Source organism: Arachis stenosperma, chromosome 4 (assembly GCF_014773155.1).
Source record: "Arachis stenosperma cultivar V10309 chromosome 4, arast.V10309.gnm1.PFL2, whole genome shotgun sequence".
Lineage (NCBI taxonomy): Eukaryota > Viridiplantae > Streptophyta > Magnoliopsida > Fabales > Fabaceae > Arachis > Arachis stenosperma.
The window spans coordinates 131,020,250-131,092,338 of record NC_080380.1 but is presented as its reverse complement, the minus strand read 5'-3'; the positions used below and the strand labels follow the sequence as shown (position 1 = coordinate 131,092,338).

The 72,089-nt window shown below is 35.2% G+C and overlaps 4 protein-coding genes and 1 non-coding gene across 5 annotated transcripts; 2 read left to right on the top strand and 3 right to left on the bottom strand.

Moving 5' to 3' along the window:
- Window positions 1-1,919: 1,919 nt before the first annotated feature.
- Window positions 1,920-5,825, top strand: LOC130976496 (uncharacterized; the record flags this gene model as incomplete). The annotated part of the gene is made up of 6 exons (XM_057901369.1): window positions 1,920-2,283; window positions 4,358-4,440; window positions 4,521-4,596; window positions 4,739-4,896; window positions 4,990-5,041; window positions 5,435-5,825. Coding segments are annotated over 6 exons (858 nt in total), but the record flags the coding sequence as incomplete, so codon positions are not given.
- Window positions 5,826-11,785: 5,960 nt separating this feature from the next.
- Window positions 11,786-13,232, bottom strand: LOC130975530 (uncharacterized). The gene is made up of 2 exons (XM_057900315.1): window positions 12,620-13,232; window positions 11,786-12,564 (listed from the first exon to the last, which is right to left on the bottom strand). Exons 1-2 carry the CDS (start codon window positions 13,230-13,232, stop codon window positions 11,786-11,788), a joined length of 1,392 nt encoding a protein of 463 aa, XP_057756298.1.
- Window positions 13,233-29,461: 16,229 nt separating this feature from the next.
- Window positions 29,462-29,569, bottom strand: LOC130978361 (small nucleolar RNA R71). The gene has a single exon (XR_009086009.1). It is a non-coding gene; the product is annotated as a small nucleolar RNA R71 (small nucleolar RNA).
- Window positions 29,570-55,996: 26,427 nt separating this feature from the next.
- LOC130977132 (ethanolamine-phosphate cytidylyltransferase) lies at window positions 55,997-62,740 on the top strand. Its single transcript, XM_057902156.1, has 9 exons — window positions 55,997-56,438; window positions 57,198-57,433; window positions 58,217-58,386; window positions 59,179-59,250; window positions 60,087-60,154; window positions 60,368-60,488; window positions 61,328-61,393; window positions 61,499-61,621; window positions 62,207-62,740. The coding sequence occupies exons 1-9, from the start codon at window positions 56,098-56,100 to the stop codon at window positions 62,276-62,278; spliced, it is 1,269 nt and encodes a 422-aa protein (XP_057758139.1). The 5' UTR covers window positions 55,997-56,097; the 3' UTR covers window positions 62,279-62,740.
- Window positions 62,741-63,137: 397 nt separating this feature from the next.
- On the bottom strand, window positions 63,138-67,279 carry LOC130977131 (probable serine/threonine-protein kinase PBL8). The gene is made up of 6 exons (XM_057902155.1): window positions 67,003-67,279; window positions 66,526-66,881; window positions 66,052-66,187; window positions 65,093-65,229; window positions 64,877-65,000; window positions 63,138-64,262 (listed from the first exon to the last, which is right to left on the bottom strand). Exons 1-6 carry the CDS (start codon window positions 67,052-67,054, stop codon window positions 63,769-63,771), a joined length of 1,299 nt encoding a protein of 432 aa, XP_057758138.1. The 5' UTR covers window positions 67,055-67,279; the 3' UTR covers window positions 63,138-63,768.
- Window positions 67,280-72,089: the final 4,810 nt, after the last annotated feature.

Here is a 72,089-nt window from a genome sequence, read left to right as displayed (position 1 = left end):
GAAAGACAAAGATATAGAGACAAATTAAATCTTTGTATTATATTTATTGTAAAGTATATAGGACCGAATTATGTCTCAGTATTCTATTTGATTAAATTAAATATAGAGCTTGAAATAAATAAAATTACTTAAATATCTTTATTAATTAAAAATAAAAACAAAATATCAAATTACTTAAAGAGTAATGCTGAAGTAAATATTATCATTTTTTGTCAGTATTTGGCCAATAATAATTTGTACTCATATTTACAAAGATTTTACATATAAAAAATATATAGTTTGTATCTATATTTATTAGAATTTTGTACACATAAATCAATATAATTTACACCATATTTTTTCAATATTTTTGGTGACTGAACATAACCCAAAGGAAAAGGACCTAAGAGAAAGAGTAATCCTCCTCTCTAATAATAATGTCTAAATTATTAGGGAGCATTAACCACTCTAGGTACCCCTGCTTGTTTAAAGTAGCAGTCTTAGCCATTAAATCAGCCGCTCCGTTGTTTGTTGTAAGCTGGATGAGCACTAAAGTAGCTGTCCAATTGCGCTGAAGCATCTCCTTGATTTTGTCAAGCAGATCAGAGTCATTTCTAATCATGCTGGTTGTGCCTCGCGAAACAAGAAGAAATGCATCAAGATTATCAGTTTCACATATGACCTCTTTGCACTCGCAATCCCAAGCCATAACAAGCCCTCTCCAAATAACATGAAACTCACAACAGAGAACACTAGAAAGAGGTATACTAGCAGAACAACCTTTTTCAGTTTGTATATATGAATTAGTAAAATTTATTTGTTAAGAATAATTTAGTACTTATGCTGATCAAACAGTAACAAAAAATACTAAAAATTGCTGGCAAAGAATATTCTCTTAAATTAAATTTTCATCAATTTTTGACTTTTTTGTATCACCACTCTCATCTTGTGACTCGTCCCACTTATTCCTCCGCCTTTTTTGTTACTGCAGCTACAACGCTGGTGTAGCCTGTGGTGGCGCCGCCTTAGCAGCATCCTCCTCTTCCTTCATCTTCTTTTTCTTCACAATGGCCTCAACGTCTCCTCCTTCTCCCTCTTCAATGCCTGCTCCCTCATAACATCGGCATAGGTCCTGACGAAGGGATACGATGTCTTCTCGCCAGCAAAGAAAAGATCATGGCGCTCAAGTGAGATGATCTGCTTAAGCTTCTTTTGGCGATACTCATTCTTCTTGTCAGTAATCTTCTGTGGTTTCTTGAATAATCCAATTCGACGTCACTGTCACTAGACATCTCCTTGATGAGCAGAGATTTGGAGGCAGTATACGAGACAAGCTTTTAAGCAACCTCATTATGCATGACGTTGATATTCTCTTCATCTTCGTTGGCAGGAATTGAGATGACGTAGGAGTCCTTGTCAGAACCACTATAAAAGTCCATGTCGAAGGTGAGAGAAGTGAGGGGTAGAATTGGATTTTTAAATTTTGATTGAGGGTATTTTAAAAGAGAAAAGTTCAATTAGTTTTTAGGTCGATTATGAAAATTTTGCTCACTCCTTCCCTCTTCTGTTTCATGACTACTCAATCATCTCTCCTACAGTAATAATAGTAGTAGTAGTAACTAAAAAGAGTAATAAAAAAAGATTTATAGTCACAATTTTATGAAAAGATGGCTCAAAAATATCTATAATTACGATTTTGGAGATAATTTAAAAGAAATTTATAGTCACATTTTTTTTTAAAAAGAAGTGATCATAAAATACTTATGCCCTATAGTCACGGTTTTATAGGATAGCCTAAAATGATCTGCAATCACGATTTTTCAATTTTTTTTTTAAACCCAACCCCTCCCCTCAAACGGCCGCAAAATTCCCCGATCCCCCATTCCCCATTCTCCATTCTCGATCTCACTCTTAAGAAAGAAAAAAGAAGGTACCCCTAACCCATCCCTCCCCACTCCCCATTCTTTGTCGGCCTTACCTACTCCGCCCCCACCGCCACCCCTTCACCACCACCAGAAACAATCGCCGCCGCACTCTCCACTCTCAAAGGCAACTCCCTCCGCCTCGAAAACCCTGGCCCAACCGTCATCCGCACCTTCCTCTACACCAACGTCTCCCTCCTCCTCGCCAACGAACGGCCATCGCCGCCGCCGAAGGTCTCCGTCCGACTAAGGTCTCTTCGAGCTCGTGGCGTCGCCGTCTCTTCGAGCTCTCCTCGGTCGTCGTCTCCCTCTTCTCGCTCTCTGTTCGAGCACACTTCCCGTCCTCCGTCGCCGTCTCTTCGCATTGGATGTGTTTGTTACGGTAAAGTTTTTTTATTTATTTTATTTTATTTTGATTCTTATTGAGTTCTCTGTTTTAGATATCAGTTCTCCGTTTTATTTTGATTCTTATTAAAGTACGTGCTCAGTGCTTAGTTTTTAAATAATAGACATACTACATAAAATCGCGACAGATTGTGTGGATTTTGATTGTAAATTATTCATGAGAATTGGAAAGAATAGAATACCAATTACATTTGGTGGAATTTGCTTGTTATTAAATTATGCATCACATGCTTGAAGAAAATTACGTATGCTTACTTGTCTATATAGCTGTAAGTCAAAATAGATAATTTTCATAAGCCAACTAGTGTAAAAAATATTGAATTAGATTTGGTCTACATGCACTTTTCGTTACTTTCATTGTCAATTTTTTGAATGAGTATTTTAACGCGGCACTCGTTAAAAAACAGAAAAGGCATATTTTTAAATGCTTAATATTTTCGATAATGCATGTGGTAGTTTACTTTTTCGTACTTCCTTAATAAGTTTTTACAAGATTCATTACAAATTACTTGTTCTTGTTAAGATGTGAACATTATATTGTTGTTGCATGCATAATTATTGTGCAGATTATTGCATTAAGTGCTTCAGCAAATAAGCTGTTAAAAATACAAGATAGCACAGAGGAATACGCTGCCCTTATAATGGAGGAGTTGGATCCGGAAAACTTTGGATACATTGAGGTTTATATTTTATTTTCTATCTCCAAAATCCAAAACAAAATAAACTGATTGGCCATTTATATACAAAAATGGGGCTAAGTCCTAAGAATTTGTGGCATAATGCATTCAGCTATATAACTTAGAAATGCTTCTTCTAGAAGCACCATATTCATGCTCTTGTTAGCATTTTGAGTTGCATGTACTTTTGTTGTTCAATGTGTGTTGACTTCTGTAATTTTTTTCCAAAATGGTTAACCTTTAACCATTTAATTTATTTGTTTTCAAATTTGGTTCTTCCTCTGTTTCATATATATCTTGAACGCTTAGACCAACTTCTTCATGATAGTGTATTTTTATTTTGTTTTCTCTCTTACATGATTTCATATTGCAAATCTTTGACTAATAATAATGTTTAATTTCATCCAAGTCATTCGACACATGTTACCTCTCATATTAGAATTTGAATCCAAATTTTGTAAAGGAAGAAAAATTTTAATTTTTACTTGGTGATTAGATCTACCTAGTGAGGTTAATAATAATAGGAAGAAAAATTCAAAGTCAGCTTGTATAATTCAGAGTTTGAGTTTGATGTAATGATGTCTAATTGACTTTTGCATCTTCCGGTCCATGTAGCCTATAATAGGACAAGGCTTAGTTTTTGTTGATCTCTCATAGATTCATCATTATCATTTAGTTTTTGTTGATCTCTCATGGATTCATCATTATCATTTGCCATTGTTTAAATTCGATAAGAAAGTAGCCTAATAGCACTCTTAAGCTTCTTAACATGATAGTTTATCAATTAATATCATTATTTCTCCCCCCCCCCCCCTCTTAAAGAGTAATGTTTGTTGTTGGATATTCATTTTCTTTTTCCTTTCTTTCTTCTCGTTGACTGCGTTTATTTCTGAGAACATGATAAGATAAGACCCCGAGAACAGGACACAAAGGACAGAGACACAATTTTGTGTTCTTGTATTCTGTTTGGTGATAAACTAGAGCAAATTATGAAAATTCAATTTATTCTTATTTTTTTTTCATTCAAAAAATTTGAAAAGAAAAATATAATAATAAAAAATATAATTATAAAAAATTAACAAAAATAATAAAAGAAAAAAAAAATAAGTTGTATCCTTTGTCAGTGTCTTTGTGTTTTTCCTGTTTGGATGGACACAAAATAGACTAATTCAGTGTCTCTGTCCATGTCTCATCTGTTAAACACGATTTTGTGTCTCCGTGTCCATGTCTCAGTGTTCTGTCCCTGAAAACAAACGCAGCCTTTGTTTTGGTTTTAGTGCTATATTTGAAAGACTACACTTGAGTCACACCTTTCCTGTGCCTTGTTCTTTTATTGTTATGCATTTAAGAAAACTGTTATTTTTTACTTTTTAGGTCTTGGAGCTGTATGGAACACTGCAAAAGTTGAACCAGGGTCAATTGCTGCTGTTTTTGGCCTTGGAACTGTTGGTCTTGCTGTAAGTTTCTTTCCTGTTAGTAAATGTATTTTTTGCTTGGTCTCGAACTACCATTGCCATTGATTATTTTATACTTACAGGTTGCAGAGGGTGCAAAAAGTGCCGGTGCATCTCATATTATTGGCATTGATATCAATGGCAAGAAATTTGATACAGGTAAATGTCTGAAACATATCCCTTGATGTTGTGAAGTGATATGCTCCAAGGTTTCATATTTCTAAGCAAGAGTGTTGACTTACTGTGGGCAACGTTAAATACATGTTCTTCTATTTACTTCTCTTGCTATTTTATCTTGCAGCGAAGAACCTTTGGATCACCGAGTTTATTAATGCTAAAGAACACGATAAACCAATTCAGCAGGTCATAGTTGATCTTACGGATGGCGGAGTTGATTATAGTTTTGAGTGCATTGGGAATGTCTCCGTCATAAGAGCTGCTCTGGAATGCTGCCACAAGGTGAACACTGCCGCAGCAGTGTCACATTGACTCAATTGTTCAAATATTACTCTAGATGGACATAACCATGAAAATATATGTTTTGCTGAATAGGAATTTGCTCTGCATTCAACAGTATACACCATACACACCTTTTTCTCCTCGGGTAAATCCAAACACACCTTTTTTAGTTTTTATTCATTATTTAGATATCAAGTCAAAGTTAAGACTAATCGAGGATGACCTTTAAGGATTTGGGACTTCCCATATGTTTAACATTATTCAACATTGAGGCTTATTATACGATCTTTGATTCTTTATGAGAGGCAAACTCAGAAATGTCTGAAGAGATCTTGATCCACGCTGATGCATAAAGATATGAACCACTTATTCGAAAGCCAGACTACACATTATACACAGTTAGAGACAAAGTATTTAGAGCCCTACACTTTTGGAACATGTCATTCAATTTTATAAGCAGCACTTTTTTTTCCCTTCAATTTTATTTGGTGAACTGAAACGTGCTGGACTTTTCTTTTTCTCCCCAACCAATATACAGATATTGAATCAAAGTTAAGAAGAATTGAGGATGACCCTGAAGGATCTGGGACTTCCCATTTGCATAGTATTATTCAAGGAATTGATCAAATTTTTGCTAATTCTTTTACTGTATGTTCAATTTAATTTTTCTGATTTATTTTTTGTTGCTAATAGTTTGAATTCTTTTCTAGGTTTGTTGTTTCCAGTGTTGCTAAGTGATTACTTGATTATTAAAAGTTATTGTTATCAAAGCTGAGGATCAAAAGGAACGAATATGTCAAGGCAAAGGATAAATTGACATCACAACTCCGAAGTTAGTTTAGAGTTAGTTACAACTAATTTTGGCTAATTTTTAGCTCCTAGAAGTACTTGGTGTTAATATATATATTATTGTTTAGAACTGAGATTGAGACAAGTGTATTCACTTAAGTATATTAATATATGTTGTTTGACTAAAAATATATCTAGCTTATAATGTAAATTTTATAATTTAGATGTCTTGAATTTTTTTTTTTAGATTTATTTTGTAATTATCACAATTTTGGGATGTGATTATGCTTTAAAAAAAAATAAAAAAACATAGTAAGTTATGGTCACGCTTTTAAAATTAGGGTGGCTATAGATAAGTTATGCACACACTAAAACCGTGACCATAGATAAGACTATGGTCATAGTTTTTCAAAAGAGTGACCATAGAATAAGTTATGGTCACGGTTTTAAAATAGGGTGGCCATAGATAAACTATGGTCACGTTAAAAACCGTGACTATAGATAAGACTATGGTTGCGATTTTTCAAAAAGGTGACCATAGAGTGAGCTATGGTCTCGGTTTTAAAATAGGATAATCATAGATAAGCTATGGTCACTCTAAAACCGTGATCGTAAAAGGTAACCATAAAGTAAGTTATAGTCACGGTTTAAAACATGAGTGACCATAGAGTAGGCTATGGTCACAGTTTTAAAATATGGTGATCATAGATAAGTTGTGGTCACACTAAAACTGTGACCATAGATTAGGCTATGGTCACGGTTTTTCAAATGGGTGATCATAGAGTAAGCTATGGTCACAGTTTTAAAATAGGGTGGTCATAAATAAGCTATGGTCACGCTAAAACCGTGACCATAGATTAGACTATGGTCACGATTTTACAAAAGGTGACTATAGAGCAAGTTATGGTCATGGTTTTTACGCGTGACCATAAAGTAACCTATGGTCACAATAAAAAAACGTGGTCTAAAGTGTCAAAATTTAAACACTGCAATTGTGACTATAGGAACCATGACTATAAATAAAAAAACAGTGACCATAGATCTATGGCCACGCCAGAATAGACCATGGTGAAAAAACTGTGATCATAGGTCAAAAATCGTGACCATAGATCTTCTTTTGTAGTGAACATAGTTGTGCTACGATTGCAATACTCTAAGTAGAGATATTCAATTTAGACATGTGACAATCAAAATAACTATCCAAACCAATACACATGCTATGAAATTGAAGGGTGAGAAAGAATAAATGAATTTAGGATTTAGGGATTATAGTATTTCTTCTGTGTGAATTTATGTAAATCTCTATTTTGTTGTTTTGTAAGTACTGCATGCTGTCTATCTTTTTTTGTAGAGGTTGAGAATATTTACCAACTATTGAAAAAAAATACAAGAGTCTCCAAACAACATAAAGAATTAGGTATGTCAATGATAATAAATTTGTAAAAAGAAAAAAGAAAAAATAAGATGGATTCAATTTTAAAATTAAATTGTGTCTTTGTGGTCACAAATAATAATTATAAAATTTATTAATTAAATCTTATAAACAAGTTATAGTAATTCTAACCTCTTAAAAAGAGTAATACCTCAAATCAGTCTCTGAGAAATTTTGGATCGTACACCTTAGTTTTCAAAGATTTAAAATACATAAATCAATCTCCCAACATTAGATACCGTTAGCCAACACAGTCCTCATCTTTTGCCCCTATCGTCCGCTGCTAATGTGTAGTGTGAAGTCTCACACATGGCTATTAAGTGCTATGTGGAGAGACAAGGACAGATAAGTTCCTATGCCAGTAGAGTGAACAACGTCGTTTTGTTAGGGACAAAACGCAACATTTTGAATAAGAGGAAATATTGTCTCTTCGATACTCTTCCTTCTTCACACCACTTCACATAAAAAGACCCTAAACCCCAAAGTCTCTTCTTTTTACAAAGAATTGTCGTAACCTTTTCCAGTATCATCTCCCACATCACTTTCAAAAGCCACTTTGACCTAGTTCCCCTTCGTTGCTAGTCGTTACTCTCCTATCCATAAACGTAAGATACGTTGGACAAACTGTTATTGCCGACGTAGACGAGCAAAACAGAAAAAAGGCTTGGTTGGTGACCACATCTTATACAGCCTTGACCAAGGTAATATAGTGAAATAGAGAATCTTTTAAAGGTGTTTATTATATGTTTGTAATAAATTTGTTTGATCAGTGTTTATTATACTGCCATGGATATAAAGCTCAATGCTCTGTTATTATTCTATAACATGTTATCTTCATAGGGATTGATCAGAGGTTTTTTTTTTTTTTACTTCTTTAGAGTAGTTAATGAATAAAATAGTTAATAAAAGTGAAAATTGCTTTTTGTTTCTTTTTTGGATTGGTCTTGGAGTGTATTAAATGTTTTTCTTTTGAAAACTCTCATTCTAGATAAAGGATATGGTAGTTCATGTGTTCCATCATGGAGGCCATATTGTAACGAATAACAAAAGTGTGATGTTGTACATTAATATGAAGATTGAGAGGTTTCTATAGATGGACATTGACCTCATTTATTTCTTTGATCTTCAAATTCTGTTTAAAAGATTAGGATACAGTAATTACAAGACAATGTATTAGTTTAATCCTGCTATTTTTTACTTTGAGTCTGGATTACACCCAATTAATGGAGATAAGGAGATAAATGAGCTGTGAGAGAATAAACAGAAGAACAAAGAGACTGAGAAATTTTACTTGTACTTTGATGATCCAATAATGGATACTCTATTGGATGGCTTGAATTTGAATGAGTTTGATATAAATGAAGGTAATTATGACTCTAATAATGATAAGTATGAAAGCATAGAAGACGAGCCATATAGACCACTTCCACCAGAAATGGAGGATGAAAGTGAAGAGGATTGTATGATTGTGAAGAGAAAGATAGAAAAAAAAAAGAAAAAAAAGTTGTTGTCTAAGAAGGAGGTGAAGACTCACAGGTTAGGGTTTTGTTTTGGTTAGGAATTTCGTACTAGGTTAGAAGAAGAAGCTTCTTCTCTCAAGTTCTCAAAATGATCTATTTTGTCTCCAATAAAATGACGTTGTTTACTCTGCTTGACAGGGATTTATCTGTCTTCGTCTTTTCACGTAGCATTTAATAGTTGCGTGTGAGATTTAACGATACACATCAACACCAGACATTGGAGGCAAATGAACGAAGACTGCATTGGCCAACGACATCCAACGTTAAAATTTATTTGTTTATTTTAAATCTTTGAGAACTAAAATATTGGGTGCAAATTTGTTCATAAATTAATTTGAGATATTGCTCATAATTATAGCAAGAAAGAAGAGGCTCATTTTTTTTATATGTAAATTCTATGTATGTTGTGCATGGTTATGAAAGTGGGTAGTGCTAGACATGAATGCGGGGACAGTTTTTTCTGAACTATGAAGTGAAGAAAACAGACTGTCCGATTTCTTTATTAAAAAATTAAGAACACAAATCGGATGGTCCGATTTGTGTGGGAGAGAAAATCGGAGGGTCTGATTTGTATTTTTTATTTTTTTTGAAAATAAAAATCGGATGGTTCGATTTTGATATTAAAATTTTTTTAATTGTCTAAAACACAAATCGGACGGTCCAATTTGTGTACTGCAAATTTTTTTAATTTTTTAAATACAAATTGAAAGGTTCGATTTGCTCTTGATACTATAACTACATAAAATATTCATACACTTTATAACTACGTCCTACATCATTCCTCTTTTTATATCTAAATTAAAAAGTGAAAAGAAAACAAGAAAACATCTTGCCGGAAATTATTTTTTATATGGAAACATGGGTGGTGTATTGGGCAGATATGGGTGAGAGGGGTATTTTGCGGGAGGATGGTGTCAGGGGCAACACGCCGGGGGCGTGATGGCTGAGCACGGTCAGCCACGTGGCGAAGCCCTAGCAACACGCCGGGGGCGTGATGAAGTGGCGAGAAGACAGCTGCCACGCAACACCGGGGGGGGGGGGGGCGAGATGCTGTGAAGTCCGTGAAGCTTGCTGAGTTCCGAGGTGTGCAGCTTCACGTGGGGGCGTGTAGCAGGCCTGCCTCCATGCAGGGAACACCCCCCTCCCCGGTAAGCAGCGCCCAGCTTCCCTATATATTGATGAGCTTCCTCCATTGAAGAACAGAAATGGTGTGCAATGAAATCTGGAAGCAAGAGAGGGGAAAAAAAAAAGGCAGTGTGCTGTGAGCCGTGTGTTTGAGGGAGTGTGAGTGTTAAAATAGAGTGTGGGTAGTTTGAATAATAGTAGTGGAAGTGAAGGTGTAATCAGTTGGGGTAGTTATAAAAAAAACTGTAGAAATATAAAAAAAATGGTACGTAATTATGCGACGCCTGAAGATCATATTATCAACTATTTGGAGCATCCAATTTATGTAAGTTGATAAAATTTAATTTTTTATATGCTAAAGTTTTTTAAATATTGTTGTTGTTAATATTTTATAAATTTAAAGAAGAAGGTCCAATTTATTTTGTATTTTACGACTATGTTGAAGTTTTTAAGATAAAATAATTTTCGGTATTTTTAAAAGATTAATAAAAATAAATAGATACATACATTGTATGAAGAATCGGATCTGTGCACTTTCATTGAAAAAATATGAATGGATTTTGACAAATAAATAAATAAATGATATTAAAAATATTATTTATTTACTTATTAAAAAAAAGAAATATATATATATGTATTTATTTATTATAAAAAAAATTGCTTGACAGTAAATAAAAAAAATATGTAGCTTAGTGAATAAATAAAACTATTTAGAAATATTTATTTATTTATTTTAATTCAATAATATGTATAACCTATTTAAACTAACATTTTTTTAATGCAGCCTAACAGGAATTTGATGGTGCGTAAATTGGATCCGCCACAGACGTGGAATCCGATGGTGGAAAACTACCTACGCGCCATGGGATTTTACCACGTCTCTAAAATTGGGGTAATACGTGGATTTCACCCGCTATTAGCTGCTCTGGTCGAGAGGTGGAGGCCAGAGTCTATGGCCAGAGACAGTAGTGGTGACTTCGTGCAAAGCCAGAGCCACGCAATATTTGGTCGAGAGCCCGAAGTCAGTAGTTCTTCAAAATCCTATATAAAGCTGGGTTGGGTAAGACGTGTCAGAGACGCGGAGCCGTTAGACACTGAGGATTCTGTGAGGCGATATGTCAGATGTCATATCTTCTGTTTGTTGGGGTCGACATTATTCACGGATAAGTCGACCGCATACGCCCACGCGAAGTATCTACCACTGCTTCGAGATTTCGACCGGATCCATACTTATAGTTGGGGGTCAGCATGTCTTGCACATCTTTATAGGGCATTGTGCCGTGCATCACGGTTTGATACGAAGGAGATGGATGGACCACTTAATTTGTTGTTTGTCTGGGCTTGGGAGCGAATGCCTTGTATTGCGCCCGTACCGAGGAACACCCTACCACCCGCTGAGATACCAGTTGCAAAGAGGTAATAATTATTATTTTAGTCATGTGTTATATTCACGATGTATCTTTGATTAAGGGTTAAATATGTAAATTTTTCCAACGAATTATGTTTCAGATGGAGTCATTCGGCGCGCACCACAGCGTGGTCATCGAACACCGTAGTGACATTTAGGCATCATATAGACTATATGCAGGAGGTAAACATTTATGATTCTTGTGAATTCTATTTCCAAATATTAACGTTACGCTTCTGACAAACGAATTATGATTGGCAGTTTGAGTGGCGGCCGTACGCCGGATTGGTAATACCAGACGATCTACACGGACACCTTGATGTGTGTGACACCGTTGCTCCGTTGTTGTCGTTTGAGGGCATCGAATGGCACCCTGTGGACCGAGTGATGCGTCAGTTTGGGTATGTACAACCTCCCCCGCAAGAAGCAAGGGAGATTCCAGTAGACCTGCATTGCATGGCTCTTCGCGGAGTGCAGCTTCATGACTGGACAGTTATTCATGGGGCATGGATAGGAGAGTGGGACAACATGCAAAACACTCGGCTGCGTGATCTGCACCCCCTTCCGACTTGGGATTTTAGTCCGTCCGCAGAGTATCGGGATTGGTATGTGCGCTCATATGGGCATCTGCTGAGATTGTCGGGGTACGTTCCTCAGGATCCACAGCCACCTGTACCACAGCCACCTGCCCCACAGGAGTTCGTCCCTCAGCAGCCACAGCCACATCAGATTGCAATGCCTAAATGCCCTAACGCATGGATTGAAGCTCCAAAATACGCGATGAAGTATTTTTACACCTTGTGCCTCCTCATTCCCGTTGTACAGTGGGCGTGTTTCTATTTGCACAACTGACCCAGGTATCTTCTGAACCATGACCGAGAGCCACCATGGCAAGGCTTGGTACGAATCCTCCCAACCACCAAAAGCCTTCGCTATGGACTTCTGCTTTGCCAACCAAGCCTTTCGGTAACTGATGGTATAGTTGAACCTTGACTGGACTTCCGCTATTATAGATTTCACCTTGATTGACGGGTCAGTCTCGACTAACGGCATTATACTATCAGCAACGGTATCCGAGTCCAGCTTGGAATGATCCTGTGAAATCGCTCCCATTGTGCACGTGTGCCTTCCATTGTATCTGCGTATCTCCCAACAATCTTTTTTCCGTATCAAGCTGGCTCGGATAAGCCAATCGCACCCACGCCCATACATCTTGCATTTTGCATAGAAGGTCTGTGGCTCAGACTCATACACATCGTAGTCAACTCCTCTAACGATAGTGTATCTTCTAATTGCAGCAACCACCGACTTCCTGGAACTGTATTCCATTCCAATCCGGAACTCTCCGTCCTCAGGATCGGCAACGCCTACAGAAAGCGGAAAATCATCGTTCACTAATCATTCCAAACGTATCAATTACCAAAAACGTATTATTCATGCATGACGTACCTATGTTTGCATATTCCGGAAATTCCGGTGCATGCATGGCGTCGAGATCCAACTCACGCATGAATGGTGGCACCTCCATCGGTTGACTGCTCGAGGGATGAAGCACTATATTCTCCGTTGTTGTCTCAACTCCCACATCACCATCCTCGTCTTCATCGCCGGCTTCGTAAGTGGCTTCGAAGTCCTCTTCGCTGTCACTATTCATTCCCTCGTACACTGCAGCTCTATCATCCTCTATATCTAAAACATTTTGAATCCCTTCCGTCTCTACGCTTTCAAACTCAACATATAGTTCAATATGTGGCTGTCGCATCTGAGTTTGCCGGTAAATTTGAAACATATTCTGCATACTCCCTTCGTCAGTGATGGGCATGGTGTCAAACTGTATTAGACCACCAAAAACTACAACTGGATTCCGGTACAAAATTTTGCTCACTCTCATTAACGTACCGTTCTCCATGCTTTGACAAAGACCGTTCTGAAGCTCCATTAACGTCATGGTGCATGGAACCACAAACGAAAATGGATTCTGACAGACAAACCTCACGCCCTCAGGAGTATTGCGTATTATTTCACCGTTGCGATACACCACCAAGTTTGCAGTACCCTCCATTGCACTCCCAACACTCACAAAACACTCAAAGAACACTCACACACTCTTCCTCAAAATGAAAATGCAGCCCATCACTGCCTATATATAGATGAGAGGATTCACCACGCCTGCCCCGTGCTGCCCGTCGCAGCCAATCAAAGGTCGCCACGTGTCAGCACGCCCCTGCGTGATGAGTCAGCACGCCTCCCACGTGCTATGGCCAACTCAGCACGCCCCCCCGTGCTGAGTCAACACGCCCCCGGCGTGATTACGCCACGTCAGCACGCCCATCTGTGCTGAGTCAACACGCCCCCGACGTGTTTCGAGCTCCGGCCAACGTCGTATCGCCACGTTTCTTCACGCCCCCTGCGTGTAGCAGGCAACACGCCCCCTGCATGTTGACTTTGAATTACAAACGTCCACAACATAGTAATACACATGGTTCTCCCATTACTAGCCAATTCACCATCAACTTTTCCATAAGCAAATTATTGAGCCACATCTTGCATGAAACGATTTTTGAAACTTTCCGTTTGTCTTTATTTTCATTCTCGAACCAATAGAAAACTAAGCATTGTTTTAAAACTTTTAAGCGAGTTAAAAAGGTGAGTGTCTTTGTGTGAACGAAAAAGGTAAACATCTTTTGTGTTGAATAATGAATGGTGGTGCATAGCACCTGGATTCATCATTTTACGAACCATTCATTCTCGCAACGCGTGCCCTCTTAACGTTTTCAAAAGAAATTACATACTTTATAGAGAACATCTAATATTTTAAATGAGAATAGACTACAAAAAATTATACTCAAATTATCTTTGTATTGATAAAAATATTTTTAAATTTTATTATTGTTAAAATTATTTAAATAATTTAAAAACGTATAAAAATATTCTATTGTGATAAAAAAAAATGTTCTGTTGACAAAAAACGTAATATAAATTCATTTATTAATGTTAGAGTCTTATTTTTCACATAGAATATTTATTACAATTTTTTTATTAATATAAAATGTTTTGGTTTATAAATATGTATTTTTATCATATTTTTATTGATACCAAAATAATCCGAATATAATTTTGGCAATTTATTTTTTAGATGAATACTGATATATAATTATCGACATATAAAAATAATTAAAAATTATTAGAAGAATCATTTATTAATTTTATTTAAAAATAAGTGTACGTATTACAAATATTTTATCATATACCTAAAAATAATATGAAACTTAATCTGAAATAGTTGCACAATAGCATGCATGATAATATCGTTAGTGAGTACTGAGCAGTGACCCACAATATTATTACCCAGCGGTTTTCTGTAGATGAATATAATGTGGGCATGACAATGTCAGTGAAAGAAAGAGATAAAGTTGTAACACGTGAGAGACAAACACTCGGAAGTAGCCACATTTTCTTATCAAAGTTTCTTTCTTATCTATAGTCATTGTCACACTTCATATTTGCATAATTGCATTATTTGCTTCCACCCCATTTCATCCCGACCTTTTATATTTTTAGAAAAAAAAAGTTTCATATTTTTCTATTTCTTTATTACACCACTGAAGATGTATTTTTCTTTTCTAACATACTATATTATTTTGTATTTTTTAGTTTTTTTATTGTTTTAAAAATTTAATTTTGATGCCCTCTCAAATCTTAATATAAAATAATTTTACATGTACATTTAATTACGTAATATCACATAAGTAAAAATAAATATTTTTTACATTAACTATCTGAATGATTATTTAAAAAAACGAATGTAATTATATAATTGTGTAAAACGTTTTATACTGTCAATACATCAAATATTAAATACTATTTTTAATGTCAAAAATGCAAAAATGATTTTCTATACAGATAAATATATTGTATTTTTATTAAATATTACTATTTGAAGTGTTTTGCAAAAAAGGTGGAGGTGCAGAGAGACTGACACAATACGCACCCTATGTGTTGCATATTCTGCGCAGAGTTTTGAGATACTTTCACAAGAATTCCAACAAATATTCGTCACGTGTCAAGCAAAGGGGCAACACGTATCCTGCATGTAGGGTAAAGGCGGGCTGGGCTGGAAAATTAGGACCGCCAAATAGAAAAAATCTGCCTAACCCGCACCGCTTAAACCGCGGGTTTTGGCGGGCTTTGGCGGGGCGGGACGGACTTTCCCGCCGGGCTTAGTGTTTTTTTAATGAGGGGGTATTTTTACAATTTTTTGGCCAAAACCTAACTTCCTCCAACCTAACATACAAGAGTATGAAGATAAAAATTGAGTGGTTTGGATTATGTTTATGTTACTTTGAAGAGAATATTTATAATTATGATTTAAATTATGTTTATTTTGTTTTGGAGAGAATATTTATACTTATGTTTTGAATGAAAACTTGGTTTATAATTATGTCTATTAGATATTTATAATTACAAATATTTTAATGTTTATGAATATAAAAAATATAATTTTTTATACTTTTAGAAATTATAAATTTATTAATATGGTTGTGAAATTATATATATTGTTTAGTAGTTAATAGTAAAAAAAAAAAAAAGAGGAGCTTCGGCGGGCTTAGCCCGCCAACCTGCCAGCCCAATGTTAGGCGGGGCGGGGTGGGATTTTAGGACCGCCTCACTAGGCAGGGCGGAGCGGGGCAGCCCGCCAAAAGGCGGGCTTCTGGCGGGGCGGGGCGGGCTTCCCCGCTTGCCACCCCTACCTGCATGTTGAAAGAGCAAAGATTCCTTGCTTGATTCCAAGACACCTTTGTGTGTGATTACTAGCCACATGTCGTGCTGTATGTAACATGCACCCTGCGTGTTAAAGATTCTGAGAATCCATTTCCAGGCGTTCTCGTCACGTGTTGAGCAACGGGTAACACGTACCCTATGTGTTAACCACTATTCCAGCTGATCTCCATGCACTCGACAGGAATGCTCCGAAAACTGCTATGCTGCAACGGAACAATGGTGCCTTTAAAGGGGAGGGAGAAATTCTTGTGGCTTCAACCTCTCATTTCACATTTTTCATTTTTCATTTCAAAATTTACAGAAGGTGATTGAGAGAGGTTGAGAGTGGAAGAAGGTGACTCAAGAAGGTGAGTTTTGATAAGAGTGAGAATAAGTAGTATGTTTAGTAACTATGATTGGTGATTATATTGATGCAGCAGAACACATTATTAATTATTTAAAACACTCTAATGTGATAAGTTTATTATCTTTGTTAATTAATTTAAAACTTAGTATTTAGAATGTATTATTTTTAGCGTAGCAATTTTAGTTGATATTATTATTAGCAATTGTAGTAAATTAAATAATTTAGGGTAAAGTATATTTTTTGTCCCTAAAGTTTGGCAAAAGTTTTAAAAATATTTTTAAGTTTTCGATTTGCATAAAATATACCCTCCATGGCTAAATTTTAAAAAATTTAAGACCAATCTAACAATAATGCATGAAAATTATGCTTGATTTGCTTGTGTTGAGGGTTGTTCTTATGAAATTATTATTGAATTGGTCTTAAATTTTTTGAAAAATTAATCGTCAAGGGTATATTTGATGCAAATCGAAAACTTTTGGGACAAAATTGAAACAAAATAAAACTTAAGAGTATTTTTAAAATTTTTGTCAAACTTTTGAGACAAAAAATATACTTTACCCAATAATTTAAATATTTTTGTTTATTTTTCTGTGATAATATTAATAATTTTATTTATTGTAATTTAATTAGTTAATCTGTAGTTATTAAAATTAATAAAGAATAAAAATATTGATAAATTTCTTTTAGAACATCCGTTATTATATTTTTATCTCCTTTTATGTCAAAAAATATTTTTATTGAAATTAGTAAATAAGATAATTTACAATGTAATTTTAAAATTAATAAATAATATAAATAATATAAATAAAAATGACCTTCTTGAAATTTTTGTAATTATGTTTTATTTTATTTTATGTTATAATATTTATATTTCGTACTAGTTGGTAGTTATTAATATTAATAAATAAAGAAAATATAAAAAAATGTGATTTTTTGAATTTTATATAATTATTTTTATTTTATGTTTTAATGTTTTATTTTATTTTATCGTAAGTTGTATTTTATTAATTTGAATAAATAATATTAACTCTAAGACAAATTATCTGTAATTATTTTTATATTAGTTTTTCGAATTTTATGTAGCTTTTATATTTTATTTTTTGGATTTAATTTTAATTTTAAATTTGGGACGTTTATAAAATTGTTTTCTATTTTATGTTTTTAGTTGTCCTATGTACCATGTTAACAAGAATCTTCTACTGTGTAAATTTGATCCATTGGAGATGTGGCAACCAACAGTTGACCAAGCCTTATGAACAATAAGATTCCACCCTGTCTCGAGAGTAGGACAAATTGGAGGACATTTCGCGTTGCTATATGCTCTTGTGGAAAAGTGGAGGCCGGGACTCATTTTTTCGTATTGCCAGCCGGTGAGATTACACTAACATTGAAGGACGTGTTACACATATTTGGCCTACCGATTGATGGAGAGGTTGTAACCGGTTGGACCGATAACAGTCAAGACTTCTTGGTCAATTAGAGCATGACGATTTTTGGCAGCAAACCCGTTGTGAGTAGTTCACCTAAAAGTTATATAAAACTGGTCTGGGTTGTGCCATATCAAAGACACACAGCCTCTAGACACTTGGAAGTTTGTTCAGCGATACGTTAGGTGTCACATCTTCTGTCTGTTGGAAACCACCCTCTTCGTGGATAAGTCGACAGCATATGCCCACGCAAAGTACCTACCACTGCTCCAAAATTTTGAGCAGATCAGCACCAACAGTTGGGGGTCAGCAACTCTCACATATCTTTACAGATCACTGTGTCGTGCATTGCAGTACCATTGCAAGGAGATAGACGACTCACTTGATTTGTTGTTTGTTTGGACGTGGGAGCGAATGCCATTTCTTGTGCCCATTCCAAGACAGCAGCTTGCACCGGCTAATTTATCAGTTGCACGCAGGTAACAGTACATAATTTATTGGAATTGGACTCATATTTTATTTGTGTTTTACTGGAAATACGTAATTTATTTCAAAATGGAGTCATCATCCACTAACCAGAGTGTGGATGTCGAGAAGTGCGTCGTCTATTAAGCACGATATAGACTACATGGATGAGGTCAGTATCAGTATTAATTTATAAGAATAATTTACTGTATTAATAATCTAACTTAGCCCATGCAATTTTGCAGTTTTTCTAGAGGCCATACATCGACATCATCATCCTGGCCGAACTACATACCCACCTTGATGTGTGTGACACAGTAGGGTCGTTACTTTCATTCGAGTGTGTCGAACGGCATTCTACAGACCGAGTGGTTCGCCAGTATGGGTATGCACAGTCCCCCTCTGCCTGCACAGGCCATCCCTCTTGACCAGCATTGTTACACTCTTCGGGGAGTACAATGCTATGATTGGAGCATCATACTCTACGTATAGATACAACAATGGGGGAACCACCACAATACTTAGTTGCGAGATAGGAACCTGCAACTAATCGTCAATTTTATCCCGTCTGCTGATTATCGTAGTTGGTACCTTGGATTATTCTGGATGTACTTGAGGTTGTCGGAGTTCATTCCTCAACAGCTACCCCAGCAGCCAGCACAACCTTATGTAGTGTTTGAGCTATTTCCTTATCATCGCTCATAGCTATCTCAACCATCACAGCTCGCATTGTAACCCGTGTCATATCTCGCATCACAGGTAGCACCACAGCAAGCACCACAGCTTACCTCACAGGTAGCAGAGCCATCTTGGACTCGAGTTCGTAGAATTTCTCCCATTCTCACCACAGGCAGATACGTTTGCAGATGATGCGCTAATCCATCGTTTCATTGCTAGTGGTGGACCTGTTGAGGAGGCTCTCATCCCAGCAGTGCCATCACAGTCGTCGTCACAGTCACACCGAAGATCGGTGGATGGTTCATCTCGTCAAAGCCACCGTACCCCCACCCTGATAGTTGAGCGAGTGGTTGCATCGATCCGCATCTTGAGATCGATCGAGGTTGTCTGAATGTGACAACAGAGGCTCTGAGCGGTCTTGACTTGAATGCACTGACACCGCAGATTGTTGACGAATATATCCCTAATCTTTCTGCTCCGGCAGAAGCAGGTGAGTCAGGTTCGGTAGAGGGACAGGTAGTTGGTCATCAGTACAACCTACGGACAAATGTCCATCCACCGAATAGATTTATTCCGTCAAGTGTTAATAAGATAGCGAACAAGGTGATAGGATTTTTTTAAGAAGAAGCCATGAGCTGATTAGTCGAACTTAGTTTTTTTAGTCTTTGTATTAGTTGTATGCATCTTCGATTTAGTCAAACTTAGTTTATGTAATCTTTGTATTAATTGTATTAATCTTTAGTGTAGTCAAACTCAGTTTATTTAATCCATAAAATTATGAACATAGAAATTCAGAATTCGAATGCATTAACCGTAAAATACATGAACTGAAAAATTTAGAATCCAGCCACAATGAACAATGAACCTCTACAACTGAAAATAAACCCTATGAGCCACCACTCCCACCAACTTTTCTCGGTCCAACACATTGCAGACATCTACTATGACTATAACCCTGTCTCCCACAAAGTTAGCATACCCAGGGACCACGCATTTTCCGCAAATTCATTTCATTCAGATAGCGAGTCAATTTGGGACGACCTTTTGACATTTGTCTCAAGGCAGGATTTGCAACCATCGTCAGTCCCGGGTAATCAGGCCATGTCTCTGTGTCGCCTAACAGGACAAACTCAATGGTGTAGACCTTGCGAATCTCTGACATCTTGTATACATCGCCGACATACACCTGCCAATTGAGGTGCTGGTTAGGATAGCACGCAATAACATGGCAACATGGAAGCTGCTCCACCTGAAAAGGCCCACAGTCGTACCTCCGCAGTGCAAGATCACCTACTAACACTCTTCCACTTGGCATTTTGCATACCTCAAATAGCTCATTTCTTCTAGCGGTGCACGACTATGTTTTCTGCACGCTGCATATTTGCCTCTATCTGCTGAGTGATAAACTGAGAATAAGTAAATCCAACACGCCGGCGCTGGTGAGCTTCGTTACTCTTCCGCATAAATAGTTCGTTCAACCGATATATATTGCTCGGACGAGTGCTAAGACGGACAGATTTTGGGTGCCCTTCAACACTGAATTAATGCACTCGACAAGGTTTGTCATCATGTGACCCCATTGATGTCCCTCATCAAACGCCAATACCCACTGGGGATGTTCGATGTTGTCATACCAACGGGCATATGCCTCGCCTCGTTCTTGCAACCTCTTGTAGTTGGCGTTGTACTCCTCCACCATCTTTGAATACCTAATGTTGACCACAAGCTTTTGCAAGTACGGAACCTTGAAACACTTAAGAAGTTGCTACCAATGTGCCGAATACAAAACATCCACCATGCTCTCGAAAGTTTTCAATAACCTCCGCTACGATTTATCGCTGCCCAGATTGACTCATGACGATCAGAGATTATACCCACACCATCTTTTCTTACAACATGCCTTCGTAAGTTACTAAGATAAAAGTGTCACGCATCAATGGTCTCAACCCTCTATGATGGCAAAAGTAACAAGCACAATGTTTTGATTCCCATCTTGTGCAACTGCAACTAAAAGGCAACCTTTATAATTTCTGCATAGGTGGGTGCCATCAACCTGAACCAGTGACTTGCAATATTTGAAGGCTCTTATGCTTGGCTTGAAACTCCAGAATATCCGATGAAGTATCCTAACACCCTCCACATTTTCACTCCTATTATACAGGGGTTGTGTTTTTATTTGGACTTGTGAACCATGCATCTTCTGAACTATTGCAGAGAACCACATCAGCAAAGCTTGGTAAGATTCTTCCCATCCACCGAAAACTTTTGTTATCGACTTCTGCTTTGCCAACCATGCCTTTCGGTAACTAATAGTGTAGTGGAATCTTGCCTGGACATCTGCAATTATAGATTTCACCTTTATAGATGGGTCAGATTCAACCAATGGCTTCATAGCCTCAGCAATCGTGTCCGAGTCTAACTTGGTGTGATCTTGTGAGATCGTTCCCATGGAACATGTTTGCCTCCCGTTGTATCTCCGAATCTCCCATCAAGCTTTCTTCTGTATCAAGCTGACTCAGATAAGCCAATCGCACCCACGTCCATAAGTCTTGCATTTTGCATAGAACGTCTGTGACTTGGTTTGATAAACAACGTAATCGACTCCTCTGGAGATAATGCAACTCCGAATTGTCGCAATGACTGATTTTCTAGAACCGTATTTCATTCTGATTCTGAACTCCCCATCCTCAGGATCAGCAACTGGTGCGCGAAATTGTGAACAATACTTTTCACAACTCTCATAATCCCTGGTCATGAACTCCAAGAACTTGGTGGTTCAATTCCATGGCATTACACAACTTCGCACAACTAACCAGCAAGTGCACTGGGTCGTCCAAGTAATACCTTACGTGAGTAAGGGTCGATCCCACGGATATTGTTGCTATGAAGCAAGCTATGGTCATCTTGTAAATCTTAGTCAGGCAAACTCAAATGTATGATGGTGATGAATGAAAATAACATAAAAGATAAAGATAGAGATACTCATGTAATTCACTGGTAGGAACTTCAGATAAGCGCATGAAGATGCCTTCCCTTCCGTCTCTCTGCTTTCCTACTGTCTTCATCCAATCCTTCTTACTCCTTTCCATGGCAAGCTTATGCAAGGGTTTCACCGTTGTCAGTGGCTACCTCCCATCCTCTCATTGGAAATGTTCAATGCACCCTGTCACGGCACGGCTATCCATCTGTCGGTTCTCAATCAGGCCGGAATAGAATCCAGTGATTCTTTTGCGTCTGTCACTAACGCCCCGCCCTCAGGAGTTTGAAGCACGTCACAGTCATTCAATCATTGAATCCTACTCAGAATACCACAGACAAGGTTAGACCTTCCGGATTCTCTTGAATGCCGCCATCAGTTCTCGCCTATACCACGAAGACTCTGATCTCACGGAATGGCTGGCTCGTTTGTCAGGCGAGCACTCGGTTGTCAGGCGATCAACCATGCATCGTGTTATCAGGAATCCAAGAGATATTCACTAGAGCCTTGATTGCTTGTAGAACAAGAGTGGTTGTCAGTCACTTTGTTCATGAGTGAGAGTGGTGATGATTCGTGACAATCATCACCTTCATCAAGTTGAAGAACAAGTGATATCTTGGACAAAGAACATGCGAAATTGAATAGAAGAACAATAGTAATTGCATTAATACTCGAGGTACAGCAGAGCTCCACACCTTAATCTATGGTGTGTAGAAACTCCACCGTTGAAAATACATAAGCATAAGGTCTAGGCATGGCCGAATGGCCAGCCTCCCAATGATCTAAGATAGCATAAAACGAAGATAGCTACCAAAGTCTTAGATGTCTAGATACAATAGCAAAAGGTCCTACTTATAGAAAACTAGTAGCCTAAGGTTTACAGAAATGAGTAAATGACATAAAAATCCACTTCCGGGCCCACTTGGTATGTGCTTGGGCTGAGCAATGAAGCAATTTCGTGTAGAGACTCTTCTTGGAGTTAAACGCCAGCTTTTATGCCAGTTTGGGCGTTTAACTCCCATTTGGGTGCCAGTTCCAGCGTTTAACGCTGGGATTTCTTGAGGTGACTTTGAACGCCGGTTTGGGCCATCAAATCTTGGGCAAAGTATGGACTATCATATATTGCTGGAAAGCCCAGGATGTCTACTTTCCAACGCCGTTGAGAGCGCGCCAATTGGGCTTCTGTAGCTCCAGAAAATCCACTTCGAGTGCAGGGAGGTCAGAATCCAACAGCATCTGCAGTCCTTTTCAGTCTCTGAATCAGATTTTTGCTTAGAACCTTCAATTTCAGCCAGAAAATACCTGAAATCACAGAAAAACACACAAACTCATAGTAAAGTCTAGAAAAGTGAATTTTAACTAAAAACTAATAAAAATATACTAAAAACTCAACTAAAACTACCAAAAACATACTAAAAACAATGCCAAAAAGTGTATAAATTATCCGCTCATCAGCAACACCTATAACAAAATAAATTGTCACCCATCGATCCGTTAAAACAAAATTAAGGAAACATACTACCCACTGCTCATGTACCTATGTTCACATATTCTAAAAACTCTGGTGCACACATGGCATCAAGATCCAAGCTGTAAAACCCGCAAAACTAATAAATAATTGGCCAATAAATTAATTATTATTTTAAAAAATTAGGAAATAGTTTTATGGAATAGAAATAATTAAAATATGAATTTTGATACTAATTTTAAAGAATTTGGCCCAAAATTAGACCAACGAGCTAAACCAGTCAGAGCGGCCCATATTGGCCCAAGGCCCAACCTATATAAGCAAGATTTAGCCTTCTTCCCTTCTTATTTTGAGTTCCACGTAGCTGAGTTGAAGAGAGGAGGTGACAAAGGGTTTGGGGAAAAATACTATTCATCATCAACTTCTATCACCCATAACTTTTGATCTGGAGCTCCGATTGACGAGCCGTTTGTAGCCACGCATTTGTCTCAAAGTCCTCTTCAATTTAATCCAAATAAAGTGGTATGTATTTTCAAATTCATTTCCAGTTCTCTGTGCTCTCTTTTTCCACAAAATTGATTTGAGTTTTGAGTAATTTTGATGATTTTGGTGGTTTAGGTGCAATCTAACATTAGATAATTGTTGGATTTTACTCCAATCATTAATGGATAAGGTAAAAAAACTTAAAACCCTTGTAGTTTGTCTTATTTTGTGTATCCTAGTTCTAATCAAGTGAATTGCATAAATTAGATTGAATTTATGTTAAATTAGAGATTGAATCGGTAAATTGGAGCTTGTGGAATGAAGTTTTGGTGGCTGGAATTTATTGGATTTGATTGAGAGTGTTGAAGTTTGAATTTTTGGTAGTTTTGAGTTTGGGGAGGAATTGGCCAAGGTATGATTTCAGTATCTCGTAATTAATATTTAATGTATCGTGAAAACTTAGACTAGTTGACCGTAGAATAGGATAAATATGTGAATTATTATGTTTAGTAAATAATGAGGATAATTATCGAATTTGATGTAAATTGGTGTTGAATTGGTTGGTTGGATTGATTAGTTATTGTATGAGCATAAAATGTGGATTTTTAATGTTTGATGTTGAAATTGGTGAGAATTGTAGTTGCAAAAGTTGATTAGATTAAAGGTTTTGGATGCAGTATGTTGTGGAATGAATGGATAGTGATATGAATAAGGATGCTGTTGGTAAAATAATGGTTTTTGGGTGATTGGTGGTGCATGTTGATAATTGATTAGTGATATGAACTAGGATGATGTTAGTGAAATAATGATTTTTGAGTGATTAATGATACATGTTGATAATTATGTATATAGTTGTTTGGATATGAATTATTGTATGAAGTGATTATAATTGTGAATTTGGTATGTTATGGAGTAAATGAGAGGTGTTAAGGAATGATTGAACTTGGTTGATGCAAATTTGAAAAGTTTTAACGGGGTTTGAGATTTAAATATTTTGAAAGTTGAGGTTTGGTATTTAAATGAAATCTTTGATTTTTGGCCAAATTTAGCAGGGTATAACTTGGCCTCCGAACCTTCAATTTTTATCAAACTTATCTAGAATGAAAATTTTGTCCGAGAGGTTTACACCGTTTGAAGAATGGATGAAAAATATTTTAAAACAAAAAAGTTATGCGCGTTAGAAATTCGGTGTGTAAAACTGAAATTTTGCAACACTTGCAAAATTTTTCCTATCCTATAAAATCTGCGTACGCGAACCCTCGCACGCGACGCGGCCATTCTCTTCGAATTTGGTGTCTCGCATATGCGAGTAGGTGTATGCATCACGAGAATTGAATTTTTGAGGGGTTACGTACGCGATGCGGGGCTTTGCTTCGGGTTCGCACCCCCACGTACGCGGGTAAAGGCTGCGTACGCGGACCCCTATTTTCCAAAACATAAACTTTAGTTTTTTAAAATATTCCTCTAACTTTCAAAATCCTTGTAACACTTGTTTAAAGCCTTATAATTGGTTTTTGGGTAGTGGAGTGTGGTATAATGATGGAAGGAAGTATCTTGTTGATGAAGAAAGAGGTAAAGTGAACGATGATAATGGCGAAAGTGTTGTTTATGTAATGAGACGGATGGCTATATTGATAATGAATCATGGCTGGTAATGATTATATGAATTTGAATGATTATGTAATTGTTGCACTTTCATATCTGAGATATGAGTTTTCCTGGGTGAAAGCAGTGGCTTGCCACCACGTGCTCCAAGTTGAGACTCGATACTCTGCTGACTCTATGTCGTAAGTGTAGCCGAACACTTATACCTTTCCGGATGAGCTCTCCCCCATGGATATACATCGGTGTGTGTTATATGATTATGAATAAGTATGATTTGAGATTTGGGGATGCACGACAGAGAGACGGTCCAATGGTTAGCTACCAGGACTTGTCGGATTGGCTATTGATGAGCGGATAATTTGTACGCTTTTTGGCATTGTTTTTAGTATGTTTTTGGTATGATCTAGTTAGTTTTTAGTATATTTTTATTAGTTTTTAGTTAAAATTCACTTTTCTGGACTTTACTATGAGTTTGTGTATTTTTCTGTGATTTCAGGTATTTTCTGGCTGAAATTGAGGGACCTGAGCAAAAATCTGATTCAGAGACTGAAAAGGACTGCAGATGCTGTTGGATTCTGACCTCCCTGCACTCGAAGTGGATTTTCTGGAGCTACAGAAGCCCAATTGGCGCGCTCTCAATGGCGTTGGAAAGTAGACATCCTGGGCTTTCCAGCAATATATGATAGTCTATACTTTGCCCAAGATTTGATGGCCCAAACCGGCGTTCAAAGTCACCCTCAGGAATTCCAGCGTTAAACGCCGGAACTGGCACCAAAATGGGAGTTAAACGCCCAAACTGGCATAAAAGCTGGCGTTTAACTCCAAGAAGAGTCTCTACACGAAAATGCTTCATTGCTCAGCCCAAGCACACACCAAGTGGGCCCGGAAGTGGATTTTTATGTCTTTTACTCATCTCTGTACACCCTAGGCTACTAGTTTTCTATAAGTAGGACCTTTTACTATTGTATTGAGATATCTTGGTAGCTATCTTCATTCTTATGCTATCTTAGATCATTGGGAGGCTGGCCATTCAGCCATGCCTAGACCCTATACTTATGTATTTTCAACGGTGGAGTTTCTACACACCATAGATTAAGGTGTGGAGCTCTGCTGTACCTCGAGTATTAATGCAATTACTATTGTTCTTCTATTCAATTCCGCTTGTTCCTTGTCCAAGATATTCATTTGCACCTAAGAACATGATGAATGTGATGATTATGTGACACTCATCATCATTCTCACCTATGAGCAAAGTGACTGACAACCACTCTTGTTCTACAAGCAAACGAGGCTCCAATGTTTATCTCTTGGATTTCTTAACCGGAATCTTCGTGGTATAGGCAAGAACTGATGGCGGCATTCAAGAGAATCCGGAAGGTCTAACCTTGTCTGTGGTATTCTGAGTAGGATTCAATGATTGAATGACTGTGACGTGCTTCAAACTCCTGAGGGCGGGGCGTTAGTGACAGACGCAAAAGAATCACTGGATTCTATTCCGGCCTGATTGAGAACTGACAGATGGATAGCCGTGCCGTGACAGGGTGCGTTGAACATTTCCACTGAGAGGATGGGAGGTAGCCACTGACAACGGTGAAACCCTTGCTTAAGCTTGCCATGGAAAGGAGTAAGAAGGATTGGATGAAGACAGTAGGAAAGCAGAGAGACGGAAGGGAAGGCATCTTCATACGTTTATCTGAAGTTCCTACCAATGAATTACATAAGTATCTCTATCCTTATCTTTATGCTTTATTCGTTTATTACCATACCCATTTGAGTTTGCCTGACTGAGATTTACAAGGTGACCATAGCTTGCTTCATACCAACAATCTCTGTGGGATCGACCCTTACTCGCGTAAGGTTTATTACTTGGACGACCCAGTACACTTGCTGGTTAGTTGTGCGAAGTTGTGTTTATGCCATGGTATTGAACACCAAGTTTTTGGTTTCATTACCGGGGATTATTTGAGTTGTGAAAAGTATTGATCACAATTTCGTGCACCAAGTTTTTGGCGCCGTTGCCGGGGATTGTTGAGTTTGGACAACTGACGGTTCATCTTGTTGCTTAGATTAGGTATTTTTTTTTCAGAGTTCTTAAGAATGAATTCTAGTGTTTCAAGGTGATGTTCTTATCATCACCAAAGCTGATTGATCTTCATCAATTTAGCTCTTGAATGCAATGTTCTGCTGAAGCTTGGCTAGCCATGTCTAATTCCTTTAGACTGAAGCTTTAGACTAAACATTGCATGATTCCTGGAATTCTCATTAAGAATTTTGATACCTTTATTTTCTTTTTCCACTTAATTTTCGAAAAACACAAAAAAATTACAAAATCATAAAAACCAAAAATATTTTATGTTTCTTGCTTGAGTCTAGTGTCTCATCTTAAGTTTGGTGTCAATTGCATGCATTCATTCATGTGTCTTAAGGATCTTCAAGTAATTCTTGATGATTTCTTACTCTGATCTTTGAATTCTCTTGACTTGAGTGTTTATGTGTCTCATATGCATTCTCATTAGTGTCAGTAGTATACAAATTGCTAAGTTTGGTGTCTTGCATGCATTGTTATTTGATTTTAGTTGCATTTTGATTATTAAAAATCCAAAAATATTTTTAATTTGTGTCTTCTCAAGTCAATAATACAGAGAATTGAAGATTCAGAACATTCAGCAGAGGAATTGCACAGAAAAAGCTGGGCGTTCAAAACGCCCAGTGAAGAAGGACAGACTGGCGTTTAAACGCCAGCCAGGGTACTTGGTTGGGCGTTTAACGCCCAAAAGGGTATAGTTTTGGGCGTTAAACGCCAGAATGTGCACCATTCTGGGCGTTTAACGCCAGGATGGCACAAGAGGGAAGATTTTGTTTTCAAATCAATTTTTTTTAAGTTTTCAAAATCTTTTCAAAATCAAATCTTTTTCAAATCATATATTTTCAATCAAATCTTTTTCAAAATCAATTTCTTTCTAATTTTAAAAATACTTGTTATCAATTAATGATTTGATTCAACATTTCAAGTATGTTGCCTTTTCTGTTGAGAAAGGTTTAATGTTTGAATCATATCTTTTCTTGTTAGGCAAGTCATTAATTTTTAAAATCAAATCTTTTTAAAATTGTTTTCAAATCATATCTTTTCAATCACATATTTTTAAAACCAATCATATCTTCTTAACCACATCTTTTTCAAAACAGTTTTCAATCAAATCTTTTTAATTTCTAATTTCAAAATCTTTTTCAAAAATCACTTTACTTCTTTCCCACTTTTATTTTCGAAAATCAAGTAATGTTTTTTAAAATGTTTTCAAAATCTTTTACTTAATTTTCGAAAATTACTTCCCTTCTTCTCACATCCTTCTATTTATGGACTAACACTATTCCTTAATGCAAAATTCGAACTCCATCTTCTTTGATAAGTTCGAATTTTCTACTTCTGTCTTCTATTTTTCTTTTCCTCTGACACCTCAAGGAATCTCTATACTGTGACATAGAGGATTCCACATTTTCTTGTTCTCTTCTCTTTCATATGAGCAGGAACAAAGACAAAGGCATTCTTGTTGAAGCTGACCCTGAACCTAAAAGGACCTTGAAGCGAAAGCTAAGAGAAGCTAAGACACAACTCTCTGTAGAGGACCTAACAGAAATCTTTAAACAAGAAGAACCCATGGCAGCCGAAAACAACAACAATGCCAACAATACAAGGAAGGTGTTGGGTGACTTTACTGCACCTACTCCCGACTTCTATGGGAGAAGCATCTCTATCCCTGCCATTGGAGCAAACAACTTTGAGCTTAAGCCTCAATTAGTTTCTCTAATGCAACAGAATTGCAAGTTCCATGGACTTCCATTGGAAGATCCTCATCAGTTCTTAGCTGAATTCTTGCAAATCTGTGACACTGTCAAGACTAATGGGGTTGACCCTGAAGTCTACAGACTTATGCTATTCCCTTTTGCTGTAAGAGACAGAGCTAGGACATGGTTGGACTCTCAACCTAAAGAAAGCCTGGACTCTTGGGAAAAGCTAGTCAATGCCTTCTTGGCAAAGTTCTTTCCACCTCAAAAATTGAGTAAGCTTAGAGTGGAAGTCCAAACCTTCAGACAGAAGGATGGAGAATCCCTCTATGAAGCTTGGGAAAGATACAAACAATTGATCAGAAAGTATCCCTCTGATATGCTTTCTGAATGGAGCATCATAGGTATTTTCTATGATGGTCTTTCTGAACTATCCAAGATGTCTTTGGATAGCTCTGCTGGAGGATCTCTTCATCTGAAGAAGACGCCTACAGAAGCTCAAGAGCTAATTGAAATGGTTGCAAATAACCAATTCATGTACACTTCTGAAAGGAATCCTGTGAACAATGGGACTAATCAGAAGAAATGAGTTCTTGAAATTGATACTCTGAATGCCATACTGGCTCAAAATAAAATATTGACTCAACAAGTCAATTTGATTTCTCAAAGTCTGTCTGGAATGCAAAATGCACCTGGCAGTACTAAGGATGCTTCATCTGAAGAAGAAGCTTATGATCCTGAGAACCCTTCAATGGAAGAGGTGAATTACCTAGGAGAGCCCTATGGAAACACCTATAATTCTTCATGGAGAAATCATCCAAATTTCTCATGGAAGAATCAAGAGAGACCTCAACAAGGTTTCAACAACAATAATGGTGGAAGAAACAGGTTTAGCAATGGCAAACCTTTTCCATCATCTTCTCAGCAACAGACAGAGAATTCTAAGCAGAACCCCTCTGACTTAGCAACCATGGTCTCTGATCTAATCAAAACCACTCAAAGTTTCATGACTGAAACAAGGTCCTCCATTAGGAATTTGGAGGCACAAGTGGGACAGCTGAGCAAGAAAGTTACTGAACTCCCTCCTAGTACTCTTCCAAGCAATACAGAAGAAAATCCAAAAGGAGAGTGCAAGGCCATCAACATGGCCGACTTTGGAGAGGAAGGAGAAGAAGTGAACGCCACTGAGGAAGACCTCAATGGGCGTGCACTAGCCTCCACTGAGTTCCCCAATGAGGAACCATGGGAATCTGAGGCTCAAAATGAGACCATAGAGATTCCATTGGACTTACATCTGCCTTTCATGAGCTCTGATGAGTATTCTTCCTCTGAAGAGGATGAGTATGTCACTGAAGAGCAAGTTGCTAAATACCTTGGAGCAATCATGAAGTTAAATGGCAAGTTATTTGGAAATGAGACTTGGGAGGATGAACCCCCTTTGCTCACCAAAGAACTGGATGACTTGTCTAGGCAGAAACTGCCTCAAAAAAGACAGGATCCTGGGAAGTTTTCAATACCTTGTACCATAGGCACCATGACCTTCAAGAAGGCCTTGTGTGACTTAGGGTCAAGTGTAAACCTCATGCCTCTCTCTGTAATGGAGAAAATAGGGATCCTTGAGGTGCAAGCTGCAAGAATCTCATTAGAGATGGCAGACAACTCAAGAAAACAAGCCCATGGACTTGTAGAGGATGTTTTGGTGAAGATTGAAAACCATTACATCCCTGCTGATTTCATAGTTCTAGAGACTGGGAAGTGCATGGATGAATCCATCATCCTTGGTAGACCCTTCCTAGCCACAGCAAAGGCTGTGATTGATGTTGATGGAGGTGAACTGATCATTCAAGTGAACGAAGAATCCTTTGTGTTTAAGGCTCAAGGATATCCCTCTATCACCATGGAGAGGAAGCATGAAGAGCTTCTCTCAAAACAGAGCCAAACAGAGCCCCCACAGTCAAACTCTAAGTTTGGTGTTGGGAGGCCACAACCAAACTCTAAGTTTGGTGTTGAACCCCCACATTCAAACTCTAAATTTGGTGTTGGGAGGTTCCAACATAGCTCTGAGCATTTCTGAGGCTCCATGAGAGTCCTCTGTCAAGCTAATGACATTAAAGAAGCGCTTGTTGGGAGGCAACCCAATATTATATTTTGACTATTTTCTTTTGTTATTTTATGTTTTTTGTAGGATGATGATCATGAGAAGTCACAAAATCAATTGAAGAAGCAAAAACAGAATGAAAAACAGGAAGAAAAATAGCACACCCTGGAGGAAGAACCTACTGGCGTTTAAACGCCAGTAAGGTTAGCAGATGGGCGTTTAACGCCCAGTCTGGCACCATTCTGGGCGTTTAACGCCAGAAAGGGGCACCAGACTGGCGTTAAATGCCAGGAAAGGGCAAGAACCTGGCGTTAAACACCAGAAATGGGCACCAGCCCGGCGTTTAACGCCAGAATTGGCTCAAAACGTGATTTTGCATGCCATTTGGTGCAGGGATGACTTTTCCTTGACACCTCAGGATCTGTGGACCCCACAGGATCTCCACCAACCCCACCACCCTCTCTCTTCTTCACCCATTCACCAATCACCTCCATACCTCTTCCCCATAAACCCTTATTCACTTCTTCATTTTCACACACCCTAAACACTACTCCTTTCCCCTCTTTGGCCGAACACAAAGCCATTCCCTTCTCCCTCCATTTCTTCTTCTTCTACTCTCTTCTTTCTTCTTTTGCTCGAGGATGAGCAAACCTTTTAAGTTTGGTGTGGTAAAAGCGTTGCTTTTTTGTTTTTCCATAACCATTTATGGCATCCAAGGCCGGAGAAACCTCTAGAAAGAGGAAAGGAAAGGCAAAAGCTTCCACCTCCGAGTCATGGGAGATGGAGAGATTCATCTCAAAGGTGCATCAAGACCACTTCTATGAAGTTGTGGCCTTGAAGAAGGTGATCCCCGAGGTCCCTTTTTCACTCAAAAAGAGTGAATATCCGGAGATCCGACATGAGATCCGAAGAAGAGGCTGGGAAGTTCTTACCAACCCCATTCAACAAGTCGGAATCTTGATGGTTCAAGAGTTCTATGCCAATGCATGGATCACCAAGAACCATGACCAAAGTGTGAACCCGGATCCAAAGAATTATCTTACTATGGTTCGGGGGAAATACTTGGATTTTAGTCCGGAAAGTGTGAGGTTGGCATTCAACTTGCCCATGATGCAAGGAGATGAACATCCTTACACAAGAAGGGTCAACTTTGATCAAAGGTTGGACCAAGTCCACACTGACATTTGTGAAGAGGGCGCCCAATGGAAGAGAGATTCAAGAGGGAAGCCGGTTCAATTGAGAAGGCATGACCTCAAACCCGTGGCTAGAGGATGGTTGGAGTTTATCCAACGCTCAATCATTCCAACTAGCAACCGGTCCGAAGTTACTCTAGACCGGGCCATCATGATTCATAGCATCATGATTGGAGAAGAAGTGGAAGTTCATGAGGTTATAGCCCAAGAACTCTATAAGGTGGCGGACAAGTCCTCTACCTTGGCAAGGTTAGCCTTTCCTCACCTCATTTGTCACCTCTGTTATTCAGTTGGAGTTGACATAGAGGGAGACACCCCCATTGATGAGGATAAGCCCATCACTAAGAAAAGGATGGAGCAAACAAGAGACCCATCTCATCATGAAATCCCTGAGATGCCTCAAGGGATGCACTTTCCTCCACAAAACTATTGGGAGCAAATCAACACCTCTTTAGGAGAACTGAGTTCCAACATGGGACAACTAAGGGTGGAGCACCAAGAACACTCCATTCTCCTCCATGAAATTAGAGAAGATCAAAGAATCATGAGAGAGGAGCAACAAAGACAAGGAAGAGATATTGAGGAGCTCAAACACTCCATAGGATCTTCAAGAGCAAGAAAGAGCCGCCATCACTAAGGTGGACCCGTTCTTTAATTTCCTTGTTCTTTATTTTCTTGTTTTTCGAATTTTCATGCTTATGTTTATCCATGTTTGTGTCTTATGATCATTAGTGTCTTAGTGTCTCTGCCTTAAAGTTATGAATGTCCTATGAATCCATCACATTTCTTAAATGAAAAATGTTTTAATCACAAAAGAACAAGAAGTACAGGATTTCAAATTCATCTTTAAAACTAGCTTAATTAGTTTGATGTGGTGGCAATACTTTTTGTTTTCTGAATGTATGCTTGAACAGTGCATATGTCTTTTGAATTTGTGGTTCATGAATGTTGGCTCTTGAAAGAATGATGAAAAAGGAGACATGTTACTGAGGATCTGAAAAATCATAAAAATGATTCTTGAAGCAAGAAAAAGCAGTGAATACAAAAAAAAAAGAAAAAAAAGAGAAAGAGAAAGACGAAAAAAAAAAAGAGAGAAAGAAAAAGAAAAGAAAAAGAAAGAAATAAAGTTGTGATCCAAGGCAAAAAGAGTGTGCTTAAGAACCCTGGACACCTCTAATTGGGGACTTTAGCAAAGCTGAGTCACAATCTGAAAAGGTTCACCCAATTATGTGTCTGTGGCATGTATGTATCCGGTGGTAATACTGGAAGACAGAGTGCTTTGGGCCACGGCCAAGACTCAATAAGTAGCTGTGTTCAAGAATCATCGTACTTAACTAGGAGAATCAATAACACTGTCTGGATTCTGAGTTCCTAAAGAAGCCAATCATTCTGAATTTCAAAGGATAGAGTGAGATGCCAAAACTGTTCGGAGGCAAAAAGCTACTAGTCCCGCTCATCTAATTTGGAGCTAAGTTTCATTGATAATTTGGAGTCTATAGTATATTCTCTTCTTTTTTATTTTATTTGGTTTTCAGTTGCTTGAGGACAAGCAACAATTTAAGTTTGGTGTTGTGATGAGCGGATAATTTGTACGCATTTTGGCATTATTTTTAGTATGTTTTTTGTATGATCTAGTTAGTTTTTAGTATATTTTTATTATTTTTTAGTTAAAATTCACTTTTCTGAACTTTACTATGAGTTTGTGTGTTTTTTTGTGATTTCAGGTATTTTCTGGCTGAAATTGAGGGACCTGAGCAAAAATCTGATTCAGAGACTGAAAAGGACTGCAGATGCTGTTGGATTCTGACCTCCCTACACTCGAAGTGGATTTTATGGAGCTACAGAAGCCCAATTGGCGCGCTCTCAACGGCGTTGGAAAGTAGACATCCTGGGCTTTCCATCAATATATGATAGTCCATACTTTGCCCAAGATTTGATGGCCCAAACCGGCGTTCAAAGTCACCCTCAGGAATTCCAGCGTTAAACGCCGGAACTGGCGCCAAAATGGGAGTTAAACGCCCAAACTGGCATAAAAGCTGGCGTTTAACTCCAAGAAGAGTCTCTACACGAAAATGCTTCATTGCTCAGCCCAAGCACACACCAAGTGGGCCCGGAAGTGGATTTTTATGTCTTTTACTCATCTCTGTACACCCTAGGCTACTAGTTTTCTATAAGTAGGACCTTTTACTATTGTATTGAGATATCTTGGTAGCTATCTTCATTCTTATGCTATCTTAGATCATTGGGAGGCTGGCCATTCGGCCATGCCTAGACCCTATACTTATGTATTTTCAACGGTGGAGTTTCTACACACCATAGATTAAGGTGTGGAGCTCTGCTGTACCTCGAGTATTAATGCAATTACTATTGTTCTTCTATTCAATTCCGCTTGTTCCTTGTCCAAGATATTCATTTGCACCCAAGAACATGATGAATGTGATGATTATGTGACACTCATCATCATTCTCACCTATGAGCAAAGTGACTGACAACCACTCTTGTTCTACAAGCAAACGAGGCTCCAATGTTTATCTCTTGGATTTCTTAACCGGAATCTTCGTGGTATAGGCAAGAACTGATGGCGGCATTCAAGAGAATCCGGAAGGTCTAACCTTGTCTGTGGTATTCTGAGTATGATTCAATGATTGAATGACTGTGACGTGCTTCAAACTCCTGAGGGCGGGGCGTTAGTGACAGACGCAAAAGAATCACTGGATTCTATTCCGGCCTGATTGAGAACCGACAGATGGATAGCCATGCCGTGACAGGGTGCGTTGAACATTTCCACTGAGAGGATGGGAGGTAGCCACTGACAACGGTGAAACCCTTGCTTAAGCTTGCCATGGAAAGGAGTAAGAAGGATTGGATGAAGACAGTAGGAAAGCAGAGAGACGGAAGGGAAGGCATCTTCATACGCTTATCTGAAGTTCCTACCAATGAATTACATAAGTATCTCTATCCTTATCTTTATGCTTTATTCGTTTATTACCATACCCATTTGAGTTTGCCTGACTGAGATTTACAAGGTGACCATAGCTTGCTTCATACCAACAATCTCTGTGGGATCGACCCTTACTCGCGTAAGGTTTATTACTTGGACGACCCAGTACACTTGCTGGTTAGTTGTGCGAAGTTGTGTTTATGCCATGGTATTGAACACCAAGTTTTTGGTTTCATTACCGGGGATTATTTGAGTTGTGAAAAGTATTGATCACAATTTCGTGCACCAGCTATATAACAGACAGATGAGAATCATCAGCCATAGGACAGGCAGACATCATATGCATCTATGTGTTTGTTTGGTGTCCATTGTTTGGAATGCCTAACTGATTGATAAATCCACATTTCAAGGTATTTATTTGCTTTAATTGGGTGGATTTTATCAACTTTTCTTGTACTTATCCATTGAAATAGCATAGTTTCATGATTTCTTCCTAAATTGTGCTTGAAAGTAAAAACATGCTTTTTAGGCCTTTTAATTGTTAAATTTTATTCACTTTAATCCCATTTGATGCCATGATATGTTTGCTAAGTGATTTCAAGTTTCCAAGGCAAGTATGGGTTGAAGAAGTGAGAAAAAGAGCATGCAAAAGGGAAGAAACCATGATGAAATGGAGTTTGGAAGTTCCAGCATCCGTGCATGCGCACAAGCGATGCGTACGCACGCACAAGCGCGAGCTCAGCGATGTGTAAGCGTGACCCACTTTAGCTTATCAAGAAGGAATGTAAATAGGAATTTCACAATTCTCAATGTTTTTAATGCTTTGCCTTTGTTTGAGTGACTTAACTTGATTCTTATCAAGCTTATCACTTTTTGCAACAAGTACCTTTCCCATGTTAGTACTTCATTATGTTTAAGGATGAACAAGTAGTTTTCTTTTCATCATGGAATTGGTTATTGTTGATTGTGCCATTTTACATTTATTTTGCGCCTTCACTTACACAACTTCAATTTCCAATATCTTAAATACTCAATTAACTTTCGTGGTTTCCTAGGGTTTCTTATGCCTTAAGTTTTGCTTATTCTTTACTTGAAACCTATGCCACTTAATTGAGGAACATATGCTATTTCTTTTTGATTGTGTGGTTGCCATTTTCATTCAGCCAATGTGTGTGTTCTAAACTGTGCACACTTAGAATACACACATTGTCTTTCATTACACCACACTCATATGAACTTTTCCTTAATTTCTGTTTATTTGTTTTATCCAGCAGCCCAAGCCCCGGTGCCCACCAGCTGAAGGGGAGCCTCACATTTCTTCACCTCCAGATTATGTGTATGCACGGAGGACCGTGCAACGTTTAAGTGTGGGGGAGGATTCGCAATTTCGGAGTGTAAAATTCTCTTTCTCAATACTTTGTACTATTTTCTAGTCTTTAGTAGTTATATCTTTTGTGAATATTTGTTAGTATTTTATTTCATTGCACTTTACTTAGTTTACTTTTATATATATATCTTAGTTTGCTTATAGTCTTATAGTAGTAATTATTTGCATGTTACTTAGTATATGAAATAAGTTTGGTTAAAACAACAAAGAATTTTCAAGAAATTTCTTTTAGGGCATTCCATTGATTAGATTTGAAACTTGTATTTGAACTTGCTTGGTTAAGACATGGCAAGCATAATCTGCAAAGTTTAAAAAGCTTAAAAAGTGTCATTAGGTAAGCTTATGATCCAATTTAACAATTATCAATGTTAATACATCAAATAGGTGACTTAAATAAAAATCAATCATAAACAAGCATTATCCAACAAAAAATGCATCAACTACATACAATTTGCCTAATAATAGATAATGTGATCAAATCACATGGTAGCTACTACATGCAATTTAGAAATTCAAAAAAATCATGAAGAAAATGTCATAAGTACTTGTTATGTGCAAAATTAAACATGAAGAACTCAATACCAAGCAACAATTTATAACCTCAATGAAGATATCCAACCACAAATAGCAATGACAATATCAATAATTCAGCAGCAATATTTCAACACAATCAACAAATCAACTCAATTATCCAACACATAGGACCAAAACAGAAAATTAAACTAACTAACTAAGCAAATAACTAACTAACTAACAACTAACTAACTAAAGGTGGGTGTGGTGGGTGGTGAAGTATGGTGGTGAGTGGTTGTGGGAAGAGAGAAGGGAGAGAGGAGAAGAGAAAAGAAGTAGAGAGAAGAGAAGAAGAGAAGTATAGTGGTGAGAAAACAAGGGCGTGCGTACGCACAAGGAGTCACGTGTACACGTGACAGACGTGTGCGCGTGGTGCGTGAGAAAAAGGGGATCGACGCGTACGCATGAAAGAGAGAAAATGCAAGGTGATGCGTACGCGTCAATGGGAAAATTTTTAGAATTATGCGTTCGCACAGAGGCCTTGTTTTGAAGTGTACCCACGCACAGTCCAGTACCCACGCACAGAAAGGCCATTTTTTTTTAAGAAAATGAAACGTCAAAAATTAACGCCTGATTCGCCATCTGTGCGTATGCACACAGGGCCGTGCATACGCACGAAAGGAAAAAAGAGGGAGACGCGAGCGCACAAGGTGTGCGAGCACTCCAAACAGGAGCTGTGCAAAGGGGTGTGCGTACACACAGGTGTGTGCGTGCGCACAGGTGCTGAAATTAGTGTGGTTGTGTGCACGCACAGGTGTGCGCATGTGCACATGCTCTGTTTTTTTTTCAAAAAAAAAATAGAGCTCTAAGGCACCAAACTTGAGTTCAACAAAAGGATTTTAACCCAAAAACATCTAACATTGCACAACTACATTATTCAAACTAAAAATTAACCTAACTAAGCTTAAAATTAACTAAACAGAAGCTATCTACAAGAATATAAATGCAATGAATTAAGACTATATACAAAGAGAGGGTAAGAAAGATGTTACCATGGTGGGATATCTCCCACCTAATACTTTTATTTATTATCTTTAAGTTAGACAATTGGGAAAGCCTTGGCTATGATGGGTTGTGCTTGACTTCCCCACCAATGCTTGAATTTGCAATGTCCTTCGGGATCCCAATCCTAACCATTAACAAAAACAAAAGACAACCAACAAGCAAGCTATTTACATATTAACATATTTACAATAGTCCAAAATAAGCAAGCAACATATTCACAGTCAACCAAAATTAAGCTATTCACAATATTCACAATAGCCAACAATAAGCACACATTGCAACTCCCCGGCAATGGTGCCAAAAACTTGATGATGGCCAAAAGTGGGTCAGGAATTTTTCTCAAAATAGAATTGGCGTTGCAAGTATGGTATAAACCTAACAATTGACCATCAATCAAAGTTTAAATCAAAGATATCATAATTCAAATCAAATATAAACCAAGAGTTTTAAGTCTCGGGTCGTCTTTCCTAGGAGTTACAATTAAGTGCTCAATTATTGGCTGTGATGGCTTGAAAGGCAAGTAATGTAAATAGTAAGAAAGTAAACAAGCATGCAAGAAATTAAAAGTCAAAGCAATTAAATGCAAGGCAATTAATAAAAAAGGAATGGAAATTCAAATGCAATAAAAATCTCTTGGCATGGATTGAGAGCTTAGGTTACCTATCATAGCCATTGACCACAAACACATTATGATTATGAAGAGTTAATCGTACTTAGTCAACCCTACATCGAGGATAAGTCAAATAGGCATAATTAATTTTAATCCACAAGGTCTAGTCAACTCTATTAATGGGAGACTTAGAGTCAATGGAAACCAAATCAACTAACTACTCTAATATATCAAACAAGAATGAACATCAATGACTCAAGGGTCACCAAGGTCCTCATATCCAAACCAAGAGTGAAAAAAACTAAGCAAAAACTAAGCCAAGTGTGCATGAAAATAAAATAATATTAAATTACATTAAAAATAAAATCTAACTACCAAAAGCAAGAAAATAACAACAATAACTCAAATAAGCATTAAATGAACATGAAAACATAAATTTGCATTAATTGAAATTAAAAGTAACAAGAGTATTCATAAACATAAAAGTGACAAAAATGGAAAATTAAGAAGAAGAACTAAGAGAACTAAGACAATAAAGTAAGAAAATTTAAATGAAATTACATTAAAACAAGAACTAAAAGCTGAAATTAAAGAGAAATTAACTAAACCTAACCTAATTCTAGAGAGAGGGGGGAGCTTCTCTCTCTAGAAAGCTAAGAGAAAAACATAGAAAAGCTAAACCTAATTGCCCTCCTTGCTTCCACTTGAATTAGGGTTGAAATAGTTTCAAAAATGAGTTGGATTGGAATTTGGAAGCCCAAAATTTGCTCCCGGTGATTTGCAATTAATGAGCTCATGTGACACGGGTCACGCATACGCGTCACCTGGCGAAAATCATTCTCACGCGTATGCGTCGTCGAGCTCGCGCTTGTGTGCTCGCACGCATCGCTTGTGTGCGCGCACGCACGAATGCTGGAACTTCCAAACTCAAAATTTTCATGGTTTCTTCCCTTTTGCATGCTCTTTTTCTCATTTCTTCAACCCATACTTACATTAGAAACCTGAAATCACTTAGCAAACACATCAAGGCATCAAATGGGATTAAAGTGAATAAAATTTAGCAATTAAAAGGCCTAAAAAGCATGTTTTTACTTTCAAGCACAATTTAGGAAGAAATCATGAAACTATGCTATTTCAATGGATAAGTGCAAAAAAAGTTGATAAAATCCACCCAATTAGAGCAAATAAATACCATGAAATATGGATTTATCACTGATCACATGAACTACTTGCTACCTGTTTATCTGATGTATCTGTATTCTAATTGTGATTTCTTTGCATGTAATATCTGTGTTTGAAAACAAATAATTCCAATGGAGGTTGGGAGGTTTGGAGAAGTTGGAAAGGGGAGTGTTAAATTAGAAGGAAGATCCTTAGTTAGTCGCCTAAATTATTGGTTTAGTTGTGTTTTATAAGATTGAATCAAATGTCAGAAGTTCTAGGAATGTCTCTGACTTTCCCGGGACCTTATGTATTAATTATGTGGCACCATTACCATATTGAGAACCTTTGGTTTTCATTCCATATGTATTTGTTATTTTTCAAATGCAGGATGCGACACGCCTCGCTGAACGTACTGGGCTTATCTTCTTGGAAGCGAGGATTTGTATTTTTGGGCTTTTTACATTATGTACTTAGTTTTATATGTATTTTCTCCGCTTTTATTTAAAAACTTATATTTGTCCCTCTTAGAAGTTGACTTCTGAGAAATATATATATATCTGGTCGGCCTTTGTTTCGCAGGTCGAGTCTGGGACTTGAATATGTAGCTATCTTTTGGAACTCTAGTTATATGTATGTTTTGATTTGCTTTTCTATATAAGCCTTTTATGTTAATGCTTTTCGAGTGTGACGTTTTGTCTGGTCTTAGTTTTGCTTTTTTTTTTTCTTCAAGCTCCTAGATATATAATACTTGTGATATATGTATTATTTTATTTTTAGAGGTCGTAGCGCCTCACCACCTTTGATTTACGATCTAGGCATAAAAATATGTGTGGTAGGGTGTTACACAAGCTACACATAAAAGGTGGAACGTCCATCTGTTGACTAACTGCGGGTGGAACCACTAAAGTTTCCACGAATGCCTCGCCTCCCCAATCGTCGTTCTCATCCTCATCACCGGCTCCATACGTAGCTTCAAACTCCTCGTCGCTATCATTGTTTATTTTTTTGTACGCTTCAGTTATGTCATTTTGCACATCTGGGTCATGTTGAACCTCATCCGCAGTTATATGTTCAAACTCAACATACAATTCAATCCTAAATGTTGCACCCGAGTTTGCTGGTGAATATGAAACATCCGCTGAATACTTGTTTCATCAATGATCGGCATAACCTCAAACTGTACCAGGCCACCAAATACGACAACCGGACTCCGATAGAGAATGTTGTTCACCCTGTTTAAAATATCACTCTCTATGCTCTGACAGAGCCCGTACTGTAGTTTCGAGAATGTTATAATGTCCGAAACCACAAACGAAAATGTACTCTCACAAGTAAAGCTCACGCTCTCATATGTATTTCGTATAACCTCACCATTGTGTGGTAAACCACTATATTTGCAGTGCCCTTCATCACACCAACATTGCAAGAAAACACGTCTCTCGCAATACAGTAAAATAGTAATGAGCTTTGGTTTTTATAGCAGAGGACTCACCTCGCAGGTTCTGTGTTGCAAAGTCATCCAACCAGCATTTGACACGTCGTGTCCAACATGCAAGATGTGTGTTGCTTGCATGCCTGACATGTGTCCAACACGCAGGGTGCGTGTTGGCTTGATGTTCGCCACGTGGACAGCACGCAAGGTGCGTATTGCTGCTGATTGGGCAACATGTCCATCACGCTGCATGTGTGCTGAGTCAGCACGTGACCTGCATGTTGCACTTGCTGTATCTGCAACATCTACCCACCTGTATATACACCAAAAAACTTAATTTTCAACAAAAACTCGCATCTTTTTTTCATATTAAAATTTTTTTGCCTCAAAAATAAAATATATATTATAATATCGAGTTTCATTTTAATATATTAAACAATATAATTATATAATTAGATTTATATATTTAGATGATCTTTTAAATAATAAATTTAAAAATTAATTATTTTTAACAATATGATAAAACACAATTAGATAACCATGATGCATGAATATTTCTAGTATAGGTAACTCTCATGGTGTCACATATAGTATAGAATTTATATTTATATTTTTTATTTTTATTCTTATGTCGAGGTCTATCTAAAATATTTCTAGTTATTTTAAGAAAAGACGTTATTTTTTTTTGCGGATAAATTATACACCGAATGTCAAAGAATATAAAAAGAAATGAGTACTTGTAAAAGATATTTCAATACTTAAGTCAGTAATAATTTTAAAAAATTAGTGGAAGTGATTTAATTTAAATACGCATTAAATTTTCAGATGTGTTTTATTTTTTATCTTATTTACCTTATATAGACAATCATCTAATGATATAATCATTGCAGGGTATAATTTGATTTTCAGATTATGGGTAACAACTTTAGTGACAATTGTTAAATGTAATGCTAATTTTTTCAACTGATCTTTGACTGATTTTCTAAAATATTGGTGAATACGTATTTTTTCAATTGATCTTTAACTAATTTTCTGAAATATTAATGAATACGTGTGTGAAGATCACAATACATGCAGTTGTGCTGAAAATTTAACTTTTGTTTTGACTATTTCTTTGAATTATAGGTTAAAACCCTCGAGTTATAGTTATAATAGTCGATTTATGTAAAATAATATTAATGATGTTTTTTTTAAAGTAAAAAGCTCAACACAATAAAAATGGAACAAGTAGACACAAGAACCCAGAATTAAAAGAAAACACAACACGAGCAATTTCCTATGTCATCTCCGACATAGCCATCAACAACAAAAGGGATTCACACTTCTTCACTCGTTAGTACTGGACAAAGTCATGTTGATAATATCTTCAACACCTTTGCTTGTGTTCTGGAAAATTTTCTTGTTCTTTTCCAGTCAAATATTCCAAACGATCGCACAGAAGTATCTCAACCAGTGTTTACGATCCTCCTTGCTCCTTGGTTTCTCTGTCCAACTTAGAAAATGCTCTTTCATTGTATTCCGATAAGACCATTGTCGGCCAAAAACTGAAATCCAAACACTTCACACCTGCCAAGCAAATGCACATTCTAGAAATAAGTAATGTACATGTTCCACATCTTTATTACAAAAAACACATATAATATCTCCACATCTTTATTACAAAAAACACATATAATATCTCCCTGACTAATAATTTCAAACCGACTCAACCTTTCTTTTGTATTTATCATGCCTATCAAGACAAACTAGGCAAATAACTCCAGTCTTAGTAGGACTAAACCTTTTCAAACAGTTTAAATAAAGTTATAGCTGGTTATTTCCTCTAAAAATATTTTCTCCTACATCACCTACACAAATGAGTTAATTAAAAAAACATCTTACTTATCATATTTTCGCACCATTATATCATATCTGTTATTTAATAATTTCTTAATGGTGGTTCGTTTACGAATCATAAAATTTTTTTACCTTTTTTAATCTAATCTCTTAATTAAAAATTATAATTGTCGAATTATAGTGAGCATGTTAATTTTAAATTTTTCTTCTTTTCGCCGTAAATAGAATTCGATTCAAGTAAAACGAAAACTATATAGTAGATCACCGAGGTTATCAACATATAAATTTAAAAAACAGAAAATAGGATTCTCCAACAAATTAAAAGGGAGAGGAGGAGGGGTTGAAGCATCTTGTTTAACATATGTCGGCAAGAAAAATTACAAGCATGTTTTTCCAGTCAATATAATGGATCAACATCTTCTTTTTATTTTTTTTTTTTTTAAATTGTTTCTGTTAATGATGGAAACACAACCATAGCAGAAAGCGTGAAGTTTGGTGGATAGCTTCAAATTCAATACAGTTTTCAAAGTCACGAGACCTTAATGTGCGGCAGAGACCACAGATATCTTTAATTGGTCCCCAATTATTAACGTTATTTATGCAGCTCTATCCAATTTAATTTTTATTTTATTTTATTTTATTAGTGGTTGCTTTCTACCGTTGAGTTTAGTAAATAATATTTTGTTGCTTTATAGGTATTTTGATATATAGTTAAGACAATTAATCTAAAATTTTAAAAACTTCACATTAAACTTGAATACTTGATTAACAAATGAACTTCTAATTTACATCCTATTTTTTTTTTTTTGGGAAGGAAGGTTGGTGTGCCTTCAACATTAATTAATTGAGAAAAAAAGGTTAAAACCGTGCTTGCTAATATTTTTCATTAGAAAAAAAAGCCTTAAATTTTTTTTTTTTTTGTTTGCATCAGGTATCTTTTAATGATTAATCTCTCAGATATTGTAAAAATACAAATAGAGTAATTCTCTCAAACAAATAAATTTTATTTTCATCCTTTAATGAATATCAAATTCAAAAAAAGGGTAAAAAACCATATTAAGCCAAATGAGTCAAAAAATAACGTAAATACGCTAAAGCAAAAATCGTTTCAGCAATAAGCCAGAAGCTATTTTTATATAATTCGAACCAGCTTGGTTCGAACTCCATTTCTACATAATTCGAACCAGCTTGGTTCGAATTATATACAAACACATACACACATAATTCGAACCAGCTTGGTTCGAATTACACATAATTCGAACCAGCTTGGTTCGAATTACACACAAACACACGCACACACTAATTCGAACCAGCTTGGTTCGAATTACACACAGTAATTCATGGTATAATTCGAATTATGCTGTTAAAAAATTAATAATTTATTTAAAAAATTTATTAAAAAATTTATTAAAAAAATTAATAATTAAAAAATTAAAAAATATATATTTTTATTTCATACGTTAAAAAAAAGTTAACAAAATATTTAATTACGAGACTTCTTTAAAATATTAATGAACTATCAATTTGAATTCCATACAATACTTTTCTGTCCATTTTTAATAGTTCATGAATATTTTTTAATAAATTTTTTTAAATTATACTACAAAAAATATTTTATCCTATGCAAAACAATTTAAAAAAAATGGCTTAAAAATGTTAGGAGTACTATAAAAATTTGTAATGTTATAATAACTTAGGTAAATACATGCATGTACTCAAATTTTAAATAAAATACTCTACATAGTCAATAATAATTTAAAAATGAAAGAAAATATTTTATTCCATACAAAATAATTAAAAAATATATTTTATTCTATACAAAATAATTTTAAAAAATAGCTTAAAAGATGTTATGAGTACTATAAAAGTTTGTAATATTCTAGTGATTTAGGTAAATACATGATAAAAATATTTTTTCTTTAATTTCTAAATTATTAGTGACTATGTGGAGTATTTCTTTAATGTCCTAAGTCATTAGGACATTACAAATTTTTATATTACTTCTAACATCCTTTAAGCCATTTTTTAAATTATTTTGCATAGAATAAAATATTTTTTTGTGGTATAATTTAAATAAATTTATTAAAAAATATTCATGATAATTTTTTAATAAAATTATTTAAATTATATGGTGAGATATTACATGATTCGAATTACGCATAGGGAAGTTCGAATTACTCTGATTCAAATTATATGGTGAGCAATTCGAATTCTATACAATACTCTTCTGCCCATTCTTGATAGTTCATGAATATTTTTTAATAAATTTATTTAAATTATACCACAAAAAAATATTTTATTCTATGCAAAATAATTTAAAAAATGGCTTAAAGGATGTTAGAAGTAATATAAAAATTTGTAATGTCCTAATGACTTAGGACATTAAAGAAATACTCCACATAGTCACTAATAATTTAGAAATTAAAGAAAAAATATTTTTATCATGTATTTACCTAAATCACTAGAATATTACAAACTTTTATAGTACTCATAACATCTTTTAAGCCATTTTTTAAAATTATTTTGTATAGAATAAAATATATTTTTTAATTATTTTGTATGGAATAAAATATTTTCTTTCATTTTTAAATTATTATTGACTATGTAGAGTATTTTATTTAAAATTTGAGTACATGCATGTATTTACCTAAGTTATTATAACATTACAAATTTTTATAGTACTCCTAACATTTTTAAGCCATTTTTTTTAAATTGTTTTGCATAGGATAAAATATTTTTTGTAGTATAATTTAAAAAAATTTATTAAAAAATATTCATGAACTATTAAAAATGGACAGAAAAGTATTGTATGGAATTCAAATTGATAGCTCATTAATATTGTAAAGAAGTCTCGTAATTAAATATTTTGTTAACTTTTTTTTAACGTATGAAATAAAAATATATATTTTTTAATTTTTTAATTATTAATTTTTTTAATAAATTTTTTAATAAATTTTTTTAATAAATTATTAATTTTTTAACAGTATAATTCGAATTATACCATGAATTACTGTGTGTAATTCGAACCAAGCTGGTTCGAATTAGTGTGTGCGTGTGTTTGTGTGTAATTCGAACCAAGCTGGTTCGAATTATGTGTAATTCGAACCAAGCTGGTTCGAATTATGTGTGTGTATGTGTTTGTATATAATTCGAACCAAGCTGGTTCGAATTATGTAGAAATGGAGTTCGAACCAAGCTGGTTCGAATTATATAAAAATAGCTTCTGACTTATTGCTGAAACGATTTTTGCTTTGGCGTATTTACGTTATTTTTTGACTCATTTGGCTTAATATGGTTTTTTACCCTCAAAAAAATTAATTAAAGAATACAGACCCTTATCTATCTATATCAATATGTATTGGTAAAAGCCCTGAAAATTGATACTACAATATAATGCACCTGTAATTCTTATATTAATATATTTTTATGTGAACAAATTAAGATAGTATAATAGTGTAATGAGTAGTGTTAGGAAGCCAATAGCCTAAACATATAATGTATATAATGGGCTAAATTTTTTGTCTATGAATAAAATGAACATCACTCATATTATCCAGAATAACCATCCGGATACTAATTTTAAGGTTCACCAAGGATCGAACTCTTGACCTTTCGGATCTAGAACTCTAATACCATATCATGAACCCACTCATTCCAAAAGCGTAACCTAATACTAATGATCATATTTCTAATACTTTCTAAACCTTCGTTATACACATTATAAACTTAAGCCATTAGCTCCCTGTACTTTCTCTAGTATTACAATCAAAAGTAGCTTGCTTAGTTAAGATTAAACTAGGGTCAGAATTGCAGCATACAACAAAAATGAAACCACTATATTATGTTGTATGACCAATCAATTTCATCTATCTAGTCTTAGTAATAGCGACTATCGAGGGCTTGAGGCTCCATTTATTGTTCTAGTAAGCATTGCGAATTCGTGGGGTTTTTATTTATTTTTCAAAATTAGCAATTGAATAAGAATTTGTTTGAAAAGTTTTAAAAATTATTTTTAAATTACTGACTTATTAAAAATTATTTTAACAGTGTTTAATATAATTTTTTAGATATATTTTTTATTTTTTAAAGAGTTGTTTAAGAGTTTTTTTTTAATTTTTTTAAAAGATATTTTATTATTCTTATTTATTATACAACTTTAAAATGAGTAATTTTTATAATAATTTTTCAGATACAAAATAAATTATATTTTAAATTATTTTTAATATAAATTCTTATGTTTTAATAAGATATTTTTTCAAAAAAATTTAATTAAATTGTGAGTTTTGCTATCCTATGTCGTAAAGATATAGGTTAAGCATACTATAAAAAAAATAATGTTATTTATTATTTTTATGTATTAAAAATATAAACAAATTATAATAAATAATATTAAAAAAATTTTTTATAATATATTTAAGATATATCTTTAAAACATACTATAACAAAATTTTAAATTGTTTATCTAGACTCATCCTAAATTTTTCACAAACTTTAAGTTTTAAGACATATTAATGAAGAAAATTTTAAGACATATTTTTTTACATTATTTTTTTAATGAAGAAAATTTTACCGCCAACAATGATTTCTATTCTTGTGAAAGAGGGAAAAAAAGAAGCTAGTCTCTTGTGCTTTCAAGTTTCAAGTTGCTATGTTCCAGGCAATTAATGGCAATATGATTGTACTTTGCGTGGAGTAAATAAATGGTGTCAATTTCATTTATTTGTCTTTTGTGTTGTCTTATTTCTTGCATGTTAATTCTATTATTAATATACTCTTGTTCATAACAACATATTTGGTGGAAGTAATTCGAAATTTTGTCTTTGCATAGGAAGAAGAAGACGATGATTACGAAAAATATTATAAATTGGTGAAAACTCATGTCTTCATTACATAGTTAAAAATTATTAAATAATAATTTAGTTACACATATTAAATTATTTAATAATTTTTAATTTACGTACGTGAATTTTTACCTCATAAATTTGTCTAATTTCACAAAAAAAAAAAATCTAATTGAACTTATCGTTCCTGATGACAGATGTTTTACAATAATGGGTGCAATAGAAGCAACATCGTAGACGATTTAAAATAATTACGATAATTCGCATATTATTATTGTCTTATTGGTCTAGGAAGAAATTTCTATCATTTCTAATTCATAAGCATTTATTTTCTTCTTGTTCTTTTATTTAATTTCCATTTTCTTTGGATTAAATTTTGTTGTAATCTTTTTGAACAATCCCTTTTTCTTGTTACGGATGACCTTTTTGTGGTCCTCTTTGTACTTTATTTAGAATATATAAAAGCACTTTCTTTTATATATATGTGTGTGATTACCTTGATGGTCACATGTCTGTAATTTCATGAAAATTATATGGAACGTTTTTAGGTAGTGTTTATAAATATTGTTAATTGATTAATTAGTATTACAAGAGATCACGATTTTGTTAATCTTTTATAATAATCAATAACAAATACTAAGATCTATAAACAAATAATTAAATATATAGATAAAGTGTTACCAAAAAAAATATATGGATAAAGTATTATTTAAATTTTTAATGTTTTAACTAAATTTTAATTTTGTCACTAACGTGTTAAACATCTCATTTTAAATCCAAAAAGTTTTAAACGGTTTTTTTTTTGTGACTAAGTTTTAAACGGGTTTAATCTTCAATGTTGTCTCACTATTAAATTTAACAAAAATAATTAATATATTACATACATACATGCAGTAATGTTTAATTTCAGTACATAAATAAATTGATCCTCTAACAATCACCAATATAAATCATTTTGCTTAGATTTTAGAGTTTGATGATTGATTGTTAGGGTTTGAAATTTTATATCAAAAAAAAAAATAAAAAGATGAAGTATTACAAAAAGATTTTAGTTATGTTTTTCTAACATACAGAAATAAGAATATATGACTTAACTAAAAATATTATTAACGTTCACGTCACTTATTCCATAAATTATTCATATAAAATTTAAAGGTAGGAGAATATTGAATTAAATTATAATTTTGCCTAAACATTAGAAATTAAAATAATATTTTATCCTAAATATATTCACAAATTAATATACTTATTAGAGATATAAAAATTTAATTGCCTTCTTCTATTAATTTAAATGTTTAGAATAATTCATTTTATAACCTAATATTCGAACTTTTATAATCAAAAGTTTAGAATTCAATATTCATCGCCTCTTTAAAAGAAAGAAATTAGGCCTAAACTAAGGCAAACTAAGAAAAGAAAAAGACCCATGCAAAAAGAAAAAGAAAGAGAAACTCTTGCATGCGTTAAAAAATATGTAGAAATATAATTATGAATAAAATATTATTTTAATCTCTAATATTTAGACTAAATTTTAATTTTATTTTTAAAATTAGAAATATTATATTTTAAATATTATATTTTATTATATTTCAATTTTCTGGTTAAAATTAATTTTTTTAAAAAATACTATTTTTTTATTATTATCTTCTTTTTTTTCTTAATATTTAATAATCTTCATCCTCAAATTACTACAATAATTACTATAATCACTATAATTATTATTATTATTGTCACTATCCAAAAGAAAATTATTGTGAAAACAAAAGATTATTTTTGAAAAAAAAAATTTGATAATAGAATTATAATATGACAAAATAAAACGTTTAAGATAAAAATAAAACGTTTCAAATATTATGTATGAAATTAAGACTTGATTCAAATATTAGGAATTAAAATAATAATTTATTCTATAATTATTTATGTATCTTTTTCTATTCACTTAAGTTATATATATATAAAAGTAGTCTAATTTAGAGTTAAGTGCGATTTTGGTCTTTATAATTTAGGTTAAAAAAATTTTTGTTCCTAACCTTTTTTTGCATACAAACTCGTCTTATGGTTTAACATAATTTTAAAATCGTCCTTCAGACCATTATATCCTCAATATCATCATCTTTATCACACCTTCATAAGAGAGAGAAGCAGAGACTGAGAGAAAGAACGAAGCAAAAGCTCAGAAAGTGAAAAGGAGAGAAGGAGAACGAAGCAAAAACCCAGAGACTTGCTCCCTAGCCTCACAACACCTCGCCCTCGCCATCACAGCACCTTGCTCTCGCCATCGCTTGGCCCTTGCCCTCGTCGGAAATCACATTGGCGATAAATTCGTATCATATAATTCACATTGTCACAACAGTTACACAAAGATGAACACATAGAGCAAAATGAAAAGAAAGGGAAGACAATGAAGAGGAATACCTGCCACAAATTACCACCGAAACCACCGTTCACCATCGCTGCTGCTCCTTTCCGTCGTCGCATTAGTATCACCGCAGTTTACTAGCATTTCCGCTGGCTTGGATTTGTGTTGTCATCGTTGTCGCTTGAGGTCATGTTAGCGCTACCGCCGGTAGCGGCCTTCCTCTGTTTGCGTTGCACCGCTGACGTTCTACCCATCACCTCACCATTCTCCTTCGGGTCTTGTTGCGCTTTGTTTCTGATGATAGGTATTCACTTTGCCTCTTTTTCTTTCTTTTATTTATCTTATTAATTAATTAATTAATTGATTAATTTTTTTGGTTTTTTTTGTTAATGTTTATTTTGAAGATGATGATGATTCTTATTTTTTGTTAATGATTATGGTTTTGGTGAGGGATTGTAGTTTTGATTTTGATTTATTTGAGATTGTTGTTGAAGGTTGAATTTTTTTGTTGAATTCATAAACAAATAGTGATGGGATAGTAGTGGGTGGAGTGGTGCAGATACTGATGGAGTGATAATGGATGGATGGTGCAGATAGTGATGGAGCAGTAATAGGTGGGGTGATAGTGGTAGTGGTCAGAAGAGAAATGAGTATTTTTGTTATTTAAAAAATTAATCTGTTTAAAAAGGACGATTTTAAAACTATATTAAATCTTAAGGACGATTTTGTATTTAAAAAAAATTGATGACACAAATTTTTTTTTACTTAAATCTTAAGGATTAAAATCGTGCTTAACCCTCTAATTACTAGTAGTATATTTTTGCATATATAACTTAAATCGGGACTTATATTGTTAATAACGATGCCAGATGAAGCAAGCCAAATGAAATAATAAATTCTTTGTCCTTCTAAATCGAGAAAAAAATATAACAAAATATATACCATAGGTAGAAATGATAATTGATTTCTGTAGCCACTCTCATCCCTATTTAATAAAATATTTTCTGTCTCTACTCCATTTTTATCGCAGGTCACGTTTATTTTCTCCCACAAAAAAAAGCAGATATCGACGAGTATCCATTGATATTAAGTTAAAAAATAAAAAATAAATTAACACAATTATAATAAAAGTCAATACAATTTAACCAAATGTATAAAATAAAATATAATTTAAACACAAATTTAACATACTAATATACTTACATAACTTATATATATATATATATATATATATATATATATATAAAAGAACATTTAAATAAATTTTTTTTCACAGATTTCTACGAGACAGATACTTCAATCCCGCCTCCGTCTCTATTTATTCACGGAAGTGAATTTTCATTTTCGTAAAAATTTTGCAAGTTTTATCAATCTTTTCGTGATGAATAATTTCCGTAAGTATCCGTAAGTGCCAATTCTTTTTGTGATTTCCATCCTAACAGTAGGGATGAAAAAACAAATATTTAAAAGTTTAAATTTACTTATAATTGTCTTTTAAAAGATTAATATAATAAAATAAATGTAGATACCGAACATAATGAAAGCTTTTGCCTAGGGTCCAAGCTAAGGGTCATATCGTTAAGACATATAAGAGGAAGATTCCAATTTGGGGTTCAAGACTCCAAATGGAAGACCATGGTGGAGCCTTGTCTAAGGTCTAGTATTGGTGTAGTACAAATAAAATAAGAGAGAAAGTTCTCCATAGATTGATAAGATACATGTTTTGTCTTTGCTTTAGCGGCACGTTTTTGGCCTTAAGCTATCACCCATTTTCACTTTTCTCTACTAACTCTCTTGTCTTTTTCCTATCAAATCCAACACACTCTCTTCACCACTTCATCCTCCTTATTTTTTCCCTTTGGTTTTTTCTTCTTAAGTTCCCAATTACTTAATAATCATATTCATACCCCAAATTTTATTTTGATAGACAAGCAATATATAAAAATAGCACCATACTAAAATGAATTAGTACAATCACTACTTATGAAGAAAAGAGATCTTACGAAAAGGATTATTGATCATTAAACAAATATTCTAGGGTAATAAATTTAAATCCTTTTCGTAAGCATGATTATAATCCTAAGAAGAGAATATCCAACTCCGCTCTGCATCTAAAATTTGACTTTCTAAAATAAAACCAACTACTCAATCTCCATTAGTAAGATAAAAAAGCGCATTATATATTTCATTTCCAAAACTATTTTCTGAGATTAAAAAAAATAATATTTGAACTTTTTTTTTCTCTCAAATGATTGTATGTGTATTGCGTTTGACCTGAAATGATTGTGATATTGATAACATGGTGATAACATAGCTGATGGAATGAAATTAATTTTCGCTAGGGAATTAATAGAATATTTGTACAATATGTACAATAAACTATTTATTTGGCACAATATGAGTTAAAAAATGAACATCGAATATAAAACACTACTAATTTTTCAAATACAATACACTCATACTATCCAGAAAAACCATCCGGATACTAAGGATAATAAACACCTGATATCTTACTGAATCGAACATTCTTAAACCCCCATTAACACATTATATAAATACTCTATTGACTTCCTATACTTCCTCGTATATATTATTGTTACATTTCACTTAATTTATACATTTAAGGCTAATTAAAGAAAATTAATCAAAGATATAGTTGCGTCAATCACATGTGGGTCTTTCTTTTCTATGTTGGCGCCTCTTTGTCAATTACCTAAAAAGTAAACACAATAGGATATGGCTTGCTGTTATCTTTCTTTTTTTTCTGTTGATAATATTTTTATTGTCTACTTTTTTATTTTTTATTTTTTAATAAATTGTTCAAACATATATTTGGTAAACTACTAGAGTTTGATATTTCAAATTCATTTCTTTCAAAGAAAAAGTGTGTATATTGTATTCTTTCTTAATAGAAAATTTTGATTTTTAATTTTTAACAATTTTTTAAACTGATTTTAACTGACAGTTTTTTATTTAATTTAAGCAGAGAATATTATTTTTTTATTGTAAAAACTGCTTAATCATTGGTAACGTCAGGTAATGAGTACAATTATTACATAATAATGATGGGCTAATTATTGGCATAATCTCACTTTGGTACTTTTTCCCAAAAACGTAAAGGAAAGTATAGAATGTTTCCTAGCTATTTAAAGTTAAAAGAATAATATTGCTCAATTCATCATCAATAATTACTTATGGAGCCATTTATAGATAATCTACCGACATATATAATAAAATCTGAGAATATAAGAAAGTGATGATATGATATTAATAAAAGAAAATTAATTTTACTACTCTTATTTTGATAATATTATTTTTTTATAAATTATATAAAATATAATAAAAAATTAACTGGAGTGATATTTTAAGAAATAGGAGAGATATTATTATTTTTCTATTAAAATACTAACAACTAAGAATTTGCTTTGATTTTTTTTAATTTAATACGTTTTTGTTGAATTTCAGAAAAAAGGAAGGAAAAGAAAAACACAAAATCACAAGAATTATATTTTAAGAAATGGGTTTAGTTAATTTATATTCTAAAAACATAAATTAAGATTGTTGATAATAAAAATTTTATTTTAATAAATATATTGAGAATTTAAATTTTATATTTTTTTATAAAGATTTTTTTAATTTGTAATTTTATTATGTATCTTTAAAAATATATGTTAACTAACTAAGCCCTAAAGAAATTTATTGGTGATATGTGTTTAGAAGCAACGTGGCAGTTTATGAGCCCTTATATTAGATTATTAGAGGGTTGTTTGAGTTAAAATTAAAAGCGAAAAAAAAGCAGAACTTCATCTTCCATAGAAGGGAGTAACATTGAATTGAACCCTCTAAATTATAAGTTGACCTAGGATATATTATTTATAGTATTTAACAATACAATCTCCAACTATGCCAAACATTGTGATGTTCACCAATAAGTGAGCATTGAGGAGGCTTTCCTCTACCAAGATCTGCTTTTTGAGTATTTTAATGATTTATAATAATTTAGGGTGGATTCTACCCTACACACTAAAATAATACAGACTTTGAACCCATGTTTAAGTGGCTCAATGAAATTTAGCTATATCTCTAATTTAATCCGCCTAGGTTACATATGACAATACTCTAATTTTTATTTGTTCGGTAACATATTTTATCCCTAACTTTTTATGGACCCTAACCTAAAAATTCAATCGTACAGGTCATAGTTTTTGAGTTGTAGATCACCATATGAGAACCAACACTAAAATTTGCAATACTTTTTGGGACTTTAAATCTCAATTATAAAATCAATTAAAATTAAAATAGTTATGATAATAACATAAATTTTATTATGATAATGGTTAAATGAAAATATAGTGTCACAAAATCTTATAATAAAACACTAGCAATAATTTGAGTTGGTCGAGTGGTCAACTCACTCAGATCCATGACGGATTAGTTTTTGACCTGTCGAATTGGGGGATACGTGGAAAAAAAATACTAGTAATTAACAATATATGAAGAGAAATTTTGTTGATCATGTAGCATTGCATGCTTATTATAAAAGATATTACGTCTTAAGTTTATACTATTGTAATGTTTGAATTTTTGTTCTTGCACCAAATTGATATATTTTTTATGTCACTAGAAAACTATAATAAATTTTATTAAGATAAATTCACATAATAGTTTGATATTTTTGAAAATAACTTATCATGAAACTTAGACTTATATTAAAATGAAACTTTATAAGGATAAAAAGATACTAAATGTTTTTGAAATGTTTGAACTAATATTTTTTCTTCATAAAGTCTAAAGCCAAAACTAACAATATTTGTAAGGACCAAAAGTATATTTCATCCAAGAATAACAACTTATTATTGTATCTTAAAAAGAGAATAATAAATTATTGAAAACAAAAATTAACCAAATTCATTGCACATATAATATGATTACATGAGGACAGTCTTTTTCTCTTTATCTTTTTTTGCCTTTTAAAACTTTCTAGCATATTCTGTTTAGTAATTTTGCAATAAATGAACGTCTAGAAAGGCCCAATGAAAACTTGTACTCAGTTAAAAAACAAAAAATTAACCCAATACAATTTTTGGACTTAAATGGGCCTTTAAGGCCCAATATTCTGCAACAAACATAAACGTTACTAAATGCTTCCGACCCAAGAAGAAAAACAAATCCATCTTCCTTATACCAATAAAAATACAAACTTTATGAATTCTACAAGTCCAAAAGAATATATGAATTCAAAAACACAAAAGGTTCTAACTTTATTGGTTTGACACAAAAAAGGGGAAAAAGCAGAAGCTAGCTTCTTTCTAAAACCAAAAACGGAATATATTTGGCTGAAAATAAAAAATTGGCATTCCAAATTCTGTGTGGTGGCCACTTTTCTAACCTCATTTTGCACCCACCTTCCCTTCTTCGTTTTAATTTCATTTATGGGAGAAAGTAACTGAGAGAAACCAAAAGGAAAAAGAAAAATGGGTTCTTTTGAGGCGGTGATGATGCAGAAGAACGCAACGGCGAAGTTCATTGCAACGGTTCTGGTGGGTGGCGTGATCGTTGGTGTGTCACTGTACGGATTGCTGCAGTCTTCAGAAGGGCTTCAGAAGAATCTGGAGCCTCTTGGTTTGTGGAAGAGAAGGAGGAAGAAGAAGACAATTAGGGTGTACATGGATGGATGCTTTGATATGATGCATTATGGCCATTGCAATGCTCTTAGACAGGCACGTGCTCTTGGTGATGAGCTTGTTGTTGGTGTTGTTAGCGACGATGAAATCATTGCAAATAAGGGTCCCCCTGTCACCCCTCTTGAAGAAAGGTCACAACTTTTTTCACTTTTTTCTAGGATTTTGATCTTCTTCTTGGAGCTCAATTCATTCCATGCTGATTTATATTGTGTCATTTTTGTGTTGTGTTCTTTGTTTGATTCTAGATTTATCATATGTTTGGATTTGATTGCCTTTTTCTTATGAGAAGAATCAGGGAAGCAATGTAGAATAAGTTAATCAAAATGTGGTTTTTTAGGAAAACATATGCTTAGCTTTTTTTTTTTTTTTTTTATCTATGTATATTTTTAATGTCCATGCAGCATGGTATTCTGTCATCTGATACATATAGTGGAATTATCTAATGGGACAATGCTTAGTTGAAGTTGCAGAGATACTTGTAATAACAAATATATGTTTAGATATTTCTTTTAATATTCATGCAGCAATTCTAGCACTGTGTTGGCATTTGATCTATGTAGTTGAATTATCTAACAGACCGTGCTTAGTTGTAGTTGCAATGATACACTGATACTTGTTTTGGCAAATATATGTTTAGCTACTGTTTTTTTAACTTCCATGCAGAAATTTTGGCATTCAGTTGTTATGTCGGTTTGATCCAAGTAGTTGAGTTGTCTTATGGGACAATGCTTAGTTATAGTTGTTATGGAATCTCTTTGTTTCTTTATTTATTTTGGCGGGGTTGTTTTTGTGTTCTGCGTTTGGATTATGAGGTTTGATCCATGTAGCCAGAGGGATAAGGCTTTGTTGTTGTTATTGTTCGGATTATGAGGTGTTGATGTGTGTTGTAGGATGATTATGGTGAATGCTGTAAAGTGGGTTGATGAGGTTATTACTGATGCTCCATATGCCATAACTGAGGAGTTCATGAAGAAGCTCTTTAATGAGTACAATATAGATTACATTATTCACGGGGACGATCCTTGTATTCTTCCTGACGGCACTGATGCTTATGCTCATGCAAAGAAAGCTGGCCGTTACAAGCAGATAAAGCGCACCGAAGGAGTTTCTAGCACTGATATCGTTGGTTAGGATTTGCTTACTTTTCTTTGTAGTATAAGACTTCCTTATTTAGTTGGCGCAATTGGGCATGCACATCTTGTTTGATATAGTTTATGGAAATTATTAAAGTGAAGTCCTTTGTCATGTTTGGTTGGCATGTGATGTTCTTGTGTTTGTTTATCACGGCTGATGATATTTTTTCCTCCCATAGCTGCTTTTGTTTTTTTTCTAAAAAAAAAGAACTTGAATAAGTTTTATTTTTCACTATATAAACCATATAAATGGATGTGCCCCCTTTCATTTGGTAGTATTTTATACCGGGTTTCTACTTGTTATGTTGTTGCAGTTATGGAAAATTTCTCTGGTTTAATACTTTTATGCAATTCTCCTGAAGCTTAATATGGAATTTTGGCAAACAGTTGAAACCCTGTTTACAAAGAGATGATTTGTTTGGTTATAGCAATAAGCCAACTCATCAATTGATGATATTTATTAACAGACCTTTGAGGCTTTAACGTTTTGTCGTTTTCCTCCATACCGTATTTTTATTCTTTGAACTGCATTTCCGCCCTTAGTAAGTTTGATATCAAAACTTTTGGCCTTTTCTCACAAAACTAGCAGTGCTTTTTGTCGGTTTTCCTTCCTATCTGGTACAGTTGAAAGTTCCCATCCTGTGAGCATATTCAGTCTTTAGCCTGTCTTATATTTTTCCCTTGTGCTTATATTTATTTTTCAGTGTTGTCTCGTAATAATTTCGTGTGATTGTGGAAAATGGAGAACTGATGTTATATAATAATTTTATACCCAGGTCGTATGCTTCTCTGTACGAGAGAAAGGTCTGCCAGTGAGAACCCTAACCACTCTTCTTTACAAAGACAGTTCAGCCATGGTCATAGTCACAAATTTGAAGATCGTGGAACTCGTATTTCTCAATTTATGCCTACATCTCGTAGAATTGTTCAGTTCTCAAATGGAAGGGTATGTACATTTAATTTCAATTCCGATTTTTGACTACTTATATGCTTATTTTCAACTTCATTACCCCTTCTCTCTGTCATTTCCCAATTGTTTAGACTTTCTGAATCTTGAATCACATATTTTTGAACCCATGGTGTTAGTTTATACTTTATAAGCATGAGAGGATGTTTCCTTTTTGTTTGTAAACCCCAATCACGGTTTGAAGCAAGAAACCGTACGCGTAATACGCGTTTGAGAATTTACCTGTCAACTAATTCATTATTCTTTGCTAGTTTCCTGCTCAATTGATCACTTTTGAGGATTTAATTTAGCTTGTGTCGTTACACTTGTTTAATAGACCTAAGTTTTGGAAGAGCAGGAAATTGTTTCTGTTAGGAATCAACCAACTGGATAAACCCTTGGGGGGGAAAATTTTTAACAATGTAATTCAAGCTGGTTATTGTGAATTAAGTTAGTGGCGAATGTATGTCCCAATTGGCTGTTAATTAGGTAGCAAAGGGATTAAGGAATGACACAGGATTGAAATTAGGTATACCTGTGTCAGACAGAATTTGGATTATGGCAGATTGGGCAGGATATAATTTTGAACCTGGTGATAGCAGAAACATATTCAAGGCGCTCAAAATCTAAGATCAATTTCTTAAATGTATCTACTGCTATGATTGAACCTTCACTATTAGGTTTTCTCTCCATTTCTAATATGATGTATTTCCCCGTATTGAAATAATTTTGACAAGCTGTCTTTTATCTACATCATGCTTCAGTAATATTGATTCATGTTTATTATACCAGGGCCCGGGACCTGATGCACGCATTGTATATATTGATGGAGCCTTTGATCTCTTTCATGCTGGTCATGTTGAGGTATTGTTTATAACTTTATACTACCTTCTCAACATAATTGCTTACCAATGCACTGTTAAATGTTATGTCAGAACAATGGAGTGGAAGGTAGCTTAATTTCCTGTTTTAGGTTTTTTTTTTTTTTTTTTCAATCGAATATTTTGTTGCCTTTACTAAACTATTATCTGCTGCAATCAATATTAAAATGTTTTGACACTGATATGATACCCTTTTTGTTGTGTGCTTGCTTTTGTGGCCATATATAATTGTAGCTACCACCGCACTACTACCAACTACTAGAATATACCACTAGTCAGAGTCAGCTATATGGATTAATTGATGCCATTGGCTTCTAAGAAAATCAAAATGTCCTTTTCCGGTTGCCTCCTTAATGCATTTTACAGACTAAATTTGGTATGGCCTGCATCTGCACCATTTACTGGTATAAATAAATAGGTAGAATAAACAATAAAACATTTCCATTTCTATTTCCATTTTTTCTTCACGAAATTCTGAAAATAAAAAACCTGAGAAATGAAAAGAGAAATGTTTTCCCAAACTAAATAGGCCTTTAGCTTTTCATGGGGTTTATGAGTGAGTGTTTAACAATGACATACTTTTCATTTGTGTGCCTTTTTTCTTTTTTACATGATTGTGATGCATTTAAGAGTTGTACTATTTATTCCAGAAAAGTGTCATGAGACCACTTTCCCAAAAGCTTAAGCTATTAGATAAGAGGTACATGAATGGTTATGTATCTATTAGAAAGTTATTCATTCATATTGTTCCAGTTACCTGCCTGTGTCAAAGTTAATGTGTGATTTTTCAGCTTGACATTGCACTTTTATGTTCGATAGATCTTGAAGCTGGCTCGGGAACTAGGAGATTTTCTTCTTGTTGGAATACACACTGATCAGACAGTCAGGTTGTTGTCATTCATAAATTTTATTCCCCAGTTTTATTTTATTTCCTAAAGATAAACTATTCCTATAGTAGCATTATTTTGCATCAAATAAAAAGCTATAAATATGTATTCAACATAAAACAATCCGAGTATCTATTCTCATTGATGTTTATACTACTAATGTTTATTGTTTTACATATTTTTTATTAACTTTTTTCCACACTGGTTTTATAGTGAAACTAGAGGACCGCATCGTCCTATCATGAATCTCCATGAAAGAAGTTTAAGTGTTTTAGCATGCCGCTATGTGGATGAAGTTATAATCGGTGCGCCGTGGGAGGTGTCCAGGGATATGGTTAGTATTATTTAGTTAATTCATTCTTATTATTGACTTTGCATGCTGTGATCTTCCTTTCCTGCTGCAATAACCGTTCTTGAGCCATGAGGTGGTAAAAGTATGTTCTAATTTTGCCATTATGCTAACCAATACTAGTGACTAATGAAGATTTCACTGAACAAGCCATGCCCAATTCATCGGTAAAAATGGATGTGGGAGAGCGAGCTTGGGATGCTATGTACGCTTGTCTATGGTTTTTTACTCTCTAAATCTTTCTACTTTGCACAATTGCCATGTGCAAGTATTGTGTTTGTAGGAGGGTGAGTTATATCATAATGATATTATGGTCTAGATATATACCTGAGCCTAGCCTTTGTGACATTATTTCGGTTACTGTTAGTAATTCTCCAAGAAGATTAGGAGATAAGGTGGAGACCTGGAGCTTTATATATATATTTGTCAAACTCCCTGTCACGATATTCACTTGAGTTATGGATAATACATGCATCCACTTTACCACATGCTGAAAACTCTATTTAGTAATGATTAATGGATATATCAAGGATCAAACTCCTAAGTAATTGCTCAGGGTCTTTGATATGATGTAGGCTTTGATGTGATGTCATCAATCATCATAGATCAAAACTCGTAACATAATAGCGGCTTTGTGACGATGTCGAGACCAGCTTAAGCTTGGTCTTTCTCCTATTTGAAAAGCATGCTAGCAAGATTTAGTGATAATTTCTAGCTTGTTTCTGTTTGTATATATTCCAATAATATATTCTGTTTCTTGTTTTGCTTTTTAAGTATTTATGCATTCTTGGATTGGCGTGACACTCCTCAAATCTTGAGTGCAGATCACAACATTTAACATCTCATTAGTTGTCCATGGAACCATTGCGGAAAACGATGATTTTCAGAAGGTAATTTTTTCTTCTGCAAATGGATTTACAATATTTATTACAGGCACTAATACTCCTTCTGCAGCACGACTTTCCTTAACTCCTGTGAAATTGATTCTTGTACAGGAAGAATCCAACCCATATGCTGTTCCCATTAGCATGGGCATCTTCAGAGTCTTGGTTAGTCCTTTAGGGATAACAACCACTACAATAATTAGAAGGATTGTATCAAATCACGAGGCATTCCAGGTCTGATTGCGCATCATCATTATCACATTTCTTTTCTTTTCAATTCTTGTTCAAATGTTAGCATATTTATAAATAGTCAATGATAAGTATAGTGAATTAGCTTTTTATAAAAAAGAAAGAAAGGAAAATGTGAATTAGTTAATGACTAGATCACCGACATAGGGTTCGTTGAAATGGCTAGATGTTTTGACCAGTAAATCGGGTGTCTTGTGTTCGAACCATAAGAATGCAAAAATTAGCCTTTGAGATACTTAAACCTTTTTGGATTTCTATGAGTTGAGCTGAATTCTTTGGATTCCTAGTAATAAACCCTGATGAACTGGTGGGTTTTACCCAATAAAAGAAGCTAGTGTTAGATCCTTGATTGGTTCAAGAAAACAATTTATTTGAACATAAAAGTGGACAACTCAACCCTTGGATGAGAGGACATAATATACAAAGAATAGGAAGAAAATTATCCAGTGGAATGTCTGTTATGGTTAGCTGGTTTTCTTTGAACTTTTCTTGTTCCTTTGGCCATGATTTCCTATCTAATGCGCTCTCAGTTATTTTGACCCGCTTTATTTTATTTTATCTTTGATTCAGAAACGGAATGAAAAGAAGGGGGAGAGTGAGAAGAGATACTACGAGAGTAAGACTCATGTCCATGGAGACTGAATGATTTCTATTGTTCTCGGAATTAGACATGGCAGCTTAGTAAATTTTTAGGCCTGATTTTATTCTCTCTCTGTTAGTAAAATGAAATGATAGTTCTGTACTATCGTTCAGTTTGGACCATAATTGGACATTGCGATCTCTGCATATGATTAATCATTTGCTAAACTGATTTAGCCAGTGATATGTTTCTAGTTAACCATGAATATTATCTCCGAATAAATTCATGGTTAAGTAAATCATGGCTGAATTAGTTTGGAAAAACGATCCAACTTTATGATTCAAGCTGAGCAAAGCTATCATTTTCACTTTATTTTGGTTTTTGGTCTCTTATCTATATTTATCGCCTAGATTTTTTTAATAACATGTTACATTTGTATTATTGCTGTATGTGAATTTTATGAGGATTGATCGTCTTTGGTCGAATTCCTTTTGTTCTTGTTTGATAAATTAGTAAAGATATATTCATTGAACAAGATATATTGGAACTATAGTTCATTTCCATTTCTATTGAATAATCACCAGCAAAAAATAAAATAAAAATTAAGGTCCGTCTATCATTTTACCTGTTTTATGTTGAGCTTTATGATTTTAATACTCGCATTGTGATAAATTCTATATACCATAATATTTATGTTACATTACATTGGACAACTGTAGTTATAATATAATACATTGAACTCTTATTTTAGTAAGCATGAAAGATCTTCCTTATATATGTTATAATGAAAATTAAGTATGATAAACCAGCGTTGCTATATAGTAGCATTTAACTTCAAGAAAAATCGGTTATTTACACATGTTCTGATAGTATAAATTTGAAAATTTCACAGCCGGGGTATTTGTGAAATATTTGTCAAAATAATAAGAAAAATGCTCAAACATTTTAAAACTACTTCCCAAACACAGCACCAACACTTATACTTTTTACATTGTAAAATATACATTGATGCTGTCAAATGCAGAAGCTAACATTTCTTGCAAGACAGCCATAACTAAACAACCTTGCAAGCTTGAAAATGACCTTGGTCTTTATTTTTTTTTCCTCTTCAACAAAAAAAAGCCACTTGAAAAAAAAAAAAAAAAAGCAGAACAGGAGAGTGCAGTCAAACTAACTGAGGTTGCAGTAGAGGCATGTTAGATGTGATAAGATTATCTTACAGCCAATCTACCTAATAATCTCTCACCAGGTAGCTTGCTTGCTTAAGTTCCAACCTCTCCATGTAGATGAGGCTGTGAGCAACCAGTTATATTAGCAGTTCTGATGCCTCGATGATTATAAATACATACATTTTTCCACACAATAACTTGCATCGAGATGAACAGAAGACCAACCACTGATAAATTTATCTATCATGGCTTCTTATCACCATACACCATGTACAAAGCAGCAATAAATACATGGAAGCCACCCACACTTTTGGCAATCAATAACTCTCGAGATTAAGGGGAGATTTGAGAAGCACACCAAATAAGGGATACATTGCATGCGATTATCTTACCCGGCATGCTGCTGCAGCACCCGGCGAGCAGCTAGGGTTAGGAGACCGGCAAGCAGCACCAGGACCAACATTGTTTGAGAACTTGGGACGCATTCGGTAGTCGGAGATTTTGGTCATCGGAAAGTGCCCTGTGCTTACACTATTTGAGCCGGTTAATGAAACTTCACCGGCACCTATACTTGAACTTTGTAAGGGCTCCAATGTCTCAACCACATCGCTCATTAGTGGTCTGGCTTTCGGATTTTGACTCAAACAATAGTATGCCAAGCTACATGCTTTCTGTGCAGCTCTCACTGAATATTGGTTTTCCAATCTAGGATCAATTATTTGCAGGAGTTTGCGCTTGTCATTAAGCTTTGGCCGTGCCCAATCTACTAAGCTCTGTTCCTTCCCAGGTCTTGTCTTGTCAACAGATTTCCTTCCCGTCAAAAGCTCCAAAAGAACAACCCCAAAGCTATACACATCACTCCTAGCTGTCAAGTGGCCTGACAATTTTCAAATATGCCTTATTAGAACTGTATCCACACAAACATATGCAAGAATGCTCAACGTGTATTAGGGTCAGAAGTATATTATGATTTATGAAACATGCTCAATGTCTACATGCAAGCCATCACAACCAGTTTGAACTGTGGGCGACAGTAGTATATTAGAACCCGCTGTAGTAAACGACAAAAATAAAATAGGAAAAAATAATCTGAGTTAAATTAAAGATGATAATATAAATTGTTTTCTAGCCATGATAACAATGGGGTATTTCAAGATTGTACGTACTGAATCAATAATGACATGCAATGATAAAAACATGAATTCCAGGAGACCAGAATTTTTATATCTAATCCCCGGATAAACGGACATGTTCCTATCGGTTAAGCCGCTAAGCCCAAGAAAGATAGTAAGAGTTGCATATTAATTTGCTATATACCTAAGGCCATGTCCTGAAAAAGGGGACCAGCATTTAACTGTCTTTCACCCAACCCACAGTACACCAGCCTAGCTAACTCTTACATCACATGTGAGCTGATATACTTCTAAATGTTCGAGCTTAAACAAACGAATTACTTGCAAATTGAGCATGTTTGCAAAATTGAGATCATACCAGTCATTACATATTCGGGGGCAGCATAACCATATGTACCCATGACTCGGGTAGATACATGGGTTTCATCCCCTTGTGGTCCTGCTTTTGCTAGACCAAAATCAGAAAGCTTGGCTGTATAGTCCTGTAGTTATTGATAAGACCAAGTGAAGGAAAAATCCATTAATGCACGGCCGTAGTAGAAACATTAATCAAGTTAAAACAATAGAAACTTACAGAGTCCAATAATATATTAGACGTTTTAAAGTCACGGTAGATTACTGGCCTTTCAGCATTGTGCAGAAAGGCAAGCCCTTTGGCAGCTCCTAGAGCAATCATCATTCTTGTAGCCCATGGTAAAGGGATAGTTGCCTCTGGAAGCCTCAGGAAAGGTCATATCAAATTGAGTTGGAAAAACACACAAGGAACTTGGAATAGTTTTAGCATATAAACTATTTTTTATTTAAGTATAAGTAGAATTCTTTTCTTCACAAATCACAACTACTAATGATGCAAGATTTAGAAAAACTCAAGTAGTGTTGTCTTTTGTTGTATAGTGAATCAAAAGATTTTCATAAAAACCAGCCAAAGCAGAGAGAAATGCTATTCTAATATAATCACAAGTTTAAATACAGATTAAAAATGCAAGTTTATAAAGTATGAAACAGGAAGCAAAAATGAAGTTCCTCAGAGTATACATACAACTTCTATACTGTCTCAAAACTACCCTAGCAAGCATCAAGATAATCCAACAAACAATGGGAACAAGATATAACTCACATGACATCTCAAAGCCATACCAAATGGCAGACACAACATGAAGTTCCCAAAAACTATCATTTCTAGACTAGAAAGACATTAGGCAAGTCTTAATACTTAAATTAGAAACAATGTATAGCTCCCCAAAGCCAGCATGTATAACCAGTCTACAGCATGTGTGGGTCCCAATGCATATCTTGGAATCTAAAATGACTTTGACCTGCCCCAAAGTGTAGCAGAATATCCACTTTGTATTTTATGCATTTTGAGAGTAATATGCTCAATGGCTTAAATTCATCATGAAGTATAATAAAATTCGTCTAAAGGCAAAAAGTCCACACTATCTTCTAATTGGATTGGTCTTCCTCTTACTATATTTTCCTTACTCAACTACAAGAACATCAAATCCAAAGGGATTAGAGAAGAAGTTTGCATACTTCGGAATAGGTGATTTTCCAGACTTCCTCGAAACATGAACTCGTACACAAGCAGCCTGTGGTCATCCTCACAGCAGTACCCTATCAACTTCACCAGATTAGGATGCCTAAGCTGCCCTAGAAAATTCACTTCCGTCTGCAACAACACCACCACAACATCAACAACCAAGTCATCAATCAAACAACCAACACAAAAACAATTACTATAAAGAGTAAAGAACAACAAATAACCCCAAACAACAAGTTTCTCAGTTCACAATGATTTAGGTTTATGTAATGGCTCACATTCCTTCACCCCAATCCAAAGTCAATGAGAAGTTATAGAGCAACATACGGAATCAAACATTAAGCCATGATCAGCAAGTGAATCAAACCAACCCTAGTTAACTAACAACTACATTAAACAAATTTAACAAGAAATACACTACAATGCAATTCAATATAACACAATGCAATTGCAATTGGCAAACATACAAGCCATTCTCGGTGTCCCTGAAGCCCTTCCTTGTTCAAAACCTTAACCGCTACGGGCAGCGACTTGAGCCCAACCCTCACATTCTCATCAATGTACCCCTTATACACAGTCCCAAACCCTCCCTCTCCGAGAATATAATCGGAGCGAAAACTCTTGGTGATCGTCTCAAGCTCGTAGAGCGTGAACGCGATCACGTGCGTGTAGAGCAGCGTGTTGTTCCTCACGTCTTCGATGTTGTAGTGGCGCGGCGTGGAGCAAGACTCGCTCAGATCCGACACCGAGCGGCTGTGCTTCCTGTCACCGGCGCCGGCGCCGGCGTTCCTGGAGCTCAAGGACGACGTCTGGAGCTGCTGAACTGAAAAACAAAAGGTACGGTTAATTAGAGAGAGGGTTAATTATGTAAAATTAAGATTAAGTGTGTGCATGTGAGGGATAATGAATTGGGTTAGGAATTAAGAGTAGATCTGAAAAAGGACCTTGAGCATTGGAAACTACTGCGGATTCTTCTCTGGTGCCGCAATTGCCCATTCAAGGAAGACCGTGTTTGGCTGTGTGAGTGTGTGTTTTTTATGAGTATTTGGGGAAGAAGAAACGACGTCGTAGGGGGATTGGTGTGGCGGTGGTGATGGGGGAAGGGGTTTGTTTTGATTTGTTTCGTTTGGTTTGTTTAGTGCTTGTTGGCTGAGAGTGGTGGAGTGGAGCACGCGATGGTGGTAAACCCGAGGAACAGTTTTTCATTCTTCGTTTGATCGTTTCTGCCTTTCCCCCTTTTAGCCCACGCTCCTGATGCATTATATCTTTTTACTGACAAATAAATCCTTCACTATTTACATGTTGGAGGAAGGAAAAAAAAAATATATAGGCTGCGTTTGTTTATAGAGATGGGATACTGAAATAGAAATATAGAGATATAAAATTATGTTTAATGTATTTGAAAAGACAAAATTAATATATTTTGTGTCTATCTTATTAAAAAAGATACGAAGATAGTAATAAAAGATACAGCTTATTTTTTATTTTTTCTTTGGGTTAAGTATAATTTTGGTCTTTAAAGTATAGGTCGAAAATTTTTTTCGTTAGATTTAAAACCAAGTTTTAAAATCGTCTTTTTTACTTAAATATTAAAATTATGGACCAAATTATCCATAACAAAAATTATAAAATAAAAAAAAGATAAAGAAAGTGTTTCTAGAAAGGGAAAAGGAAAGAAGAAGAAGGGAGAAGGGAAGAAGAAGATGAAGTCTACTTCTGCCTCCGCTTTCATCATCACCTCGATACGATTTTGGTCCCTACGATAAGGACGATTTTAAAATTAAGTTAAACCTTAGGGATGGTTTTGTATGTAAAAAAAGATTCAGGACAAAAAAAATTTCGACCTATACCCTAGAGACCAAAATCATACTTAACCCTTTTTCTTTTATGATTCTTGTTAATTTTTCATAATTATATTTTTTATCTCAAATTTTTTGAATGAAAAAAATGAGAATAAATTAGATTTTCATAATTTGTTCTAGTTTATCACCAAACAGAATACAAGAACACAAAATTTTGTGTCTCTATTCTTTATGTTTTATTCTCAATGTCTTGTCTTGTCTAGTTCTATTCTTAGAAACAAATGAAGCCATACGACAAATCATGTCTAAATTAAGGGGAAAAAATCTATTAAATAGTCTCTGACAATTATTTCGAAAGATAATGAACCTTTAATAAAAAAATATTTTTTCTAGTATTTGATCTTTATTTTTTTGAGACTGATTAGTCTTTTTGTATTAACAGAATAAGTCCTACATAATATGTTAAACTGTTGATTTATCCGTTAAGAGTCAACTAGGATTGATAAATTCTTTTTCTTAGAAATCTCATTATCTTTTAAAGGTAATTATCACGGCTATTTATTTTTTTTTGTTATCTTTTTCAAATATATTGGCTAAATTTACTTTGTAAAATTAAAAAATGTTAGTAATTTTTAAATTATTTTTATTTATAAAAATTAAATAAAAGATATATTAGTGATTAACGTGTTACATAAGTAAGTTCTAAAAAGACATCATTAACAGAAGAGCTAATCAGTCTCAAGAAATTAAATATCAAAGGCCAAAATGGATTTTATTTTTTATTGAGGACCTCGTAGTCCTTCAAAGAAATTAACAGGGCCGTAAAATGGGTATTTACTCTTAAATTATAATCTTCTATCCTGATTATAGGAACTAATCTAAAATTAATATATTCATATTTGTTATTGTAGAGGATTTCATTGGTATTTTTTTTCAAAAACTAATTTATTTGAAGTATAAATTTTTAGAAATTTATTTGTTATTTTATTCTTCTTTTAAGGAGGTAAAATAAAGTTTTTATCCTCTTCTTTTTTGTAAATATTCAATATGTGTTCTTAACAAATTTTTCATTGTACTACAAAAATCCTTAAAAATAAAAAATACTCATCTCGATATTTGTTATTTGACGTTGTAAGACTGATTTTTTGGTTAACGAAGACTTTTTAAGTTTATCGCAAATTGTTTACGTGCCATGTTAATTTGTTCATGTAAAGGTTAAATGTCGGCGTAGATTGACATAAAAGTTATACAGTCATCTTGACCATTATCAAAATATTTTTACAACTATTCTAGTTTCTATTGTAAAAACTAATCATGTTCTTCATCTTAATAGTCCCATAAACAAGAAGGGACGGGAGACACTGCAGCAGTTGTTCGTGAGGAAGGGACGGAAGGCACACGCACACCTAGTGGCGAGTAATCAGTTTACGCAGTGGCTCATGGCGGCTATTAAAAAGAATAGAGAGGGAATTTCGAAGATGCGCGCACTCACTGCGATAGACGGGCTTCTGTGTTTGTGGTTGAAGAGTTGGAGCCATTCGAAGGTTGGTCACAGGGGTTATTTTGTGTTCACCTGACGGAAGGCACGTGTGACTCTGGCCTTTTCCAGTCACTCCATTTTCCATGTCGTTATGCTCTGGCCGCATGCGCCGCCGCGAGTATCGAATGAAGACCATACGTCCATCCGGTGTACACACAGTAGGCTGTGTTTATAGTATACTAGTCGAGGAGTTTCTACCAATACTAGATGAGAAACTTTGGCCAGAGTGGTATGGGACACGCCTCTGACCTAATCCTGCCATACGCAAGAAGTCCATTGACAGACTGATTTCCACAAGGTTCCGGAATGGGATGGACGAGGGCAAGCACGAAGAGAAATGGTGCGGATTATGCAGGCAAACTGGTCATACTCGAAGAGGTTGTCCAAACCAGCAGACGGACGAGACTTAGTTGACGGTTATTACTTTGTATGTGTTTGGCTTAGGATTTTTTCATTGTAGTCCACATGTTTAGGTGGAAGTGTGTAATGTTTCTGTTTGTTCTATTTTCGTTCGCAGTAATTTGTATTCCAAATTTGAATCATTAAGTACAATGAATTCTAAAATTTCTCATTCCAAATTTTGATTGAACTATAACTATTACAATACAAACCATAACGACATTTTTTATTAACATGCACAAAGCGATGAATTCATAACAAACTAGGAAACCAAAATACATCGAATTTCACCTTATCAAAGTACATCAAATTGTAACTACTCTTATATAAATACATCTAAGTGCATTAAAATATAGCAATGGTAATAACAAAAGTAACAGCATACATTAGAAACTATCTAAGGTCATCGGCGGTGATCACTCTGAAAATGTCGCCGATGGCCGGTGCCACATGGTGGAGGCTACGCCTGTTTCTGAGGTTTGCTCGGACATGAGTCCGTCTGAGGATGTGGGTAATACTCGGGTGCCTGTGGATGTGCCTCCAGATGCGATGGACTTGGAAGGTACGGCGCAGCATAGCTGTCAGAGTACAACACCAGCAGGTACGAAGGGTGATAAGGCGGAGGAAGAGGTGGTGGCAGCATCGGCTGGGACGCCGTCATCAATTGGCCGTAATCCATCGATGGTGGTATCGCATACTGAGCACCAGGTCCCAGATGTGAACCGGAGTATGTTCTAGAGCCCAGGGATATGTAGGGGACCCATACAATGGTGGAAGCAGGGGACAGAAGGGTGATGGTATGGCTAACCCATGCTCGGTTCTCGACCTGTCTGGAACTGGTCCGCAATGCGCTGTATGGTGGGCTGGTCGGTGGTGTGAAGTTGAAAGGCCTCATCAATGTCTATGTCATCGATCAGCGACTCCTCATGCGACTGCTGGATGGACCCATGTCATGCCAACCAGGAGGGGCAACGTCCCAATCAGCTCAACCAGCCCCTAATCCGAACCCGGATGGGGGATGTGGTGGAGGAGGTGGGGGTGGGGTGGTGGTGGAGGAGGAGGCGAGTCACCATGGTCCTACGGGATATCACCATACTCCTCATGTCGGTGATACTCTGCCTCCTCGTCGGACTCCACATTCAAGCACTCTCTGCACTACCTGACCCTGTCTCTACGGTATTCTGTAGCACCTTCACACTCTCTAACACCCCTATCTCGTTTGGTGGGCCTCCTCATGTCTGACCAAACCTCCCTAGCTCGCCGACGATGATTAGGGACGTCTCGAGGAAGGTCTAGGACGTCCCCTAGCTAGCTTGCTGATGGCTACACGTCTCCCAGTAAATCCACCAACCTGGGGTCATCTAGGACGTGCTGCCTTGACAAGTGTCGAACACGGCATATCACTCTCCACCAGTCCCAATACTCCCGTATTGGCCGATAGTCGAAGCACGACTGAATGGATATGCGGTGTCCCTCCTGAAATAGAGCACACCACCGGTCGTACCAATCACACAGCTTGGTCGGCCACTACACATCGTCACCTCGGCTAGTGGTTGTCAGGAACTTATCAACATTCACTGGGCCCCCATGCACTGGCTACTCGTCATTGAACTGACGTTTTATACGGTCTGGATAGTAGAACTCCACTATGTTGATGCATATGAAGGGGACACATCCATGACCCCACTCTGCCTCCTTCTTAAGCCATAGGGGGCAAATATCCTGCAGAGCAGGATCGTTGTACAGCATCCACGTAAACTACAATGGACGCATTAAAAGTGGTGTCAGTAACATATGCTATAAAAAATTTGACTAATCTACGCAACCGAACAAAATAAAATGACACATGGCTTACCTCATCCCAAAGTAATTGATCCAACTCCCGATGCCATCTGTGGACCCTCTGCTCGTGCTGGTTCCTACTCTACTATGTCATCCCAATCAACCTGTGGACAGTTGCAACATTAATCACCATTCAGTCAATCTATATTACTAATGTTAAGAGAAAATGAAGAATAGTAAAACTAATTTAAACAATTATCTCGCAGCTATATGGAACATGTGAATCTGTCGCTCGGGTGGACACCACTTAGGGAACCTCTGGTATATCCAAGAAACAAGTAGAGGAGTACACCCGGCGATGTCTATGGTGGATCGGTGTGCCACTGAGAATAAGGAGTGATATGTCCAATGCTAGCACCTCAGATCCCTATGACCGACTACGGCACCTCGCAAAGTCGCCTAGTAGTGGGAGCCACCGAAGATGAACCTGATTATTGGACTTATCAGT

Bases quoted from the DNA above. Each gene is read 5' to 3' on its own strand.
- LOC130977132 (XM_057902156.1), top strand. From the start codon at position 56,098: ATGGGTTCTTTTGAGGCGGTGATGATGCAGAAGAACGCAACGGCGAAG. The intron at 57,434-58,216 runs GTTAGGATTTGC...TTTTATACCCAG, and splicing joins TTCTAGCACTGATATCGTTG to GTCGTATGCTTCTCTGTACG. The intron at 61,622-62,206 runs GTCTGATTGCGC...TCTTTGATTCAG, and splicing joins CAAATCACGAGGCATTCCAG to AAACGGAATGAAAAGAAGGG.
- LOC130977131 (XM_057902155.1), bottom strand. From the start codon at position 67,054: ATGGGCAATTGCGGCACCAGAGAAGAATCCGCAGTAGTTTCCAATGCT. The intron at 65,001-65,092 runs GTAAGTTTCTAT...CAATAACTACAG, and splicing joins CTAATATATTATTGGACTCT to GACTATACAGCCAAGCTTTC. The intron at 64,263-64,876 runs GTATGATCTCAA...GAAAATTGTCAG, and splicing joins CCCCGAATATGTAATGACTG to GCCACTTGACAGCTAGGAGT.
- LOC130975530 (XM_057900315.1), bottom strand. From the start codon at position 13,232: ATGGAGGGTACTGCAAACTTGGTGGTGTATCGCAACGGTGAAATAATA. The intron at 12,565-12,619 runs GTACGTCATGCA...TGGAATGATTAG, and splicing joins TCCGGAATATGCAAACATAG to TGAACGATGATTTTCCGCTT.